At 42.3% G+C, this 69,396-nt stretch overlaps 5 protein-coding genes across 6 annotated transcripts in view; 4 read left to right on the top strand and 1 right to left on the bottom strand.

Moving 5' to 3' along the window:
* The window catches only part of IREB2 (iron responsive element binding protein 2), a 20,002-nt gene extending 1,496 nt beyond the window's left edge, over nt 1-18,506 (top strand). Inside the window, exons 2-22 of the mRNA XM_087704025.1 lie at nt 125-214; nt 2,313-2,478; nt 3,110-3,247; nt 3,836-4,054; nt 4,654-4,723; nt 5,071-5,254; nt 6,694-6,833; nt 8,710-8,881; nt 8,983-9,083; nt 10,180-10,296; nt 11,277-11,436; nt 11,954-12,089; nt 13,164-13,248; nt 13,638-13,794; nt 15,053-15,177; nt 15,308-15,412; nt 15,484-15,626; nt 15,947-16,094; nt 16,182-16,304; nt 17,155-17,340; nt 18,174-18,506. Of these exons, the coding sequence (XP_087560151.1) occupies nt 125-214; nt 2,313-2,478; nt 3,110-3,247; nt 3,836-4,054; nt 4,654-4,723; nt 5,071-5,254; nt 6,694-6,833; nt 8,710-8,881; nt 8,983-9,083; nt 10,180-10,296; nt 11,277-11,436; nt 11,954-12,089; nt 13,164-13,248; nt 13,638-13,794; nt 15,053-15,177; nt 15,308-15,412; nt 15,484-15,626; nt 15,947-16,094; nt 16,182-16,304; nt 17,155-17,340; nt 18,174-18,284 (2,876 nt within the window). The 3' untranslated portion in view covers nt 18,285-18,506. The remainder of the gene's footprint in view (nt 1-124; nt 215-2,312; nt 2,479-3,109; nt 3,248-3,835; nt 4,055-4,653; nt 4,724-5,070; nt 5,255-6,693; nt 6,834-8,709; nt 8,882-8,982; nt 9,084-10,179; nt 10,297-11,276; nt 11,437-11,953; nt 12,090-13,163; nt 13,249-13,637; nt 13,795-15,052; nt 15,178-15,307; nt 15,413-15,483; nt 15,627-15,946; nt 16,095-16,181; nt 16,305-17,154; nt 17,341-18,173) is intronic.
* A 5,034-nt stretch (nt 18,507-23,540) lies between these two features.
* On the top strand, nt 23,541-29,954 carry HYKK (hydroxylysine kinase). Of its 2 annotated transcripts, XM_087704035.1 has the most exons (5): nt 23,541-23,796; nt 25,157-25,518; nt 26,570-26,712; nt 27,645-27,828; nt 29,428-29,954. In XM_087704035.1, exons 2-5 carry the CDS (start codon nt 25,164-25,166, stop codon nt 29,874-29,876), a joined length of 1,131 nt encoding a protein of 376 aa, XP_087560161.1. In that variant the 5' UTR covers nt 23,541-23,796; nt 25,157-25,163; the 3' UTR covers nt 29,877-29,954. The 2 variants fall into 2 exon arrangements, with proteins under 2 accessions (XP_087560161.1, XP_087560162.1); XM_087704036.1 differs by lacking the exon at nt 23,541-23,796 and having other exon boundaries at nt 25,112-25,518.
* Nucleotides 29,955-33,241: 3,287 nt separating this feature from the next.
* On the top strand, nt 33,242-40,748 carry PSMA4 (proteasome 20S subunit alpha 4). The gene is made up of 8 exons (XM_087704037.1): nt 33,242-33,355; nt 34,498-34,540; nt 35,062-35,224; nt 36,450-36,527; nt 37,784-37,872; nt 38,607-38,737; nt 39,620-39,743; nt 40,393-40,748. The coding sequence occupies exons 1-8, from the start codon at nt 33,353-33,355 to the stop codon at nt 40,545-40,547; spliced, it is 786 nt and encodes a 261-aa protein (XP_087560163.1). The 5' UTR covers nt 33,242-33,352; the 3' UTR covers nt 40,548-40,748.
* A 1,782-nt stretch (nt 40,749-42,530) lies between these two features.
* On the top strand, nt 42,531-52,156 carry CHRNA5 (cholinergic receptor nicotinic alpha 5 subunit). The gene is made up of 6 exons (XM_014058531.2): nt 42,531-42,686; nt 46,971-47,122; nt 47,961-48,005; nt 48,654-48,763; nt 49,482-50,316; nt 51,565-52,156. The coding sequence occupies exons 1-6, from the start codon at nt 42,608-42,610 to the stop codon at nt 51,724-51,726; spliced, it is 1,383 nt and encodes a 460-aa protein (XP_013914006.2). The 5' UTR covers nt 42,531-42,607; the 3' UTR covers nt 51,727-52,156.
* A 3,017-nt stretch (nt 52,157-55,173) lies between these two features.
* On the bottom strand, nt 55,174-65,304 carry CHRNA3 (cholinergic receptor nicotinic alpha 3 subunit). The gene is made up of 6 exons (XM_087704031.1): nt 65,045-65,304; nt 60,407-60,546; nt 60,141-60,185; nt 58,410-58,519; nt 56,406-57,423; nt 55,174-55,422 (listed from the first exon to the last, which is right to left on the bottom strand). Exons 1-6 carry the CDS (start codon nt 65,094-65,096, stop codon nt 55,294-55,296), a joined length of 1,494 nt encoding a protein of 497 aa, XP_087560157.1. The 5' UTR covers nt 65,097-65,304; the 3' UTR covers nt 55,174-55,293.
* Between the last annotated feature and the right edge of the window lie 4,092 nt (nt 65,305-69,396).

The raw sequence follows: 69,396 nt of genomic DNA, 5'->3' as shown, positions 1-69,396 counted from the left end.
ATTTAGTGGGTATTATTCGAAATGGAATGAAATGGAATGAAAATGGATAGAATTGCAGCCTTCCTGTCCAACTACATATACATACACATATCAAATAATTTTAATAATCTGACTTGTTTTTCAGGACACCTGTTCCAGCACTTAATTGAAACACTGAGTGACGATGCAGACAAAAAGTTCTACAACATTGCTAAACTAGGAGGCACCAAATATGGTAAAAAATACTTTGCAGTTGTGTCTTTTTAATATAAACCTAATAAAGCTAACCTCTTTAAGTTTTCTTAAGTAGTCTTAAAACGAATTTGGGGATTGGTGGCTTTGTTACTTGAACCATTCTTGGGATTATGCTGCTGAGTTGTAATCCTAAATGCTTTCTCTATTAAAACTCTTTGAGTAAATGTTCCTAAGGTTGGTATTAATTTCCTTCTTCCTGGATATTCAAATTCCAGTTAGACGTAGACACAGCCTCCTTTAAAGTAACTGCAGTGGGCCATGAATGTGTTTTTTATGCTAAAGAAAGTTTTTTTTCACTTTAATTTCTGGTAGCTCTTTTTTGGAGCTGTGGGAAAGCCCTTTCATAAGTGGCAAAATAAAATTAACCCTTCTGGTCACTAGACATTCAGAAATTGTCTTCCTTGGTCCAAATGGATTCCTTTCTTTCCGCTTGAAAGGTATTGGTGTGTTTTCAAATTAATGGAATCCATTTAGTGAATTTCAGAGGACTGTAGAAAAGATTACTCAGAATTATAGTCTTTATCAGTTGGTTCAGATGGGTGTTGTCTCGTTGCTGTCGTCCTTATCTTTTAGAAAAAGAACAGAAATTCTGCTTGCTATAAGTACTTTTCAAGAAGCAGATAGTTGACCATACAAAACTCTCTCTAAAAAGAATGACGGGGGTCTATTAATTGCTCACCTTCCTTCCAGAAGGTGCCCAGGAGGAGCAGATATTTAATTTACACTAGACAAACTTGTAAGGGGTTTTCTGGAAGAGGAGCTGGATTGTTCATCTGGTCTTTCAAATTGTGTTTGTTATTTCATTTATCTCCTGCCTTCCTTCCCTAACGGGAGTGCGTTAAATCATGGATTTGATTCCTTGATACGTGTGAAATCTCCCCATACGAATATTGAAAGTGGAGATCAGAGCCTTTCAGTTATTGATGAACTGTTTGTGGTTCTCTGTCACATTGAAAACCTTGAAGGTAGATGTAAAATGGTTTGGTAGTCACCTGAGTGTATGTTTTGTAATAAGAAACCATGTTAGGGAATGTCTGTTTCTTACTCAACAGCCCAAACTGCAAATACTCATGGCAGTTCCTAAATACTTTTCTATATGGTTAGCCTTTGATGAATCACTTAATGAGGGAGAAATTATGTCTTAGAAAACGCTTCATTTAAATGAAGCTAGTGAAGCCTGCAGCAACCTTCAGAGCTGAAAAATTATGATGTGGCTCTACTAACACAGGCTTACTTGATGCTTATTAAAAAGAATAATTGCTTTTTTCTTTCCAAGGTGATGGTTGCAAGCTTGTTTACGTGTCACAGACTTGCAGAAATTTCCACTGCCCTTAGACAAATGTTCTCATAATTTGTTGCTTACCTCTTCTGCAATTGCTCTCACCTGGACTACAATACTTAATAAAGTTAGCAATCTTATTTTTGAAGGGTTCTCTAATTAGCAGCCGTCCCTACTGTTTGCAATAGGTCAGGCGCTTTTCAGTAAGCAACATTAAATAGGTTTATTGAAATACGTGCTTGCCAGATTTAAAATCCAAGAGTAGGACATGGGGACTCTTTAACTCCTGGCCCATACTCAGCCTTAAGAAAACTAATGCCAAGAATAACCAGCAAATGCTTATTAAAGTTTCACATATTTCCAAAAGATGTTTAAAGGAAAAGAAATTCAATTACCATTTGTTTACAGTGCAGTGCCATTGTAACTTTGACCGGTCACTAAATGAACTGTTGTTAAGTTGAGGACTGCCTGTAATCAGGACATAGCAGCTGCCTTGTGTCAAATTAATCTGTTAGTCTAGCTCAGTTGTACGTATTGTGTTGCACCACTGCTCTTTATCTCTCCAGACAAAAATCCCTGTATTCCAGGGGGCTCCAAAGACGACAACTTTGGGACGTGTGGAGTTCAACAATTCATCACTCTTAAAGTTGCCATGTTTGGAGATCCCTGCTCTATTCAATGTCCCCCCCCCCCCATTTTGTGCTTACAAAAGTTTCCTGGGTTTAGAAAGAAGCCTATAGCAGGAATACTCGCACAAGTGTTTACCCTCAAGCCATTTAGCTCCTCTGTCCATTTGCAGATCTCTTGCCTTACACCATACGGGTCATGTTGGAGGCGGCTGTCCGCAACTGGGATGGTTTCCTAGTGAAAGAAGGAGACGTGATGAATATCCTGGACTGGCCAGCCAAACAGAACAATGTTGAAGTGCCCTTTTGTCCTGCCAGAGTCCTGCTCCAAGATTTCACGTAAGACCCACTTTCCCCCCTGGGTTCGTCTGTTTTAGTTAGAACCTGATGAGTTTTTCTAAATGTCCTGGGTGGGTCTTTCCGAGAATTTAGATGGCCAGAAATTCAGGTCGTATGAGTTTATCCTGGCAGTGCTTCCTAAGCAATTACCAGCAAAAGTCTGGTAGAATTGAAATAATGGAAGGTCATTGCAGCAGGTTGGATGTTTCAGGATAGCTCCATACAGGCATTCAGACAGGAATTTTGTGTGTCTAATTGATAGATTTGTAATCCAGTATACTACTGAGCTTGTTGTTTTCTTGGTCCGCCTACGATGGGACTCGCTTGTTAAATACAGTCATCCATCATCATTTGCATTGTGTAGAGCAACGTGTGAATTCAGCCACTGTGGCTTAAACCAGAGGGTCTCCTAAACCTGGCAACTTTTAAGACTTGTGGACTTCAAACTCCTAGAATTCTCCCATGCTGGCTGAGGAATTCCGTCCACAAGTCTTAAAAGTTGCCAAGTTTGGAGACCCCTGACTTAAACCATAGCTAGAATCGCTGTTAATCCTCTTGAAGAGGTGGCTTGAATGTTCACTGCTGGCTTCATAGAGGTACTAAGTAGAAAACATTGTTCCTGTTATGCCAGTGGGATTCCAGCAATGGTGGATTTTGCTGCCATGAGGGAAGCGGTGAAGAACCTCGGAGGAGATCCTACGCGAGTCCATCCGGTCTGCCCTACGGATCTTACCGTGGACCATTCTTTGCAGATTGACTTCAACAAATGGTATCCATTGAATTCTCGGCTTCCTTATATTTTGTTGGGGGTGGGTGGATGGGGCCCTATCTTGATAGTGGCACATTTATCCTTAAGTGGGCAGAATCGAAAATGTGTTTTTGTTAAGATGCTGAGTTGATCTAATTGAAATACACTGAATCCTCTTGCATTTGAAGCAGGAATAGGGAAACTTACATACACATACACACACACAAACAAACACACTTGGAAGGTTCCTTGGTACTCTGAGCTTGCTTGTTTTCTTGCAGATGTTTTATTACCCATGACTAGGTAATATCACATGATTTCTGGGACATTCCGTTCCCATGGACACAATCAGATACTGAAGTATAAGGGAACCAGTATATTAGATAGGTATTTCCCAAATGAATCTCCCTCCCTCCCTCTCTCCCCCCCCCCTCTCTCTCACGCACACACACACACACGTGCATCAAATCTATGCTTCCTTCTGCCAGGAGACTAAAAACAAATCTCTAATGTTCCTATAAAAAGTATGTATATATTCTACTTTAGCATAAGGAGGATTTAAAGGATGGCAGCGAACAAAGCGTTCTTTTCCATTTCATTTTCGTCTAGTGCAATACAGAACACTCCAAATCCCGGAGGCGGCGATCCCCCACAGCCCCCTCCCTCAAAACTCTCCCCGCTCAAAGCTCCTCGGAAGCTGCCGTGCCGAGGCCAGTCCAGCTGCAAAGGACCGTGCGACGGAGAATCAAAGCGGAACCCGGGGCAGCTTTCTGTGCAGATTGAGAACACGCCCCTCTTGTGTCCTTTTCATCTTCAACCAGTGCCTGAGTAAGCTTGCCTTTTTAAATTTCCCTCCTGGCTTTGGAGGGTTATTCCTCTTCTGCAGTCAAAAACTGAAAGCTAGCGAGACTGGCTTCTACCCAGATCCAAACCGTACACATGTATGAAGCTTACTTGAGAACCAATATCAAAACCATCTTTGGGGCAAAGAATTTTCACTGACGGGAAATTTTTATGTATTTGTTTGTTATAAAATTTATTGGCCGCTCATCTTACCATAGGGTAACTGCGTGGTATATAGCCATCAAAATATGTATGTATGAATGAATGAATGAATGAATGAATGTCTGTCTAGCTATTCTCTCTCATCTGTCTGTCTGTCATTTCTCTTTCATTATCTATCTATCTATCTATCTATCTATCTATCTATCTATCTATCTATCTATCTAGTTGAAACATAAATAATTAAAATCAAACCTTAAAGCCTAAGGACAGATGGGAAATATCTCTTCGACACCATAACGTTCTCTTTTTTTCTTTGTGCAATATTTCCTGAAACGTTAGCAAGAAAAAATGTTTCTTTGGGCTGTTTTTCTAAGCACTGCAAATAACAGTTTTAATATGCCCCCCTCTTTTCATCTCCTTAGGCCTGAAACAGTATTTAAGAATCAAGAGATAGAATTTGGAAGAAATAAAGAGAGACTCCAGTTTTTTAAGGTATGTCGCTTTGAAGGCAGCGTGACCCAGGAGAAGTTGAAAGAAAGGGAGTGAGAAATGGATCAATAAAGAATTGCCAAGATCAGAACTGATCACCCCTCTTCTTTCTCTTACTATAAAGAGGGGGGATTTCAGTATTAACGGACGTAGCAAATTCTCATATTAATCCCCACTTGCTACAGAAAAAGAAACTATGAAGGGAATTAGCCAGCCTCTTTTGGCACTGCAATTCTCAGAATTTTCAATGCCATTTATTGGGGAGGTGCCAGAGTGAGAATTGCTGATTTAGAAAGTGTGAAACTAACACGCTTTTTCTGTCTGTCTCTCTTTTTCATGAATTAAACTAGTGGGGTTCCAAAGTTTTCAGAAATGTCTCGGTAATTCCTCCCGGGACAGGAATGGTCCATCAGATGAATCTGGAACACCTGTCAAGAGTAGTGTTTGATGTCAAAAACTTCCTCTATCCCGACAGTGTTATTGGCACAGATTCTCACACAACCATGGTGAACGGCTTGGGAATCCTGGGATGGGGTAAGTAGCTCGGAGAGGCTTTGAATGTCTTCTGGCTGAAATATTTGTGCACCGTCTTTCTAAAGAGGTTAACTGGGATGATGCTGGTGCAAAGCTTGTTATTTTAAAGAGCAGGCTGGTTGGCCATCAAGTTGTTTTGAAAATGCCAGCACCATGGCAGTCTCTGTTATTTAAATTTTAACACGTTTTAGATTACAGTTCAAAAGACGGGACATGCAGTGCTCAAGACAGGATGAAGGATTGTAGGCAAAAATATCTCACGTAGCTATTACAACTACACAAAGTTATTCGCTTTGTCTTCAAGTGAAGTGGTGTTTCTCCTCCTCCCTTCCCCCCTCCCAGAATAAGCAGGTTCTTGAACTTGTCGATATTTTGCAATTGTGCCCCCTTCTTTGGATCTGTTTCATTAGGCCTCATTAGGCAGCCCTTTAAAGAATTGTGGCCCTGTGTATTTACAGTTAAATAACCGGCCTGCAAAACATAACTTAAAAAGGAATGGATATAAAGAAGATATCCAGGGTTGTCATCTCCGTGTTCCTTGAACACCAGATGCAGGGTAATTTTCTACTGAAATATATGTAGAAGCTGTGAGAAGATACACCTGTTTATATCATGAGGAAAAGAACTGTAAAAATGCGTATTGGTATAAATGCAGCTTCAAAGCTCATAAAATCCTTGGGGTGATATATACACTTCGGAATGGAATAGAATAGAATAACAGAGTTAGAAGGGACCTTGGAGGTCTTCTAGTCCAAACCCCTGCTTAGTCAAGAAGCCCTATACTACTTCAGACAAATGATTATCCAATATATTCTTTAAAATTTCCAGTGTTGAAGCACTCACAATTTCTAGAGGCAAGTTGTTCCACTGATTAATTGTTCTCACTGTCAGGAAATTTCTTAGTTCTAAGTTGCTTCTCTCCTTGATTAGTTTCCACCCGTTGCTTCTTGTTCTACCCTCAGGTGCTTTGGAGAATAGCTTGACTCCTTCTTCTTTGTGGCAACCCCTGAGATATTGGAAGACTGCTATCATGTCTCCCCTGGTCCTTCTTTTTATTAAACTAGACATACCCAGTTCCTGCATATGTTTTAGCCTCCAGCCCCCTAATCCTCTTTGTTGCTCTTCTCTGTGCTCTTTCTTTTAAAGTAATATACAGGATACTTTATTTAGGCACATAGCCAAAAGCCACATCCAGGAAGGAAATAATGTCCAGATGCCTTTTCTTTTACTGAAGAGGAAAAACATTACATTTACCCACCTAAAGGTCCACTCTGTTTCTCTTTCATCTAAGACAAATGTCTTCCAGGAATGAATTTAGAACAATACTGAATTTTCAGCTTGGCCTATTGTAAACACCAGGCCAAAGACAGCTCGCATAAAGATTTCAACACGGTGTAATCTATCAATAAGCTGTTCGATGCTCTTCTTGCCCCATTTAGGTATGGGCGGAATTGAAACCGAAGCGGTCATGCTGGGCCTCCCCATCACCCTCACTTTGCCCGAGGTGGTTGGGTGTGAACTGACCGGGTCGGCCAGCTCACTTGCTACATCCATCGACGTCGTCCTGAGCATTACGAAGGTATGTCAGAGCTCTCTTTGGGGGCCAAAGAGGCAGGGTGGTCATGTACAGGCAGCCACCAAAGGTAAAAACCCAGAGTTGTGAGCCACAGGGTGGGTGGCCCCATCAACCTTTTCAAGAAACAAAATAAAGAGGTCCTTGGTGCTCCTCGAGCTTGTTTTCTTGCAGACGTTTCATTACCTAACTAGGTAACATCATCAGTGCTAGGGGGAGGACTGTGGGGTGCTTGGTGCTCTCTGAGCTTGCTTGTTTTCTTGCAGACGTTTCATTACCTAACTAGGTAACATCATCAGTGCTAAGGGGAGGACTGTGGGGTGCTTGGTGCTCTCTGAGCTTGCTTGTTTTCTTGCAGACGTTTCATTACCTAACTAGGTAACATCATCAGTGCTAAGGGGAGGACTGTGGGGTGCTTGGTGCTCTCTGAGCTTGCTTGTTTTCTTGCAGACGTTTCATTACCTAACTAGGTAACATCATCAGTGCTAAGGGGAGGACTGTGGGGTGCTTGGTGCTCTCTGAGCTTGCTTGTTTTCTTGCAGATGTTTCATTACCCAGCTTGGTAACATCATCAGTGTTAGAAGGGAGGGGAGGAAGAGGAGGAGGACAATGACTATGGGGTCCTTGGTGCTCCCTTATTTTGTTTTCTGGCAGACGTTTCATTACCTAATTAGGTATCATCAGTGTTGGAGGAGGAGGAGGAGGACTCCTTTATTGAAACAAAATAAAAAGCTGTAGGTCTCTCAGCGGCAATGCCATTGACAATTATTTTGCAAGCCCGCAACACTTGGTGTCAGGTAACAGGTGCCTTGCCAGCTTCGTGACTCGGCAGCCCAGTGTGAGCTAAAGCAGCCATTCTTGCAAAATGCCCAGCGTTCTTCCCACACTTATCACTGCTTAGCTGGATAAAGGCGCAGTCGCCTCCGGGAAGTTGTAGAAGAGCAACTTGTGTTAAGCAGAAGTTGTCGCTGTCGTAAGATTTAATCTTGAACCTTTCTGCTAGGGAAGAAGTAAGAGGTTTTAGCCTCTGGCTGCCCTTGTATTGACTATGGTTATCAGATGACTGTTAACCCTGTAATTACAATTGGGTTACGTTATGGCTGTTCCGATGTTAGTACACCAAGTAAGAGTTGTTGGTTTTTTTTGCCGGAAATCATCAAAAAAGATTGCAAATCCCAATTGTGTGACTGTAACACACAAATGTATTTGTATTTGTATTTTATTAAATTTATATGCCGCCCTTTTCCCTGGGGGGACTCAGGGCGGCTTACAACTTAAAAAGGGAAGGGGGAGAAACAAACTTTAGACATATAGAACAATACAATTTTAAGAACACAACATTCATACCATTCGGGCGGGTTACAATCTTAGTCCCAAGCCTGACGGGATAGCCAGGTTTTAAGTGCTATGTGGAAGGTCTGGAGGGTGGTGAGGGTACGAATCTCCACGGGGAGATCGTTCCATAAGGTCAGAGCTGCTACCGAGAAGGCTCTCCTCCGCGTGGTCGCCAGTCGGCACTGGCCAGCAGATGGAACTCGGAGGAGGCCTAATCGGTGAGATCTGATATGTCGCGTGGAGGTGATTGGCAGTAGGCGGTCTCTCAAGTACCCAGATCCACTACCATGGAGGGCTTTATGGGTGGCAAGTAGCACCTTGAAGCGTATCCGGAGATCGACAGGTAGCCAGTGCAGCTCGCGGAGGATAGGTGTTATGTGTATAACTACTGTGTCTTTTGCTGGTTAGAAGGGGGATAAGTCTGATGGATTCTCCTTTTTGAAAATACTAACCTTTTTTTTAAAAAAAAAAAAAATCCAATGCTGTAACATTTCCCCTTGGCCTACATATTATACTGGAGGATTCTTTTTTTTCCCTGTCTCCATAGCAACTAAGACAAGCAGGTGTATCTGGAAAATTTGTGGAATTCTTTGGCCCCGGCGTTTCTCAGCTCTCCGTTGGGGACCGAACCACCATCGCGAACATGTGTCCTGAATATGGTGCAATTCTGAGCTTTTTCCCTGTAGATGATGTAACATTGAGGCACTTAAAGCATACAGGTAAGATTGACAGCGTAGGAGGAGATTTGGCTGGCTAAAGCAGCGCAAGGAGTTTCTCAATCTTTGGAGATAGGATCAGAACTTTCGGATTTTTCTCATAGGCTGTGACGACGCCAAACTCAAGTCCATGGAGACGTATCTTAAAACTGTGAAACTGTTTAGAAATTACCAGTATTCTGATAAGGAACCTGAATATTCTCAGGTAAGTACAAACCGGGCCAGCCTTTTTTCAAAGTTACTGCTATGTTTGCTCTGCTTTTTTTCTTAAAGATTTGCCTTTTTATTCAAGGGGCTTTTTTTTTACTCCTCCACCCCCAAATAACCATTTCTTTAGATCGAGGCATTTTACACCCTTTCTCTTCAAACAAGTGTGCTCTTTGGTAACCTCCAGTGAATTGTTGGAAAGGATAGATAGATAGATAGATAGATAGATAGATAGATAGATAGATAGATAGATAGATAGATAGATAGATAGACAGACAGACAGACAGACAGACAGACAGACAGACAGACAGACAGATAGATAGATATAGATATTGCAAAGACTTGAGCTGTCTTTGTCTGGAATACCACCTGGGATTTTGAATAAATGCCACTATTTACCATATTTTTCGGAGTATAAGACGCACTGGAGTATAAGACGCACCAAGATTTTGAAGAGGCAAATTTTTAAAAAAAGCTTTTGCACTCTGCAGACCTTTCAAAAACAGCCCGTTTTTCACAAAAAAGGGCCCATTTTTCGCCAAAAAAGGGGCATGCATAGCCTTTAGGAGGTTTGTAGAGTGCTCCTGGGAGCTGGGGGGGGGGAGCCAAAAATGAGCAGAAAACCACTCATTGTTTACTCATTTTTGCCCTCCCCAGCCCCTAGGAGCACTCTATAAATAAATGCATATAAATTCATTAAATTTACAATTTAATTTACTCTGGAAGCCTCCTAAAGGCTATGCACGACCATTTTTGCAAAGAGGGCGGGGTTTCAGGAGACCAAAAATGCTACATTCAATGTATAAGACGCACCCAGATTTTCACCCTTTGGGGGGGGGAGATGTGTCTTATATTCCAAAAATATGGTAAGTGGTTTATCTAAAGCATGTGTTTTCCAATAACATACAAACCATAAAGATACATGGAATTCAAGATGCTGCCTTGTTTTTTTTAATGCCAGCTTGTCCTCAGAAACGTTTGTCAGCATATACTAATTGTCCTTGCTTTTGGCTTGCTTGTTTTAAAAGCCCAAGCATCAGCACAACAGTGTGACTTGTGAAGTAACAACTGATTAAATGTTTCCTCCCCCTCAGATAATACATATAAACCTGGGCTCTATAACGCCATATGTAAGCGGTCCGAAAAGGGCCCAAGATAGAGTGGCTGTAACCAACATGAAGAGCGACTTCCAAGCATGCTTAAGTGAAAAGGTAGGTACGGTTTGAAAGTCCATCTTGCTCTTTTTCAATCTCGGCAGGAGAATTCCCCCCCCTGGGATATTGAAGGCCCTTTCCTATCATTTGGGATGTTTTGAAGATTATAAGGACTATCTACACCAGTATTTCTCAACCTTGGACACTTGAAGATAGAATTCTGGGAGTTGAAATCTGCCTATCTTAAAGTGGCCAAGAATTCCGGGAATTGGTCCACCTATCTTAAAGTGGAGCCGAGGTGGCACAGTGGTTAGAGTGCAGTACTGCAGGCCACTTCAGCTGACTGCTATCTGCAGTTCAGCGGTTCAAATCTCACCGGCTCAAGGTTGACTCAGCCTTCCATCCTTCCGAGGTGGGTGAAATGAGGACCCAGACTGTGGGGGCGATATGCTGACACTGTAAACCGCTTAGAGAGGGCTGAAAGCTCTATGAAGCAGTATATAAGTCTAACTGCTATTGCTAACTGCTAAAGTGGCCAAGAATTCTGCGAGTTGAAGTCCACCTATTTTTAAATGGCCAAGAATTCTGGGAATTGGTCCACCTATCTTAAAGGGGCCAAGAATTCTGGGAATTGGTCCACCTATCTTAAAAGTGGCCAAGAATTCTGGGAGTTGAAGTCCACCTATCTTAAAAATGGCCTGAGGTTGAGAAACACTGCTCTAGAATGCAGATTTTCCGATTTGAGTAAAATAGATGCAGGAAGCGAGTTCTTCTTAAGGTGGTCCTTCTACTTTATGACCGAACGTTGGGAATTAGCCATTAACTGCTGCTCCAAATCCCATGATAACCGAAGCAGGTGGTGCAGATTTTCCAATCCAAAAAAACCCGTTTGTGATCTTTCCATTTTTGTTTAAGGGTGTTTTGACTGGGTGACATCAAAACCTGTAGGGGTCCAGGTACTCTGGTGCCTCCCTCCTTAACTTCCCAACAGTTGGGAATGGGTGGCTGACTCTGCCCCCACTCTTTGACCCACCTAGGTTGGCTTCAGAGGCTTTCAGATTCCTGCCGAAAAGCAGTGCCGCATCGTTCCCGTCGAATATGAAGGCAACGAGTACCAGCTGGCTCATGGGTCGGTAGTCATTGCTGCTGTCATCAGCTGCACCAACAACTGCAACCCCTCTGCGATGCTCGGAGCAGGTACAGAGCCTCCTCTCCAACCAACTACATCAGTGGTTCCCAAACTTGGCAACTTTAAGACTTGTGGAGCTGGCTGGATAATTCTGGGAGTTGAAGTCCACAAGTCTTAAAGTTGCCAAGTTTGGGAACCACTGTACTACCATCATGCTGCAAGGCAGGTGGTCCTCGACGTGCAACCACGACCGGGAGCAGAATTTCCGTTGCTAAGCACGGCGGCGGTTTAAGGGAGTCCCGCCCTGAATCGATGACCTTCCTGGCCACAGCGGCTGAGCGAATTGTGACCGTTGTTAAGCAGGTCCAGCTACCCCCGTGGCTTTGCTTGTGGGAAGCCAACGGGGGATGGTCACAAATGGCGACCCTGGGATAAAACACACGTGACTGCGGGGATGCTGTGGTGGTTGTAAATGTGAGTATTGGTCACAAGTGCGAGGACCAGTCATCCTTCATTTGCAAATGGGAAAAAAAGAAAAGGCAGCTATTGGCCTTGTTGTAACAGCGTCTTTCCTTTCCCCATTAGGTTTATTGGCTAAAAAGGCCAGTGAAGCTGGTCTGACTGTGAAACCGTACATAAGAACCAGCCTGTCTCCGGGGAGTGGAATGGTCACCCATTATCTCAGTTCCAGCGGCGTATTACCATATCTCAATAAACTTGGGTACTACTTCCTTTGCTCTTTAAGTTTACTTTATTGTCATCGCACCTCATAACAATGAAATTAAATGTCATCTTCAGTGTACATCATACGTAAGAAAACTATAAGAGCCGAGGTGGCGCAGTGGTTAAATGCAGCACTGCAGGCTACTTCAGCTGACTGCTAGTTCTGCAGTTCGGCTGTTCAAATCTCACCGGCTCAGGGTTGACTCAGCCTTCCATCCTTCCGAGGTGGGTAAAATGAGGACCTGGATTGTTGTTGGGGGCAATATGCTGACTCTAAACCGCTTAGAGAGGGCTGAAAGCCCTATGAAGCGGTATATAAGTCTAACTGCTATTGCTATAAAAAAAAATAAAACACTAATACGCATCCTTTTCATTGTATACAATTGAATTGAAAACCTCTGATGCTGCATTAATATTGCACTATACAGTAGAATTCAATATAGCTACTGCTCTGGGATAGAAGCTGTTTTTCAGCCTATTTGTCCTTCTTTTTATTGTCCTGTACCGTCTGCCAGATGGTAATAGTTCAAAAAAAAGGATGAAATGGATCTTTAAGAATGTTTTGGGCTTTCTTAAGGGAGCGGGAGCTATAAAGCTCTTTGAAAGAGAGGAGAGGGCAACCATGATCCTCTGGGCAGTGATGTCAGTCCTCTGGAGTGCTGTCTTATCTGCCACTGTGCAATTAGCAAACTTAATATTTATATTGCTTTTTCACATGCTTTAGACTCCATTTGCATTTTTATTCTTAATTTAAATTGAAGATGCCCATTGATGACTCTGGAGGGGTTGTCCTGCCTCTGAGCGGAGTCTCTTTCCTTCCGACTAGCTTTTCCCAATTCCATGTAGATGGATTTTGACTCCCAGAATTCTCAGCAGTGGGCAGATGAGTTGGGCCATTCTGGGAGTCCGCCCATCTTAAAAATGGCCAAGATGGAGATTCACCGCCCTAGTGATTTCCCACCTGGAAGTCCCAGATGTGTGCAGCAGCCCTTCCCTGGATTTGTCAAATGCCTCGGGTTTTTTTGAAAATGCGAAAGATTCCAGAAATGCAATTCCCTGCTTTTCCCTGTAGGTTTGAGGTCATCGGCTATGGCTGTTCCACCTGTGTGGGGAATACTGCCCCTTTGCCAGAAGCCATTCAGAACGCAATCGTACAGGTGAGCTTTACTTCATGAGATATCCGACTGGGTTTTCATTTTGGAAATGCCGTCTTTCGATAGGTGGATGGAGTGCCGATTTTGTCCTTGCTCATCAAGCTGGTGGGGGGGGGGGAGAGCAGATGTTGTTTAACTGGGACACCAATGACCTTAAAACTAAAGAGGATTGTTTAGCAATCCCCTGGTTAACGCACCAGGCTAGAACCAGGTGTCGGTAAATTCTAGTCCTGCCTTACTCAACCAGCCAATAAATACGTAAAAATAAAATTTGCAGAATTTAGTAGTTTTGGCTTTGATGGCTTGAGTAGTAAACAAGTGCTTTAGCAGAGAATGAGAGTATCGAGAGAGAGAGAAATCCCCGTTTTGTTCTTTCTGTTTTTCACCTTCAGGGTGACTTGGTTGCATGTGGCGTCGTATCTGGGAGCAAAAACTTTGAAGGCCGCCTCTGCAGCTGCATCCGTGCCAATTACCTGGCTTCTCCATCTCTAGTTGTTGCTTACGCGATTGCAGGAACTGTGAATATTGATTTCCAGACTGAGCCACTAGGTAACTCTTTGCATTCGTCTAGCAATAGCCCTGAGACTTCTAGACCGCTTCACAGTGCTTCACAGCCCCCTCTCTAAGCGGTTTACAGAGTCAGCATATTTGCCCCCAATAATCTGGGTCCGGCTTGAATTTGTCATCGAAGTGATTTTGTTATAGGGAGCTGTCTTACATAAGAGGGAAAGTCCTGTTCTATAGGGCTCTTTGGATGATTATATACAGTAATCTGGTTTGTTAGCAGTTGCTGTGCCATCAAATCTGTATCCCAACATCTTCTGACACAAAAACTGTCCAGAGAAGAGAATATCTGTAGTCCGGGGTGGAACTGTGGGTGGAGTCTTTAATGTTGTCTGGTTGTTTTCTTGCAGATACCATATTTTTCGGAGTACAAGACGCACCTTTCCCCCCTTAAAAGAGCATGGAAATGTTGGTGCGTCTTATACACCAAATAGAGCCATTTTTGGCCTCCTGAAGCCCTGCTCCTGCACCCCATTTTTGCAAAAAATGGGCCATTTTTTGCAAAAATGGAGCGTTTATGTCTTCCCCCAGCCCCCAGGAGCATTCTGCAGGCTTCAGCAGGGCCAGGGGAAGGCAAAAATTACCCCCGTTTTGTGAAAGACAGCTCATTTTCCGCCCATTTTTGGCAAAAATAGGCGTTTTTGCCTTCCCCCAGCCCTGCTGAAGCCTACAGAGTGCTCCTGGGCGCCAGGGAGGACAAAAACCTTTTTTTTTCTTACCTCTTTGAGATCCTGGTGCGTCTTATACACCGGTGAGTCTTATACTTTGAAAATACAGTATTTCATTACCCAACTAAGTAAGACGATCAGTACTTGGTGATCACCATCAGAGCACTGATGATGTTACCTAGTCGGGTAATGGAACGTCTGCAAGCAAACAACCAAGCTCAGAGAACACCAAGGACTTCACAAAAGCTCTCAAAAGTGCCATCTATGACAGCGGCCCCACAACCTTTTGGGCACCAGGGGCCGGTTCCATGGAGAGAGGTTTTTCCATAGGCCAGAGGGGGCTTAGTTTCATGTGCTGCCTGCATCCCACAGATGGGGCTTCCCTCATTTGCGCAGACTGGTTTCTGGAATGCCGCGGACCATTGCTGGCCCACAGCTTGGGGGGGGGGGTGGGGCCACTGATCTATGCGCTTGTGTTCAACTTATAAAGAAACTTTTGGGACTTTCCTTATTTGTTTCCATTTTCTCTGAGTGGCTTCGGCTGATTATCTTCGCCTTGATCAAATTTCTTCCAGGGGTTGATTCTGATGGCAGAAATATCTTCCTGCACGATATTTGGCCTTCTCGGGAAGAACTTCAGCAGATCGAAGAGGAGTTTGTAATATCATCCATGTTTAAAGAACTGAAAATAAAAATGGAGGTAGCTTTATATTCCTTTCTTTAATTAGAGAGAGGCTTTCTACCATTTGGGTATAAAGCAGGGTGGAGATGACCAGAAACTATAAAGCTTCTTCGATCTCTCACGCAAATGGTTCCTCCTTGTTTTCCAGAAGGGAAATAAGCGTTGGAACTCTCTGGAAGCCCCCGAGTCCACTTTGTTTACCTGGGATTCAAAGTCCACCTACATCCGATGCCCTTCCTTTTTTGATAAGCTTGTAAGTAGGCCGGCATTAGGCGGGAGCGTCCGTTCAGAAGATGCCAGGTGCTCAGTCTTGTCTCTTTTCAGGCCAAAAACCCGCCTCCCCTCCAGTGCATTGAAAATGCTCACGTCCTGTTGCATTTGGGAGACTCAGTCACCACCGATCACGTCTCGCCCGCTGGAAGCATTGCCAGGGGAAGTGCTGCAGCGAGATATTTGATGAATAAAGGGTAAGGACCTCCAAGGGGTGGGGGTCTTAAAAGAGGAGGAAGAAGAGCGGGATTCATCCTCAGAAATTTCTGCGTTCAGACAGCAGTGAACAAAGTAGGCCTCCTTAATTGCTCAATAGGATGAACTGAATGCGCTTCAGCCTTTTAAACCAGAATTTGCCCTAAACTTTCTCTTTACGAGATTATGAATTCTATTACAAAGATCCTAAAAGGAATATGACTGCAGGCCTGAAACCTTCTTTTAAACAAAGAGAATCTCCTTCCCACATTCCACACTGGATATCCTGAGTGGTCTTTCTCTCTCTCTCTCCCTCTTTTAGCCTCACACCCCGCGAGTTCAACTCCTATGGGGCCCGCCGGGGCAACGACGCTGTCATGACGCGAGGCACCTTTGCCAACATCAAGCTGTTAAATAAATTCATCGGCAAGCCGGCTCCTAAAACAATCCACTTCCCGACAGGACAGACGGTGAGGATGTAGCTTCCCGGGAAATCCTCCTCGGTTATCTAACCACTGTGAATATCTCGTGACCCGGCTCTTTGTTCTTAATTGCAGCTGGATGTGTTTGATGCCGCCGAGTTATATCGGAAAGAAAACATCCCTCTGATTATCTTAGCCGGCAAGAAATACGGATTGGGCAGCTCAAGGGACTGGGCTGCCAAAGGACCCTTTTTACTGGTATTCCATTTTTTATTCCAATCCTCGTCATTATGTCCCGGAAGCCTTCATTAACTTCAACCTGCTTGATTCCTTTGGAGAAACTGCTGTCTTTCATTTTGCAGAACAGAAATTGCTCCTCCCTCTCTCTCTCCCTCTCCCTCTCCCTCTCTCTCTCTCTCTCCCTCCTGAAAATGTACAAACTCGTCTTGAGCAGCAGTCTATGACTGATAACTGTAAGATGGGCAAATTTATTTATATATCAAATTTGGAGTCTGTCCTTATACATGGTGGCTTAGTAGCTAAGATGCTGAGCTTGTCGATCAGAAGGTCAGCAGTTCAAATCCCTATTGCTGTGTAACAGAGTGAGCTCCCATGACTTGTCCCGGCTTCTGCCAACCTAGCAGTTTGAAAGCATGTAAAAAATGCAAGTAGAAAAATAGGCACCACCTTTGGTGGGAAGGAAACAGCATTCCATGCGTTTAGTCATGCCGGCCACATGACCACGGGGATATCTTCGGACAGCGCTGGTTCTTTGTCTTTGAAAAAGAGATGAGCATTGCCCCCTAGAGTCGGGAACGACTAGCACATACGTGCGAGGGGAACCTTTACCTTTACAGTGCTAAGAGTCACTACTGTTCCCAGTAATGGGTTCTCTTAATCCTTAATATTGCAAATAGGCTCAAATTGAAGAGCGATCCCAATGTTTCTATTTTTCCTCCTCTCTATTAGCCTTTCCAGAAAACTCAGATTCTCCATCTTAAAATTCAGACTCCCCGATTAGAGAAATACTGCTGAATTAGACAGTATCTGAATTGGATCGGACTTTTTTTTTCTCCCAACCCCCCCCCCCCCGCCCCACCCTCCGCAGGGAGTGAAAGCAGTGATTGCCGAAAGCTACGAGAAGATCCACAAAGGCCACCTGATTGGCATGGGCATTGCCCCACTTCAGTTCCTCCCCGGGGAGAGCGCGCAGTCCTTGGGACTGACTGGCAAAGAACAGTTTTCGATCTTCTTCCCTCAAGAGTTAACACCTGCAATCACCCTGCGTGTGAAGGTATCGGCCTTTTACTTCGCTGTGTGGGTTCCGTGCAATGTTCGATACTTGGGAACGTTTGCTTTCGTTATATTTATCTTAAGCCTTTTTGAAAAGAAAGGGGGAGGAAAAAGAGCGAGAAAAGGGAAAATAAAATAAGACACAAAGTAAATAAGCAAGTTGTTAAAAATCTTTTTATTTATATTTATTAAATTTAGAGGCGCCCATCTTACTCACAGAGCAAGTGAGTGTATTTTTAGTTAATTTTACAAAATTAGATGAGAATTTTCAACGTTTCCTTCACTGAATGTATTATTTTGGAAGTGACTGGTTGTTGACAAATTCCATGTACACTTAATAATAGTTCATTTAGTAACCGTTTGAAGTTTCAACAGCATTGAAAAAAGTGACTTATCGCCGTTTCTCACCCTTATGACCGTCGCAGCATTCCCATGGTCAGAATTCAGGCACTTGGCAACTGACTCGTATTTATGACGGTTGCCATGTCCCAGAGTCACATGATCCCCTTTTGCGATTTTCTGATAAGCAAAGTCAATGGGGGAAGCCAGATTCACTTAACAACCATGTCAACTAAGTTAACAAAGGCAGTGATTCACTTAACAACTGTGGCAAGAAAGGGCAAAACAAAATGAGGCAAAACTCACTTAACAAATGTTTCACGTAGCAACATAAATTTGCAGCTGAATTGTGGTCGTAAGTTGAGAACTACCTCTAGCGTAGTCAGCAGAAACTGGTGGGAACCCAGTTCCAAATATTCGAATCCCTGGAAAAGACAAAAGTCTTGCACTCACCTCTGAGTTTATTTTATTGTTTCTTTGTTCGCTCTTCCGTAGACGAATACCGGCAAAGCATTCCAGGTGGCTACTTCGTTTGACAGTGATGTGGAAATCACCTTGTACAAACACGGCGGCGTGCTGAACTACACAGTCCGGAAGCTGTTGTAAAGCTGTTGTAAAAGCCCTTTTCCCCACCTCGGAGGACTGCCAAAGCCCGCCAGCCTCTTGAGGCCTCGGCCCAAGCCTTCCTCTCCCCTGTTGGAACTGCTGACAACCTTCCCCCCCACCCCCCATTGTGCTCAGATAACTTTGTCCATGGATGTAAAAGATTGTGAAATTGTTGTAGTGGACACAGCGAGGTCCTCCTGGATTTTAAAATACTCCGAATGGTGCTATTGACGTTGTTAGACATTGACGTGTCTTTGTGTTGTGAAAAGAGATCTGTAAGTATGAGGGGAGGGTGGGGAGGGTTCACCTTAGACTATTTTGTACATAAATTATGTGAAAACCCGAAACTGAATTGTTAAGATTCGAAGCCAGATTCTCTGAATTTTTCCTCCCTTCGTTTCTTTTCCTTTCCCACCTTTTAACTTCCCAATGCTGTTTCTCGATTTGAGCATAGCACATGGCTTAATGATGTAGGATTCCCTTAAAATTCGGAGGATCCCCAATTCTGAAAATGAACCGAAAAACCCACCACCCTTAGATCTAGCTCATGGTATTGCGCCCCCACCCCCACCCGAAAGTTAAGAAAGGCTTCATACTCTTATGCTGTTTTTTTTTAACCCAGCCTTCCCACTATTTGAGGACTGGCCAACTATGAGAACTTTATAGCCTGTGGACTTCAATTCCCAGAATTCCTGGCTCAGGAATTCTGGGAGTTGAAGTCCACCGTTCGTAACGTCTATTTGGTGGCTTCCAGAAAAGTGGAACGTTGCAGTGGCCTCATCAGGTGAACATTTCTGGGAATTGCCCCAGACACTGAGCAAGATTCTCTCCGTGCAGAAAACTTGCTTTGTGAAAAATTCCAAAGCTGAAATTTAATTGAGGGGAAATGGCAGTGATCTCTCCCGCTTTTTAGCTGTCCTGACCAGTAGCCATCATGGAATTTAACTGGATTTATTTTGTCTAAACAACATCAACCTCAGTTGGGCTTTGGGCTTTTTAACGGAAGACGAACAGTGTTACCTGCTCCTTCGAAACTGAATTCCCATTTCTTCTCTTCCGTTTGTGCAGTGAACAAAACCTGTTGGGTTTATAAAATGAATCGTCTCCCCAAGTTTTCTTCCAATCATTCTGTTCTTTCCAAAACGGCTTTATTTGGGATAGTGGATAGTAGATTTTATTCTGAGGAGGAAGAATTTCTGAAAGTCCCCAGAGCGTTTACAGTAACTTTTTGGTTTATCATTAACGGGAAATTCCCTAGCGGAAATATCCCGAGCTCCTTTAAAAAGGTCTGTTCTGCTTAAATTGTTTATAGGCCTGAGTTTTTGATTAAACCAAACAGAACCCCATCTAATAGAATTCTAGTAAATTCTGTGTCGCTAAAAGTATCTTGACGTTCTGAAAAACAAATTAATATTCACACTTACTAGATTTTCTTTTTGAGGCCAAATGATTAGAAATGCGGATTACAGCAATAAAAGTCTGTGGAACCTTTCTGCCCAGCCCTTTTAAACCTTAGGTGTTTTTCCGACAAGCTCTCTTTAAATCTATATTCATTGACATTTTTTTCCTTGGGCCCATCTCTTTTTCTACTGTATCAGCTGTCCTTACGTTTGCCACTTTATAGTTTTGCCATCGGAATCTTTCCTTTTATTATTGAATGATTTTTCTCTGATTTCAGTGAAAAGCTTGAAGTTCTTTCTTGACCATTACAAATGGCAAACAATAATAACAATATCTCACGTTTGGTACCTAAATTATTTTTTTTCCAGCTTTCGGGTATCATCTTTATTATTATTATTATTGGGTTCAGGGCACTGTGTCCCTCTCCTCCCAAGTAAAATGTGTGTCCTAAAAAACCAGGGTGCCTTATAGACACACCCCACGGTCCTGTAGCCCAGAGATCTTCCAAATTTGGCAACCTTTAAGACCTTTGTGGACTTTTAAGTCCCAGAATTCCTCAGCCAGAAATGCTGGAAGTTGAAGTCCACAAGTCTTAAAGGTGCCAAGTTCGGAATACCCAAAACAGCACTTCCAATGTCACATTTCTTTCAAAACTCGTAATTGGGGACGTACTGCTGAGCTTTTTAGTAATCTGACAGTCACGTGAAGTCGAGCAACATCTAGGAATGGCCTCCATCCGTGTCTAGGTGCTGATAACTGACATTCTTTCAAATGGGTGGGCTCAAATAAACAGCTTCCCACCCCCCTCAGCCCACCCCAGTAGAGTGTTTTTGCTACGTGATGTGTGTGACTTCACCTGTCTAATGATTCTGGCCTATAGACGTTAGAAGATCCGTCCGATTGCAGGTCTCCCAAATGTCAAGTCCAGATTATGGTCTGTATTTTAGGTCAAACCTGGAAATGGGCAACTATGGGAACTGTACGAGCTGCGGACTTCAACTCCCAGAATTCCTGAGCCATGCTGGCTCAGGAGTTGCTGGGAGTTGAAGTCCACAAGTCATAAAGTAGCCATAGTTGTCCACTCTTGGTCAAATTCATTGACATGCCTTCACTTTTTCCTCCTATGTTCAAAAGATAATATTTTGGAGGCTGCAACGCTATCCTTTAAAAAAAAAAAGCTTTAATTTCCAATGAACATCTGGAGAGAACTGACTATAAATAGATTGAATGGGAGATGGACATAACGTGTGAACCGCCATAGAGCTTGATAGAGAGACTTCATAACCCTCCTGACTGACATTGGTAAGTTTTCATTTAATTAAAAAGCGGAGAGACTTGAGCTGACCCAATGTCAAAAGATTCCGGACAGCTTTGGACACGAATGGGCTGGAGGGCCTCGAAAACCTCTCGAACCTGGAGGCTTAAACGGATTAAATCCCTTCCTAAACCAAGAAAAGCAGAATGATTCAGACAAACATAGTGATTTAGACACTGATAGGAGAGCCTGTGTATATTAATTGGAAGCAAAACCACTTGTATCCAAATTCTTTTGCACGTTGGCAGTGCACAATGTATTTTAATCCAAAGGCACTGGGTGTTCCATAACCTACTATAATCTTGGACTTTCAAGTAAAGGCAAAAAAAAATCACCAAAACTGGAAACGTGTCTGGTTTTTTTCTCATCCTCTCTTCGATTTGGCTTCTGAAAAGAACCACAACTGAGCCCTCGATTAGATGGTTACCAAACTAAGAGAGGGGTGGTGGTGGTGGAGAGTTATAAATGTAAATCAATTATACACAGCAAAATAATACCCGCATTCTATTATTCCCACGCAAGCCACTGCACCTTTTAAGACAATGTTAATGGTCTACAATGGTTTCCAGTTCACCCATTAAGTATTGTATAGGCCTCTGAAAAGACAAAGCGTTGGAATTTGCTGACAATTGTGCATAAAATGTTAAACTGATGTAAATTATTTTTAATAAAGAAAAGTTGTACCATGTCTCCGCTGGCAACCTTTTTTTTTTTTTTATTACCTTTTTTGGCAAATATTCCAAGGGACTCTTAAATCGGTCAAAGAGGTCGCCGTGGCTACGGAAAAGCGACTTAAGGCCATTCATCAACCAATTACCTCCAATAGACCGATTAGATCCCACAGTTTAGGCCTCCTCCGAATTCCATCCGCCGGCCAGTGTCGACTGGCGACTACCCGGAGGAGGGCCTTCTCTGTGGCTGCTCCGACCCTCTGGAACCACAAGAATCTCCCCGTGGAGATTCGAACCCTCACCACCCTCCAGGCCTTCCGCAAAGCCCTTAAAACCTGGCTGTTCCGACAGGCCTGGGGCTAAAGAGCTTTCGCCCCCCCCCCCTCGAATGGTATGGTTGTTGTGTGCTTTTAAATTGTGTATTGTTCTGTTCGTCTTTTTTTACTCCTTATCTGTACCCCCTCCCTTGACTTGGATTGTGAGCCGCCCTGAGTCCCCTTAAGGGAAAAGGGCGGCATAGAAATATAATCAATTCAATTCATCGCTTCCTAAACGGTTTGTGATGTTGCGGAAGGTGTCATGAACCAGGGTTGGGAAACGCCGTTTTTTAATGAATTGACGAGTTTGAAACCGCCTCTATGCAAAGAGAGTGTTGTGGCGATTCTCTAAAGGAGATGTTTCTGGCACACTTCCTACCTGATCTTCTAAATTCAAGATGCCCCGGGGGGGGGGGGGGAGTCTTCACATAAAGAAGGTGTTTGACCAAGTAATTCTTTTACACCTTTGTGCAGATTACTACAGGTCCTTAAATCACCATGTTTTTGTTGTGTGCCGCCAATGACCAGCAGATTCGGACAGTGAGGAGGTTGGGGAGGAACCTGGGCCAGTCCTGGAGTCTGGGGAAGGCTCTGAGGAGGGCTCTGTGAGGCAGAGAGGGGGCCAGAGCCGTCTGACAGTTATCAGCTGCCTTTGAAGTCGGAGATCAGTGGGGCAGAAGAATACCTGGAGCCTGTTCCCAGTGTGCGCACGCACAGAGTTGCCAGGCGAAGGGAACAGCTAAAGAACAGGGGTCGACTTGGGAGGAAGGCCACAGGGGGACAATGAATGGCCCCTCCCAGAGGGAATAAAAGAGGAGCGAAAGGGGAGTGGAGTTTGCAGGAGACAATTAGTTCGCTTAATTGGTTCATAACTCTCAGAGACTCCTGGCCAAGTTTTGCAGATCTCGGCCTGTCAGCTCTCCAAGCCAGAGAAGGTCTGTGACTGTAAATCCTCCCTTGAAAGACTTTGCTGGATGTGAAGGAGCAAAATTCACAGTCAATTAATAAAAGGGGGTTTTGTCGGGACAAGGAGTTTGCTTCATGCTTTTTGGAAGCCTTGATCAGAACAGATACAATCGGGAACTTTTAAGAAGTGTGGACTCCCAACTCCCAGAATTGCACTCTCTTCTTAAAGTTCTTAAAAACACTGCCTTAAAACATTAAACAGACTTTGCAATTCTGCAGAAATTGCAGACCAGAGGAAAAAAGTGGGGGGAAGCACATACAGGAATATAGAAAGAGCGATGCAAGCTTCAAACTTAACAACTTTTCAGATGAAAAATTCCCTTTTCAAAGTTGAGGATGGGGGGAAGGAATTTAGGCTCCAGCTGAAAGCCTGTTCAATTTGGGCTTTTTAATGTGGTCTTAATAAAATAAAAAAATCGTAACTGGCATCAGAAATACACAGAGAGGAAGATGAACAGGAAGAAAAAGGAGGTGGGAAGCTAAATTCCTTACAGCCAATTGGAGGCCTCCTTACAAACGGCCCCAAGCGGCGCCAAACCAACTTCCACGCCCTCCTCTGATTGGACGGCAGTAGATGTCCACGCGGGCGAGGGTTGCAGGTCGGGTATTTCCCAACCCCTGAATGCGATTGAATTGATTTCGGATTATTTTGCTCCTGGCGCTGCCCCGCCAGATGCCGTAGCGCTCCACCTGGCAAGGAAATATTGCAATATCTGCTCTCGTTTCGGTTGCGCGCACGGGTGAAAAAACATTACAGCTGCTGCTCCCTGCGGACTTTGACAACGGAACAACTTTGCACAACTGGCTTCCGGTGGAGACGTTTGAACACCTAGATTGCCCAGGTAAGGCATCGGGTTTGAGCTTCAAACAGAAATTCTGCCCTTCCAGAGGCAGACGGTTTGTTTTGTCTTCCGACAGACAGACAGACAGACAGATGAGAGAGGAGGGGGTAGATTATAGATAGACGTGGTGAGAAAGAGAGGAGGAGATAGATCGATAGATGATGATGATAGATAGATAGATAGATAGATAGATAGATAGATAGATAGATAGATAGATAGATAGATAGATAGATGAGAGAGGAAGGGAGGGATAGATAGATAGATGATGATAGATAGATAGATAGATAGATAGATAGATAGATAGATAGATAGATAGATAGATAGATAGATGAGAGAGGAAGGGAGGGATAGATAGATAGATGATAGATAGATGGATGGATGGGTGGGTGGGTGGGTGGGTGGATGGATGGATGGATGGATAGATAGATAGATGGATGAGAGAGGGGGGATGGATAGATGGATGGATGACAGGGGGGATAGATAGATTATAAATAGATAGACAGATATGAAAGAGAGGAGGGATAGGTAGGTAGGTAGGTAGGTAGATAGATAGATAGATAGATAGATAGATAGATAGATAGATAGATAGATAGATCAGGATAGATCAGGATAGATTATAGATAGATGTGTGTGAGAGAGAAGGGGATAGATAGATAGATAGATAGATAGATAGATAGATAGATAGATAGATAGATAGATAGATAGATAGATGATAGATGGATGGATGGATGGATAGATGGATAGATGGATGAGAGAGGGGGGATGGATAGATGGATGGATGACAGGGGGATAGATTATAAATAGATAGACAGATAGACAGATATGAAAGAGAGGAGGGGATAGGTAGGTAGGTAGGTAGGTAGGTAGATAGATAGATAGATAGATAGATAGATAGATAGATAGATAGATAGATGATAGATGATAGATAGATAGATAGATAGATAGATAGATAGATAGATAGATAGATAGGGATAGATTATAGATAGATAGATGTGAGAGAGAGAGAAGGGGATAGATAGATAGATAGATAGATATAGATAGATAGATAGATAGATAGATAGATAGATAGATAGATAGATAGATAGATAGATAGATAGATGATAGATAGATAATATGACTTTCCTCTCTTAATGAAGAACTACTCAAGGAGCATATTTGCATAGCTTCTGTATTTGGAAAAACAAATAGCAAATAACGCTGATTTCAATCAGCTTATTTCTCAACCTGGGTGCCTTTCTGACGGGTGGACTTCAACTCCCAGAATTCTCTAGCCGCCAACTTTGGACTTTGGCTTTGCAATTGTGCAGTGGCAAGTACTGATAAGTACCGTTAAACCAGCTATTCTCTTTCTCCTCTTTAGATGCACCATGTCTTCGGGAGACCAGCCGCTGCCGCCGCAGGTTCACCCCCTGATTAAGCCAACCTTCACTGAAAAGCAAGCCGCCGAACTGGTCCGAAGGATATTTGGACTGGAAGCCTCCCAGCTCAGGCCGCTGCCCAGCTACGATGATCAGAACTTCCACGTGAGCGCCGCTTCCTTCCCAGAGAAAGGAGAAAGCCCTGGGGACTTTGTCCTCAAAATTATAAACGCTGAAGATAGCCAGAATTCAGATCTGGTCGAGGTTCAGACTCGGATCATGATGTTTCTGAATGACGAGGGTTTTCCTGTGGCCATGCCGCGTCTCACCCTGGATGGCAAGGTGTTCTTTCTGGAAACAGTAGGTGAGGAAGCTGAACGTATTGTTGGCATCCAAATCCTGCCTTTTGTCTATTTCAGGGGTTGGCAATCTTAAACACTCAAAGAGCCGCAAAGGTCCTAATTGGAAGCCTGAATAGGATTGTGTAATGCAGCCGCGCGAGCGATACTGGGTGTACCTGTCCTCCGCGAGCTGCGCTGGCTACCAATTGTAAGAGCCGAGGTGGCGCAGTGGTTAGAGTGCAGTACTGCAGGCCACTTCAGCTGACTGTTATCTGCAGTTCGGCAGTTCTAATCTCACCGGCTCAAGGTTGACTCAGCCTTCCATCCTTCCGAGGTGGGTGAAATGAGGACCCAGACTGTGGGGGCGATATGCTGACTCTGTAAACCGCTTAGAGAGGGCTGGAAGCCCTATGAAGCGGTATATAAGTCTAACTGCTATTGCTATTGTCTCCGGACGCAATTCAAGGTGTTGGTTATCACCTTTAAAGCCCTACATGGCTTAGGGCCAGCGTACCTGCGAGACCACCTACTGCCACATACCTCCCAACGGCCGGTAAGATCCCACGGATTGGGCCTCCTTCGGATGCCATCAGGCAGACAGTGTCGGCTGGCAGGCACCCGGAGGAGAGCCTTCTCTGTGGCTGCTCCGACCCTTTGGAATCAGCTACCCCCGGAGATCCGGACCTTACCCACTCTCATGGCCTTCAGGAAAGCTGTAAAAACCTGGCTGTTCCGGCAGGCCTGGGGCTGTTGACCGCATTGTTAAGGTCCAGCCCCGATTAGAACGAATGTGTGTCTTGTGAATTTTTTAACTATCTTTTTTTTATTTCCTTTTCTTTTTTTATTTCCTTTTCTTTTTTTTCCTCTTTCTTCTTTTGTAAGCCGCCCGGAGTCCTTCGGGATTGGGCGGCATATAAATTTTAACAATAAATAAATAAATGTGTGCTTTTTTTAAAATGGTAAATATTTCCCAAGACGTTTGTTCCATACTGGACTTTTTCCGACCGAGAATGCATCTCAGTTGTGCAATAACTATGAAGCGACTACTAATCTAAAATCTCTCCACCTCTTAAGATACTGGATCTCTCACCCAGAGGTTTGTGGTGAGGTTGTTGAGCTACTTGCCTGGAAAAACTGTAGCCACCATCCCTGTGACCCCTCCGATTCTCTACGACATTGGACGGATGGCAGCCAGACTCGACAAGACGCTGGCGGAGGTGAGGTTGTACGATGGGGCTTTATAGATAAAAAGAAATGGGAATTTATTTCTCTGTTAGGCCATTGGTAGAATTTGATCCCAGGTTTGCCTGTCCAAGGGACTTTGCAGCTTCATATAGAGAAGGAGTATGGGAAATTGAATCCATAAAGCTTCCTGTTGTAACCACACTTTTTATTATGAGTGTCCAACGTTGCCACTTTAAGATCTGTGGACTTCAACTCCCAGAATTCCCCATCCAACGTGGCTAGCTGGGGAATTCTGGGAGCTGAAGTCCACAGGTCTTAAAATGGCCAACATTGGACACTCTATCTATCTATCTATCTATCTATCTATCTATCTATCTATCTATCTATCTATCTATCTATCATCTATCTATCTATCTATCTATCATCTATCTATCTATCTATCTATCTATCTATCTATCTATCTATCTATCTATCTATCTATCTATCTATGGATCTATCTATCTATGGATCGATCTATCTATCTATCTATCTATCTATCTATCTATCTATCTATCTATCTATTATTCAATAATTGCAACAGTCTAGCTAGACAATAGAGAGCCCACGATATTAGGGCTTCATTAAATACTGCCTTGATAAAATACCTATAACCTGGTATTTATCAGTGGGATTCAGGAATCAGAATAGAATAAATAGAGTAACAGAGTTGGAAGGGACCTTGGAGGTCTTCTAGTCCAACCCCCTGCCTAGACAGGAAACCCGATACCATTTCAGACACATGGTTATCCAACATCTTTTTAAAAACCTCTTTTAAAAAGGGGTATCCATACTAGTTGCTGCATTAGAACAATATAAACTCTGCAGTCCAATCCCTCTGGAATGATGTTATCAGTCCAAAGGTATGTCCATTATCTTTGCAAAAAAAAATATGATTTGTTTACTGTGTTTTCTTCTCACTTCAAAGAAATTCCAGCATCCGTTGATAAAAAGTTTACACAGGGGTGAATTTATCTGGAATCTGTCAAATGTTCCTCTTCTGAAAAATTACCTGTATGCTCTTGGCAAGAACGAATACCTGGACGCAGTGAAACAGGTGATTGAGCAGTTCCAAGTTAACGTCCTTCCAAAACTGAGCTCTTTTCGATCCTGTAAGTATTTTTATTTGGTTATGATAAGATCTCTCTTTTGCTTTACCTTTAGTCATGGCAAGCTGGAGAAACAACCTTCTGCTGTTTTAATTGTTGCAAGGCTCCCCTTCCTTCCTTCCTTCCTTCCTTCCTTCCTTCCTTCCTTCCTTCCTTCCTTCCTTCCTTCCTTCCTTCTTTCCTTTGTTCTTTCCTTCTTCTTTCCTTCTTTCTTTAATTTATTTAACCTGCTACCCATGTTAACCACAAGGTGACTCTGGGCAGCATACAATTTAAAAATAATACAACAATATTTATACAATAAGAGCAGTGCACTATAACAATACAAATTATCAGATATAAATAAAACTAAAAGTGGAAAGAAGTAGGCTGAACGGCAGAGAAGGTGGTGGAATCTGTTATTAATCTATCAACTACCTCCACCGTGATGTTTCCCCATTGTAAGATGGGCAGCTATGCAAATTAGATGGGAGGACAGATAGATATAGAAACAGACAGACTTTATCTCTGGTTAAATAGAGATAAAGATGATAGATTAGATTAGATTAGAGTTTTTAAGAAGATGTTGGATAACCATGTGTCTGAAATGGTATAGGGTTTCCTGTCTAGGCAGGGGGTTGGACTAGAAGACCTCCAAGGTCCCTTCCAACTCTGTTATTCTCTTTATTCTATTCTGAGTCCTGAATCCCACTGATAAATACCAGGTTATAGGTATTTTATCAAGGCAGTATTTAATGAAGCCCTAATATTGTGGGCTCTCTATTGTTTATTTGTCTGGCTAGACTGTTGCAATTATTGAATGATAGATAGATAGATAGATAGATAGATAGATAGATAGATAGATAGATAGATAGATAGATAGATGATAGATAGATAGATAGATAGATAGATAGATAGATAGATAGATGTAGTAGATAGATGATAGATAGATAGATAGATAGATAGATAGATAGATAGATAGATGATAGATAGATGTAGTAGATAGATGATAGATAGATAGATAGATAGATAGATAGATAGATAGATAGATAGATAGATAGATAGATAGATAGATAGATAGATGATAGATAGATGATAGATAGATGATAGATAGATAGATAGATAGATAGATAGATAGATAGATAGATAGATGATAGATAGATGATAGATAGATAGATAGATAGATAGATAGATAGATAGATAGATAGATAGATAGATAGATAGATAGATGTAGTAGATGATAGATAGATGGATGGATGGATGGACGGACGGACGGACAAACCGACAGACTAGATATGAGAGAGATCCCTTCTCAAGCAAAGCTGTTCCATCGTCAAGTGTCTCTTCCTTTCTAGAAGATGCTTCCAAGGCTGAATTAAATTAAATTAAATCTCTTTGAGGCAGATGGGCGGTTAAGAAATACAAACTATAAATAAATAAATCTGCTGCTTCTGTCTTTTTTTCCAACAACTGTTTGTACCCTTAACCACCAGAACAGCCGTGAAAATGTTCCATCCCTCTCTAAACCCTCCCTAAAGTGTTTTGTGACGCAAGGGAAGCGCATCCTTCCCTAAAGTTCACAATCCACGTAGCCTCAAGTGACCTTCTCTGTCCTCCATTCAGGCATCAATCACGGGGACTTCAATGACCACAATCTTCTAGTTGACGTGGTTTCCGCATCCCCTCCAGAACTGCAGTACAGAATCTCCGGGATCTTGGATTTCAGCGATATGAGTTACGGCTACTATGTGTTTGAAGTCGCCATCGCCATCATGTACATGATGATCGAAAGCAAAGAGCCTCTCTCGGTGGGGGGACACGTCCTGGCTGGGTTTGAAAGCGTGGTCCCTTTGACCCCGGAAGAGCGAGGCGCCCTCTTTCTCCTGGTGTGCGGGAGGTACGCCCAGTCGCTGGTGGTCGCCGCTCACACCACCCTCCTGCACCCAGAGAACGAAGAATATTTAATGATCACGGCCAAAACGGGGTGGAAGCATTTGATGATGCTAGTCGAGATGGGCCGAGAGACGGTTGAACAAATCTGGTTTCAGACAGCAGAGTCCTATCGGAAATGACCCGCCACCATCTTTGAGAACACCGTTAACAGATATTATCAAGGTGGAAATTAGGAGAAGTTGGCAGAATTTGTTTTTTTTAAAAAGCACACCTGGGAAAGTTTATGTTGCTACTGAAGAATTGTTTTCAGGCCCGGTTATACGTGTAAAATACGGTTAGGTTTTATTTTGGCGAAGAGAGAAAGGAAATATCGAACTGTCTTGCTTTTGCATTCAGATGTTCCTCTGGGAATTGGCAGCAAAAATCAGTCTTCCTGCAGAATGGAAATTTGTTGACATCTTCATTAGCACATTCTGCCCTTTTTTTGAATAAAGCAATGCTTCTTCGTAGCTTTTGTCAGAGAGTTGGTATGAAGCACCTGTCAGCTTTTGCCCCCGTCTGCTATGGAGAGAATTCATAGAAAATGGTTGTAAATCTTCCTCTGAACATTCAGTAAAGTGGTTTTATTAAACTGTGTATCTCTCTGCAAAGCACAAAAAAACCCCTTTTGGGCCTCCTAAGACTTGATATCCATGTTAAAAATGGGAAATCCAAGGCTAATAGGCTACGTTGTGAAAGTTTATTTCCTCCTTTGGAAAACTCCACAAGAGACTTCAATGCCCTGGGCATTAAAAACTCCATTGAGGCTCAGTTCCTCTGCAATAAAAAACCAAATTGCTGCTGGATTTCAATAAAATATATAGAAAAGACCTCTTGCAAAGTATAGCCATGTTTTATTTACATATTTGCTTTTAAAAGACAAAACACAACATCAGGGTTTCCCCCCCCCCCCCCTACACATATTTTGGAGTCCTTGAGTGTGAAAGAGCATGATTATTTATTGTTAGTCTTACAAAATGCATCCTTATTTGAGCTCCTTTACTCTCCATGCAAGTTTTCTCGGCCGTACAGAGCATGGCTTGCCACCTCTCCCTTCAAGATGCTCGTTCCCAGTCTGGATTACCTAGTGGTCTCCCATCCAAAGTCATACCCCACCCTTTCAAGATTTATTCTACTTAAGTTTATATAAATTATATTTCTATGCCTGTCAGCCAAGAGCTGCCTTCTGCTGAAATAGGAGACACCTTTGATTCATATTATACACCCAGCATAAATATCCAGACTGTTTGAATTCCCTCCCTTCCCACAACAAACATGGCGCTCGAGGCCACGCTCCGGAAGTTCCGGCTCGAAAAAGGACCCGTCTAGGAGTCGAAATCTGTATCTCTACTCCGCCTCTCGCCCAGCCGGCTCCCTGAGCGGGTCGGGAGTGCGCAGGCGCGAGGCGACCATTTTGGAAGGCGGCGGAGGTGAGGATGAGGGGGGTCTCTCTCTCTTCGAGGGGAGCCGGACGCCGCCGGATCGGAGCCCCTCCTGGGGCAGGGTGACGGGACGGGGGCGGCTCCGGCTGCCGAAGCGGGTGGGGGCGTTCCTCTGCCGGCTGTCTTCCCCGGGACTATCGCCTTTCTCCCGGCTGGGAGGATGACTGTGCAGCTCCGATAGGGAAAAAATGGCTCTCAGCGGGTTGATTGATTGATTGGTGGGTTTGATTGGCAGGCAGGTGTATTGACAGGCTGACAAGGGAGCGGGTGGGCGTAAGTAGGTAAGAAGTTCCTAAGAAGGCACCATAATGGGTCGGTGGGCAAGTGGGGAAGTAGGTGATGGGGCAGGTGGGTGATGGACGGACAGAGCAATGGAGCCATTCAACGCAAAATATACAGAATGACAGGGGCTGGGTGGGTGAGTAGGTGGGTGGGTGGCTGGTGTAGGGTCCCCTGCTTGAGCAGGGCGGTGGACTAGGTCAGTGTTTCTCAACCTTGGCAACTTGAAGATGTCCGGACTTCAACTCCCAGAATTCCCCAGCCAGCATTCGCTGGCTGGGGAATTCTGGGAGTTGAAGTCCGGACATCTTCAAGTTGCCAAGGTTGAGAAACACTAGACTAGATAACAGTGGTCTCCAACCTTGGCAACTTTAAGACTTGTGGCAACTTTAAGACTTGTGGACTTCAACTCTCAGAACTCTGGGAGTTGAAGTCCACAAGTCTTTAAAGTTGCCAAGGTTGGAGACCACTGGACTAGAAGACCTCCAAGGTCCCTTCCAGCTCTGATTGATTGATCACTGGAGTTTTTTTCAGAAGAGACAGTAAGCCACTTGTCTCAAATTGCATAGGATCCCCTTCTTGAGCAAGGGGTTGGACTAGAAGATCTCCAAGGTCTCTTCCAGCTCTGTTCCAATTGATTGATCACTGGAGTTTTATTTTCAGAAGAGATGGTCAGCCACTTGTCTCAAATTGCATAGGATCCCCTTCTTGAGCAAGGGGTTGGACTAGAAGACCTCCAAGGTCCCTTCCAGCTCTGATTGATTGATCACTGGAGGGTTTTTTTTTCAGAAGAGACGGTCAGCCACTTGTCTCAAATTGCATAGGGTCCCCTTCTTGAGCAAGGGGTTGGACTAGAAGACCTCCAAGGTCCCTTCCAGCTCTGTTCTGATTGATTGATCACTGGAGTTTTGTTTTTTTTTCAGAAGAGACGGTCAGCCACTTGTCTCAAATTGCATAGGGTCCCCTTCTTGAGCAAGGGGTTGGACTAGAAGATCTCCAAGGTCCCTTCCAGTTCTGTTCTGATTGATTGATAACTGGAGTTTTTTTTTCAGAAGAGACAGTCAGCCACTTGTCTCAAATTGCATAGGGTCCCCTTCTTGAGCAAGGGGTTGGACTAGAAGACCTCCAAAGGTCCCTTCCAGCTCTGTTCCGATTGGATGCTCACCTTTTCAAAAGTAGTTTGCTCTTGCCGCAGCCTCCTCCTTCCTAGGACTGAGAGAGAAGGGGCAGCCCAAGGTTATCCAGCTGACCTCATACCTAAGACAGGACTAGAACTCATGGTCTCCTGGTTTCTAGCTTGGTGCTACTAACGAGCAGGCTCTTTGTACCAAGAGTATTCTGTTTTCTGAATGCAAAACCTTGATTGCTTTCTGTCCTTATTTGTGGTATATCCTGGAGAATCTAGTTGAATGCATGGGAAATTGGATGATGTCACCCAGCTGGTTTTGGGTCTAAGGCAGGACTTGAACTCATGGTCACCCGGTTTCTAGCTCAATGCTCCAGTCACTTTTTTTCAACAAAGGCCCGATCTCGCCCTGTATTCCTAGCCATTTGCTGATAATTGCAACACTCTCCAAAGCATTGAGAAATTGCTTCTAGTTTTACTTTCACTTTTCACAACTTCAGCGAGTTAGAGAGGATTTTAAGCAAAAGGAAGTTATCTTTTATAGAACTAGTTCAGTAGCATTTGTGGACAAAGGATGAATCTTTGCTCTCCTAATATAATTCTTTTAACATCCACTCTTCCAGAGCCAGCTTTTCTTATTATCTCAGCATAGTTATATTGGAAGTTTGGAATGTTTTGATTTTGACGTGTCAAATTTCTAATCCGTGCATAATTCAATTTTTTTTTCTCTCTTTCTCTCTTTTACAGCGTTGTCTAACCCAGAAGCACCATGGTGAGTTTCTGTGTCCCAATTTCAAAACTTAGGTTGTGTAGATCATAAATGTTAGGCTGTATGTATCAGAGCAGCTATGCAGTCTTGTCCATTCATTCTCAGAAATCCAGTTTATAATGAAATTATTAAACATGAATCCCCACTATACCAATTCCACCTGCCTACAGTAGTGTTCCACAATCTTGACACTTTGAAGATGTATGGACTTCAACTACCAGAATTCCCCTGCCATGAGAATAGGATTCCATACATCATATTATCAAGAATAATTGTCCTCCCCTTTTCCAGAGAAAAAGTAAACTCTCCTGTACTTCTCAGTCACTTCTTTGTGGGTCCCAGTGAATATTTATTCATCCATTAAATTTATATGCTGCCCATCTTCCCAATAAGGTGACTGAGTAGCCTATTCAAATTTGGGCTAATTTCATAGGAAATGCAGTGGTGCAGAGCCATACCATACCTAACGTATGTTAACAGAACTTAGCATATGAAGAACGGTTGCAGGAACTGGGTATGTCTAGTTTAATGCAAAGAAGGACTAGGGGAGACCTGATAGCAGTCTTCCAATATCTCAGGGGCTGCCCCAAAGAAGAGGGAGCAATCTTCCAATATCTCACGGGCTGCCACAAAGAAGGGGGAGTCAAACTATTCTCCAAAGCACCAGAAGTCAAGAGAAGAAGCAATGGGTGGAAACTAATCAAGGAGAGAAGCAACTTAGAACTAAGGAGAAACTTCCTGACAGTCACAACAATTAATCAGTGGAACAGTTTGCCTCCAGAAGTTGTGAATGCTCCAACACTGGAAGTCTTTAAGAAGATGTTGGATATCCATTTATCTAAAGCAGCCTAGGGTTTCCTGTCTAAGCAGGGGGTTGGACTAGAAGACCTCCAAGGTCCCTTCCAACTCTGTTATTCTATTCTATTCTAAGGTGCTCCTTACTGTCCCAGCGATTGGGAGTGTTAATAGCAATAGCAGTAGACTTATATACCGCTTCATAGGCCTTTCAGGCCTCTCTAAGCGGTTTACAGAGAGTCAGCATATTGCCCCCAACAATCTGGGTCCTCATTTTACCCACCTCGAAGGATCACCCTTTTTGTCATTGAGTGCTTTATTCATTAACAGAAGAAACTTTTCCCTTGCAGTCTCGAAGATATGATTCTCGAACGACCATCTTTTCCCCTGAAGGTAATTTCGTGGCAAAAAGAGAAAAGCAGCCAGAACCAGATACCCATGGCTTCAGAGATGCTCTAAATTGAATTCCAGCTCTCTGATCCCATATCTAGGATTATAAGTAATAGCAAACATTTGGTTCTTTGTTACCAAAGCAACGAATATTGCATTATCATTGCATTATTATTTTGCATTTAACATTGCTGCTAAAAAGGAGAGTTGTGAACATATAATTTCATTCCCCCTTTTTTTTCAGCTGAGAGAGCTAGGTATTGAAGAGAAGAATTAGGGGGTTGGGGCAATTCCAGAATTATGGGTTGCTACATCACTGGAGCTTTTCAAAAGTACTCTAGAGCAGTGTTTCTCAACCTTGGCCACTTGAAGATGTCTGGACTCGGGATTGGGCGGCATATAAACCCATTAAATTGCGAATTACCGTTGTACAGACAGTTGGCTTCAGGGTCCTGATGCTTCAGTGAGAGGTGATAGGCTCAGATTTGACCCCCTTAACACCTCTCTCCGTGGTCTTCTCTCAGGTCGTCTGTACCAAGTTGAATATGCAATGGAAGCCATAGGCCATGCTGGGACCTGCTTGGGAATTCTTGCCAACAACGGAGTGCTGTTAGCAGCAGAAAGACGGAACATCCACAAGCTTCTGGACGAAGTCTTTTTTTCAGAGAAAATATATAAACTCAACGAGTGAGTGAGATTCTGCAGGAATTTTTCTTTCTGTTTTTAAATCTGCACGCTTCACAGATGCTCTCTTTGAAGTCATCAGATTCTGGGGTTTCTGTTGAAACTTGAGATCATTGGAAATGTTCAGGGAATGGTTTCTTCAGGTAGAAGAGAATATTTGTAGCTTGGGTGTGAACTGTGAGATTCTTCGTGGTCTGTGAGCTTGGTGGTTTTCTTGCAAACATTTCATGACCGAACTAGGTTACATCATCAATAGCAATAGCAATTAGACTTATATACCGCTTCCTAGGGCTTCAGGCCCTCTCTAAGCGATTTACAGAGTCAGCATATCGCCCCCAACAACAATCCGGGTCCTCATTTTACCCACCTCGGAAGGATGGAAGGCTGAGTCAACCCTGAGCCGGTGAGATTTGAACAGCCGAACTGCAGAACTGCAGTCAGCTGAAGTAGCCTGCAGTGCTGCATTTAGCCACTGCGCCACCTTGGCTCTATCAGTGCTAGAAGGGAGGGGGGTTTGCGAGGGGAAGGAGGAGGAGGAGGAAGAGTTGTTATCTGAGCTTGGTGGTTTTCTTGCAGACATTTCATGATCCAACTAGGTAACATCATCAGTGCTAAAAGAGAGGAGGAAGAGAACTGGAGGAGGACGACGACTGCTCTGTAAACTTGATTTGTCTCCTTGTAGATGTTTCATTACCAAACTAAGTACATCAGTGATGTTAGCACTGATGATGTTGCCTCGTTTGGTAAGGAAACATCTGCAAGGAAACCACCAAGCTCACAGACCACCAGCGTCCCGACAGTACTTTTCAGGCCAAGATCCACATTGAGGCTGAAGATAGAACGCCTGGGGAGTGATGTTGGGGGGGTCACGACAAAGTAGGGATCCCTTGACTTAAAATAAAACCAGCTCCAGTTTTAACCATGTGCACATGTAATGGAATATTTACGGTTGCATAGAGTTCCACTTCTTTAGTGTTTCTAACTTTTGCCATTCAAAAATTTGTGGACTTCAACTCCCAGAATTCCCCAGCCAGCCTTCCCCCAAGGTCACGCCTGCCAGATGTGTTGCCTTGCTAATCCCATCTTTTCCATCAGCCTCACCACCTGCATGTCTCGTCTCTTGCTCTGAGGCCTTTGATAGTTGGCATGGCTGGCAAAAAAAACCCCAGATGATTGCAGAATAGACCGCAGAACTCCCGGTCTCACTCAGATCCCTTATATGTTTCAGAGATATGGCCTGCAGCGTGGCCGGCATAACTTCAGACGCCAACGTGCTCACCAACGAACTGCGGTTGATTGCACAAAGGTACGAGGGCGGCCTGATATTTCTCAGCTGACGACAAACCACAAACGTATTTGGAAACTAACGTTCATCAGGGGGGCAAAACTAGCTTGAATTATTATTGTATTAAAGGCTAGAACCCATGAGGAGGAAACTACTTGCTTTAAGTATTTTTAATTAAGTGTCTTGCAACATGCAAGGTGGGGGAATATATTCAAAATTGTGCAGGTGTTTCTAAGGCTGCCCAGCGCCTTCCATGTTAAGCGTCCACCAAAACAGTATTCAGAAATTCAGAGTTACCTGAGAGGCTGTTTTTAAAGACTTTTAAAGCAATTCTTTACAAGCTAGCAGCTGCTTTTCATCCCATCACTCCGCGCCCCCCACCCCCCAGATACTTTGCATTGATGGGCCGTATCCGGCCCATAGTTTGAGGATGCCTATCCTAAAGCTTGAATTTATTCACACTAAAGCTTAGTGATGGGGCTGTTTCTATCCCCATTAACGGAGAGAAGGATTCTGTTTCACAGTCTCATATGCAATCTCTCTTAAAGTTTCAAAGTTTAATAGCATTTGTATGCTGCCCAATCCCGTAGGACTCCGGGCGGCTAACAATACAAATAAATCAAAAAGAAGGGAAGGAAAGAAAAGATAGATTTAAAAAACACACCATGCACTCCGTTCCAAGTGGGGCTGGACCATATTTTGGGGTCAACAGCCTCAGGCCTGCCAGAACAGGCAGGTTTTAGTGGCTTTACGGAAGGCCGAGAGAGTGGGAAGGGTCCGGATCTCTGCGGGGAGATCATTCCACAGGGCCGGGGCAGCTACAGAGAAAGACCTCCCCCTAAGTAGTCGCCAACCGGCATTGCCCGGTTGACGGCACCCAAAGGAGGCCCAATCTGTGTGATCTTATAGGTCGTTGGGAGGTATGTGGCAGGAGGCGGTCCCGTAGGTATCCAGGTCATAAGCCATGTAGGGCTTTAAAGGTAACGACCAGCACCTTGAAGAGACCGATGGGAAGCCAGTGCAGCTCGCGGAGGATAGGTGTAACATGGGTGTACCTAGGTACACCCGATATCGCTCGCGCGGCCGCATTCTGGACCAATTGTAGTCTCCGAACACTCTTCAGGGGCAGCCCCAAGTAAAGCGCATTGCAGTAACCAAGCCTAGAGGTGAACGAGAGCATGAGTGACCATTTGAAGTGCCTCCCGGTCTAGAGGGGTTTCTTTTTCAGTTGTAGCTTCTGCATCCTTGGCATGTTTCTTGTTATTTTCGTGTTTCAGATATCTGTTGCAGTATCAGGAGCCAATTCCTTGCGAGCAGTTAGTAACAGCCCTCTGTGATATCAAACAAGCCTATACACAGTTTGGAGGTAACTTTTTGTAATTTGTCAGATGAAGTTAAGTGTGGCAGAAATGTTTGGCTCATGGAAGGAACACCTGTCATATTCCTGTGGTGTGTTGAAGGATGCTTTATTGGCTCTAGAAAGCTAACAAGGTATGACAGACAGACTTCATCTGTCTGATGAAGTTAAATCCCTTCAGGGAACAGATTTAATTTCTTCTAGGTCGGCCACAAAAGTCTGTTTGAAAGTTTAAAAGAAAACACACAGCTTATTTTAAGTTTTGCTTTCTTTTTATAAAGTTGATTCACAGATTTGGGTACAGTTAGTCTCTAAATAAATAAACCACCCTCCTCCTCATCTGTGCAGGTGGTTCTCGATTTACAGCTATAATTCCTCCCAACATTTCTGCTGTTTTGTGAGTTTTGCCCCGTTTTACGACCTTCCTTGCCACATTTGTTAAGTGAATCACTGCAGCTGTTTAAATTAGCTGTTAAACGGTTGTTAAATGAATCTGGCTTCCCCCTTAGTCACAAAAGGTGACCAGATGACCCCAGGACTCTGCAACGGTCATAAAGTCACTTTTTTCAGTGCCGTGGTAACTTGGAACCGTCACTAAACAGACTGTTGTAAGTCAAGGACTACCTGTATAATTTTACACTTGGAAAGAGTGTGTTAGAATTTATCTCACGGAGCAGTTCTTGGCAGTGTTTTTCCCTTGGTGAATTGCATCGCTTCATTTAAATCACCCTTATGCTTAACAGGAAAGCGTCCTTTTGGTGTTTCGCTGCTTTACATTGGCTGGGATAAACATTACGGTTTCCAATTGTATCAGAGCGATCCAAGCGGGAATTACGGCGGTTGGAAAGCCACCTGCATTGGAAACAACAGTGCTGTAAGTTTGTTTATTTACCTGTGCGTCCACCTAGCCAATTTTGAAACCCCCCCCATCTCCCACAAAGGGATGTTACCGCCTTGGGTGCCCATGTTTTCTCCTGCATGTTTGAAGGCTTGGAGAATTCTTGAAAAAGGCATTCTGCAGGAATAAACTCTGATCTTAGCAGGTAGAAAAATAATCCCGTGGAAGGGGGGAAACCCTTATCTCTGCAAAGGAACCTTGGAAAGTATTCAGAAACTTCAACCATGTAGTGAAAAACACAGCAGCTAAGACTATTAAGGGAAGGGGTTAGGGGTCCTATAGATCCATATTGTTTTAACAGGGTGGATTTAGGCAGGATTCAGACATTTTTCAACTAGGAATGTCTTTCAAAGAGAAGTCCATTAACTATGGGTGTGAAGTAAAGCCACTATTCTTTCGCTGAGTCCTCGGTAATTTCTAGTGGAATTTAATATTGCTGTGGCTTGCTCTATAGAATTCTTCGTTCTTTCTATATTCTTGGGTTGGTTTTATTTTTAACTGATCCTTTGGGGAATCCTGATTGATAATTAAGAGATTTATGGTCATTTTGATGAATGGAAATATTGCACGTGTAGTTTGGGCGTTGCATTTTTTAAAAACTTTTTAAAACTTTTGTAATGTGTTTTTTTTTTTAATGTTGTACGCCGCCCTGAGTCCTTGGGAGAAGGGCGGCATATAAATCCAATAAACCAAACCAAACCAACCAAACCAAACCAAACCAAACAGGCTATTTTAATGTAATTTTAGCTTTGTAAGTTGCCCAGAGTCCCTTGCCTAAAATGGGCAGTTTTAAAAATTGAATGAATAAATGCATGAATGAATGAATCGGCAAGAATCAACTTTTCTGTTCTTTAACAGGCAGCTGTGTCAATGCTCAAACAAGATTACAAAGAGGGAGAAATGACTTTGCAATCCGCCCTTGCTTTAGCTGTCAAAGTCCTGAATAAAACTATGGACGTTAGTAAATTGTCAGCCGAGAAAGGTAAGCCTTGGCTCTGATGTGAGATCTTGGATATGGGTTTGGATTTCCTTAGAGAGGTGCTGTCCAAGTTGTCAAGAGTCTTGCTAGCTCCTGATTTATTGCACTTATTTAAAAAGCCTGTTGGATTTTAGGATGATGTAGTTAAAACAGTCCTGTCACCTCGAGTCTTTGGTAGTTAGGGGTTTTGGATTGTCTTGAGATAGATTTCGAGATGCTGATTGTGTGTTTCTATCTTCCTTAAATCAGCCTGTTGACTTTAGTAGGCAATTGAATTGTTTTATAAGAAGAAAAATAATAGCTTTCAGTGATCTATTTGCTCTATAAAGCTCTTGAAATCTTCAAATGGGACATGGTAGAAAAGTTTGCAATAAATCTTTTGGGCTATATCACCTCTCATAATGCCCAAAATAGTTTTCTGCAATATTCTGGGTGCTGTGAAAAATTGCTTTAAATTGTCAATTAGAAAACTAGAACAAAAATACAAGTTTGATAAGTTCTCTGAGGCCCACTTGGTTGTTATATTTTTTTGATTCAGTCAGACAATTCAGACATTAAAAGTTCCTTCCTCCCTCCCTCTTCCTTTCTTCCTACCTTCCTACCCTCTCTGTCTCCTTCCTTCCCATTTTCTTTTCCATGTCTTATCTTTCAGTTGAAATTGCAACCCTGACGCGAGAGAATGGAAAGACGATAATAAGAGTTTTGAAACAAAAAGAAGTGGAAGTATTGATAAAGAAACACGAAGAAGAAGAAGCCAAAGCAGAGCGTGAAAAGAAAGAAAAGGAGCAGAAAGAAAAGGATAAATAAATCAAGTACCTCGAAGAAGGAGCTGTTTCCGTAAACTGGCCCAATTTTGGAAGGGCCGTTTATTGAATCCGTTCCTTTATATCACTGAAAGACATCACCTCTTTCGTCAATGAACAGAAATCTCTTTGTCATTGTATCTTTCTTTTATATTCCATAATAAAGTGGACAGTATTGTCACAGTACTATGTCCAAGTATAGTTACTTCTTCCTCGTCCACATTTCCTTTGGGACTGTCTTGCTGAAACCATAGGATCAGAAATGTTTCTAGCAGATCTCACTGATAGAAACATTTTCGTGTTTTCTTTTATCTCGTTATTGTACTAAACTTGGGGGATGCTGAGCGAAAATGAGGATTTTACACTTAGAAATGTGCACAGCGGCTTATGCAGTTTTCAGTCATTGCCGGAATATTTTTAATTGCAGGGTTCTGCTTACTTACATGCAAAAAAAAAGAGGGGGGGGAACCCCTTTGTGAAATAATACAATTTAGCACTTTGCCAACAGTTTTTGGACGCAGCTGCTGCACAACTGCAGCCCGTGTCTGGATTGATAACAAGACGGTGTCCTGGGAAATCAGTGCTTAACTGTTTTTAATCAATTTTTCAAATGCTTTTGGCAGCGCATAGCTCAACATTATGTTGGTTAAAACGTTGGATTTTACCAGGCTGAAAAGTGGGGGAAAGGCCGTAATTGGAACCATAATTTCATTGCAAAGCAAAGTGGCTGTTAAAGTGAGTCCTGTCCAGTTCGACAACTTTTTTTTTTTTTTGCTATGGTCCCTAAGTACACTTGTTAAGCACATGGTCATTAAGTGAGTCCATTGACTCTGCTTATCCATGGTTAACTGGGGAGATTGCAAATGGCAATCACACCACTCGGGAATGTCACACAACCATGATGTGATGGTAGGGATGCTGTTAACCGTCATAAGTCCAAGGACAGGACCACAGACACAAATCGCTTTTTTTCGGTGCCGTTGGTTACTAAACGAGTTAATATTTCTTGCCTTCTGCAAAATGCATTGTGCTGTGCCTGGCCCCTTCGAATAAATACAGAAATTGAACGGTCAACCCCCTTAAAAACAACCTTCCGAGCAATCCGGGAGATGGCTTTATTTATTTAAGATAATAGTTTTATTTATTTCGTGGATAACTGCTCCAACTGCATGGGTTTCCCAGCTTTCTTCGATGCTCCCCACGACAGCCCTGTGAGGTGGGCCGATGCGTTAGACCAGTGTTTCTCAACTTTGGCAACTTGAAGATGTCCGGACTTCAACTCCCAGAATTCCCCAGCCAGCAAATGCTGGCTGGGGAATTCTGGGAGTTGAAGTCCGGACATCTTCAAGTTGCCAAGGTTGAGAAACACTGCATTAGACAGCCTGGAGCAACGTTAAAGCAAAAAAACCCCAAACTTCAGAGTAATCCGGGTGGCAGTTTTATTTATTTTGAGATAGAGTTTTATTAATTTCATTTGTTTTTAGGGACACGGCGGCTCAGCAGCTAAGATGCTGAGCTTGTCGATCAGGAAGGTTCGGCGGTTCGAATCCCGTTATTTGTCCCAGCTTCCGCCAACCTAGCAGTTCGAAAGCATGTAAAAATGCGAGTAGGGAAACCTGGGAGACGGTTTCATTTATTTAAGATATAATTTTATTTATTTCGTTTATTTTTTTAATTATTTTTTGTGGATAACCGAGCTCCTAGTGGTCCTAGCTTTCTTCCATGCTCCTCACAACAGCCCTGTGAGGTGGGCCAACGCGTTTGACAGCATGGAGCAAAGTTTCGGGTTGGCTGAAACTCGGCCCTCACGGAGGGGAGCCTACAACTCCCATCAGCCCCTCAGCTGAGAGCGGAGCTGCGAGGATGCCGGGAGCCGTAGGCCAATCCCAGCTGTGGGAGGGAGCGGCCTCGCGGCTTTCCCGCCCTTTCTTAGCCACGCCCCCGGGGGCGGGGTTTTCTCTGCTAAGCGGCAGCCGGCGGGCTTTCCCCGCTGAGGCGCATCTGAGGAGAAGCGGCTCCGCTCTTTCGTCCGCGTCCCGGCGGCCGCTTTCGCCGCGCGGGGCCATGGCCGAGGCTCCTCTGCTGCTCCTGCTCCTGCTGCTCCTCTCCGCCGGTCACGGAACCTCCGGCGGCCGTTTTCTGGGTAACGCGGAGACACGCGTCAACCCCCGCTCGTGTGAATGTCCCGGGAGCCGAGATGCGCGTCACGAGCCTGCCCAATGAAGAGCGCCCAAAGAAGGCAGTTACTTGGGGGGAGCGGGGTTTCCAGGCAGCCAACCTGGAACACCCCCCCCCTTAATAATTAGTAATTAATTGTCACAGAGGCTGGACGGGGATTGGGGGGGGGTCGAATAGGGTCCAACTATTGCGCAGGAGTTCTGCTGCATGAGATAGAAACTCTAAAAGGAGGCTGGCTGGGGAGGGGTTGTATGTGTGGGGTGGGGGGAGACGTTGGATTTATGTATTAAAAGTATTTATAAACTGCTTCCCCTCAAGAAGTACCCCTGAGATGGATTGGGGGGGTGGGGTGGGGGGTGGAGGGGAGGGTGGAGGCAGGTGTGCATGAGCATGCAAATGCATTACTGCAGGGAGGGGTGGGAGGGGAGAGTGCATGATTGTGCAAATCCATAGGTGTGTGTGTGCATAGAGGGGAGAGATTTATATTCATGATTAATCATTTGCAGGCATATACCTTGTGTGTGTGTGTCTTTGTGCACTTGCTTGGTTTATGCATGGCATATGCATAACTGTGTTACAGATAGAATATTAGTAATGAATTCAGTTATGTATGTCATGCCTCCCAAAATAACAATAACAGTTATAAAGTAGTTAATAATTTATGTATCCTCTAAGTCTCCATTATCTATCTGTCATCTGTCTCTCCTCTCTCTTTTTTTCTTTCGTTCTTTCTTTCTCTATTTTTCTATCTGTCCTATCTATCCATCCATCTATCTATCTTTCTATCTATGTGTATCTTTCTTTCTTTCTATCTATATCTATCTATCATCTCTATCTATCTTTCTATCTATGTGTATCTATCTATCTATCTATCTATCTATCTATCTATCTATCTATCTATCTATCTATCTATCCCTCCTCTCTCATTTATATCTATCCTATCTATCTACCTACCTACCTACCTATCTATCTATCTATCTATCTATCTATCTATCTATCTATCTATCTATCTATCTATATCATCTCTATCTATCTTTCTATCTATCTATCTATCTATCTATCTATCCCTCCTCTCTCATGTATATCTATCCTATCTATCTATCTATCTATCTATCTATCTATCTATCATCTCTATCTATCTTTCTATCTATGTGTATCTATCTTTCTTTCTATCTATCTATATCTATCTATCATCTCTATCTATCTATCTTTCTATCTATCTATCTATCTATCCCTCCTCTCTCATTTATATCTATCCTATCTACCTACCTACCTACCTACCTACCTACCTACCTACCTATCTATCTATCTATCTATCTATCTATCTATCTATCTATTAATCATCTCTATCTATCTATCTTTCTATCTATGTGTATCTATCTTTCTATCTATCTATCTATCTATCTATCTATCTATCTCGCTCTCTTTGTCTATCTGTCCATCCAGACTTACACACACACACTATATGCGTAGTTGTTGGATATGAGAGGAGCGGCAAATAAATTTCATCATAAATCAATAAAATAAAAATTTGTAAGTGTCATAACTATATATGGGCTGCTTTTTTCCTACTTCCATTCTGGGCTTCTCGATTTGGAAAGCCACTTCCATTGTATTTCAATGGGGCTGATGCCTCTGTAAGTGGGTTAGGGTGGGGGTGGGGGTGGGGTGTATTATTACAGCCTTATTCTGATGTCGTATTGCAGGATTACTGTCCTTATCCCGATGACAAAAATTGCAACCTGATCCGTCCAGCCTTCCCTAAGAGACACTGTAATCTGTTTTTGAAAGACTTTTTGCCTCTGCATCTGCAAGACTTTAGCTAGAAGTGCAGGTTCAAACATTAATAACTGCGGTGGTTAACTGAAGGGCAGGGAGGGGGTTGGCTACGCTCCATTGTGCTGCATTGGTGAGAAGGAAAGGAAAAAAACCCCACATCATGAAGGCAGGATGTAGCAAAGTGTGTATTCACTCATGCAATAATCTGGTTTGCCCAGGTTGAACAAAATATTTTTTTTAACCAAAGGAGGTTGTGATTTGATTCTCCCATCCTGACTTTAAATAGATATCTGCCAGCTGCTGCTCTTTCCAGTTGTTCAGGAGCCCTGGAAAGAGTTCATCTCGACTTCATCTTTTCTAGCTTATTTTGTTTGCTCCGGCCAACAAGCAGCAAAGGATGTTTTCTGTTTTTAACCAAGGGCTGTCACTGGATAAAGAGGTTTTGGGGGGTGGTGGTGGAGATTTGAATGGTTAAGACTTCAGGGACATATTTTTGTCTTGGGGAGACCGATATTTTCAACCTGACCTGAAGGAGGACTGAAGGTTTAGACATTATTTTTGTAACTGGATGTGTAAAAGAGAAGCACAAGTTAGCAAAACGTCTTTTAAGAGCTTTCCCCTTTATGTAATGAAAAGGGTTTTTGATAGATCCAGCTTAAATCTTCTATGACAGATGGTATAGAAAAAAAACTGACTTGAACCATTTCTTTTAGATTTAGCTATTGTGAAGTGAAATGAAAAAGCAATATGTGGTACAGCTAGAGAACATCTAGCTGTACAAATATACAGTTCATTGGCATAAAGTTAATCTAATGACTCAATTACTGCCACGATAGGTGCACCTGAAGGACCAGGTTGGGGACAGATTCTCCTGGATAAAATCCATCTCTCTTGTCCCCGCTAAGAGCCAAATCCCGCACATAATCAATTTTTAAAAGTACAACCTAAACAAATGGTGAATTGTAATAGAATTATTTCTGAATGCAACAATCAAGAAACATATTTTGTGAACAGGACAGCCATCTTCTGTAATCAGAACAAGTTTTATTCTTTTAAACAGTTTGAATCACTGTTTCATCATTGGAATTAAAGAATAGTTTTGTATGACTATACTTGAACCTTTGCGGTTCATCAGCTGAAAGCATAGTCTTAAGTACCAAGTCCCTCTTTAGTGGAAGAATAGGTATGGCAGGATTTTCTCTGCTTCAGTAGCTGCTAAATAGAGCTGTGCAAATCTCCCAAAAGAAGTGTTCTGCAATGCGTGAACCACATCTCTTCACTGAGTTGTTGCTTCAGAATTGCTGCTAGTTATCTTCTGCACATGTGTAGCCATTGTATTTCTTTCTTTTTTTTCTTTTTTGCAGCAAAAGAAGTTGACTGGGCAATTTCAAGTGATTTGCATAGCCCTAGAAGTTAATTATCAATGCACATCATCTAATGTGTCTGAGAATAGCATTTTCCATTAAAGTGCCAGAATAAGTATTTAAGTAAAATATGGGTGATTCAACATGCTAGGAAATTCAAAATGGTTTCTTTGTTCTTCATTAAACAATTTTAAATAGTCTTTGAATTGTTCCATTTTAAAATATGAGCTCACAGGCTACGTTTTGTGATATTTAAGATACAAAAATACAGTACTATGTAATAAAAGTAACAATATTTTATGTTCCTCTCACAAAACGTTAAGCAATACAGTGTATTAACTTTGGGAGCACTTGTACACATAAATATCCCTATTCCACTCCTTGTAATATTTTCAATAGGATAGGGAGAGCAATGAATATGTCACTTTTAGTTCTCCAGAAATGAACTTTCATACACTATGTGAAATATGTTGGCAATTGCTGTAAAAGCAAATATTGAATGTTTTAAGTGGAAGAAGGGCGATACAGTGTTGCTGATACTGAAAATTACTGTTGCATAAGTTCAATACCATCACAAATGAAATCTAATAGCCTACAATACTTATAGCATGGAGCCTGAAGGCTCTTCTTGATTTACATATCTATTTACATAAATTGTCAATTTGTATTCATGCCAATAAATCTATAGACTAATCAAACTATAAATAAGTAGAAATGCATGGTTCCATATTTTCTACTTTTTTCCTCCTTAATTCTTCATCTTCAATTTACCACTGGCTTCTGGGACTGGTTACTTAAACATAATATTCCCCTCCCTTCCCGTAAAACATAACTTTGAGATACAACTCTCTATTATGATTTACATTTCCAGTGGTCATTACCATCCAGTTTAACTTTGTTGACAATTTCAAAAGCTAAATCTGTAGAATAAAAGAGTTACTCGACCTGTTCTTTTATTCCCTCTGTGTTGAAACAGAAGGGAACTGTAGCTTTGTAACTTTATGGCAAACTTCTATTGTGGCAGGGCAAATTACGTGAGTTAAATATTAAATAATTTCTCTGGATTGTTTTAAAAAAGTAAAACTTCATTGTCATCTTTTGTGCAGGTACGTCTGAACCTTCTTTTACTGCTAAAAGTGAAGACCGTTTATTTAAATATTTATTTGAAGACTATGAACGATGGGTTCGTCCAGTCGAGCACTTGAACGATACCATCAAAGTGAAATTTGGTCTTGCAATTTCCCAGTTGGTGGATGTGGTATGTTAGATACATTTTAAATTTCAAACTATCTGAAGACATACAGTGTGTTGCCTGTTTTGTAGAATTTCTACCATGTTTCTGAAATATAATCTGCCCTTAATAATTATAAGCATACTTTGTACTCAAGATGTAGGAGAAATTACTTGCAAATAGCAGTAGTAGTATGATTCCAGGGCAGGTGGAGACAGGGATTTCTCTCCCACCCGCAACCTAAATAGCCACTTTGATTAGTCAGAGGACATTAAGTGAAAGTGTGATAAATAGACTACCAACATGGATTACAACTTCAGGTGAATGTTAAAAAAAACACCTTATACCTCTGAGTCTGTAAGATACAAAAAAGATTATATGTCTTTTAACTAACTTAAAAGGTTTCCCAGTATTCCTACTAGCAATAGCAATGGTAACATTTTTGGTGCTCTTGAGTATTTGGTGCCTTACAACTATTGGATTGTTTCATAATTGTTGGACATCAGTCATCCCAGTGGGGAGGGGATCTCAAGTGGGGAATTAGGAGGGACCTTAAGTAAACACAATAGGGCAAGGTATGATACCTCCTGCTTCAAATGCCTTTGAGCGTCATCTAGGCTTTCACAGGCAAAAGCTGCCAGTCCAGGGGGATTCCTGCGGAATAGGCATAGAACTATGAAGTAGCCTGTTTGAACCCTACAAGTATGGGTCTGGTAGTTCAGACTGGTGGCACATTGGAAAGCACCTGTTTAGGAGGGGGAAGCTACCAGAAGTCTTGCCAAGGTCCAGTTCAGATGCTGAAGCGCTATCTGGCTCTCACCTTCTAAAACCTTTGATTATATCTAATACATTTTTCTTCCAATAGGATGAAAAAAACCAGTTGATGACCACAAATGTTTGGCTGAAGCAGGTGAGTCCCGGTTGAAAATCTTATGCGTGGGACTCTTCATAATATTGGTGGATTGATGATTCATGCCTTTGGGTTGCATCAAAAGATGGGATCTGCATTCTCTACCGACCCTGAATGATTTACAGTAAATAGGCAAGGGATTCAAAACAGCGAGAATGGGTTTTCCAAAAACATTAGAATCAGAAAACATTCCTCTGCAAGACAACATGAGTCTTAGGAGCCGAGGTGGCGCAGTGGTTAGGGTGCAGTACTGCAAGCCACTTCAACTGACTGTTATCTGCAGTTCAACGGTTCAAATCTCACTGGCTCAAGGTTGACTCAGCCTTCCATCCTTCCGAGGTGGGTGAAATGAGGACCCAGACTGTGGGGGCAATTTGCTGACTCAATTTGCTAAAAAAAATATATCTGTAAACTGCTTAGAGAGGGCTGAAAGCCCTATGAAGCGGTATATAAGTCTAATTAATAAATAATTAATAAATAAATCTTGTAAGTTTATCAAAAGTAACAAAATAAAAACTACAAACAAATATGTTTTTGAAGCAAAGTAGCAACTTTAATAGTAACATAGTAAACGTTTCAATTGTTGCTTTGTGGGCTGTTTCAAGTTCAAGATAAAATTGAAGAAAAAAAGTCTCTATTCTTTTGCAGGAATGGGTTGATGTGAAGCTGATGTGGGATCCCAAGGACTATGCTGGAATAACATCTATCCGTGTCCCTTCAGCTTCACTATGGATTCCAGACATTGTTCTATATGATAAGTAAGCATTTCACTTTTTAAAATATATTAAAAGGGCAGATCGACCATATAGACTTGGGCCCAGGAGAGTGTAAGAAAAACCAGGCTAAAAAGACCTGGATGGATAATGAAATAAAAGGGTTCAATCTCCCAAGGAAGAAGACTCATAGGATTGCAGAGAGTTCTTACCCAGAAGGAAGAACCAGGAGCATTCCCATTAATATAATACTTTCACTTGTACACTACTTGTCCTTCTGGAAAAAATGAACAAGAAGCATCAGAAAAGATGCTGAGCCTATTCCCCAGAGACTGCATTCGGAGCACTGGTAGAAGATAATTGGGTCCTCATTTGAGGATCTCATCATGTTAAGAAGTGCAGCACCTCATTAAGAAACAGTTTTATTTTTTTACCTGTTGAAGGAGAAAGTTTTTATAGAAGGGCGGGCGTGCCTGCAAAAAAGATTCCATCCATTCCTTTCAAAAGAGGATCATTCAAAATCCTGATTTTACTTACTCATTAGCTCCTATTCATTTCATCAATTCATTAAATTAATTCTTTGAATCGTGGCCGGAGGGTGCCCTACAGGGGACATCTACATTAACTCAATTTTTATGTCTGTAAAGGATTATATACAATTTCAAAATAATTTTACCCTGGGAAAAAAGTACACTTACTATAGCTTTTTGTGGAAAAACAATATCTTTCCACCTTTTGTAACCCTTTGCTGATATTCTTTCAGTGCAGATGGTCATTTTGAAGGGACGTCTACAAAGGCCATAGTGAAGCACGATGGCACTATTGTTTGGACCCCACCTGCAAACTTTAAAAGCTCTTGCACCATTGACGTCACTTATTTTCCATTTGACCTCCAGAACTGCTCCATGAAGTTTGGCTCGTGGACATACGATGGTTCTCAGGTGGATATAATCCTTGTGGATGAAGAAGTAGACAAAAGAGATTTCTTTGATAATGGAGAATGGGAAATAGTAACGGCAACGGGTATCAGAAGGAACAGAACTGATGGAAGCTGCTGGTACCCCTTTATTACCTACTCGTTTATAATTAGGCGCTTGCCTCTCTTTTACACTCTATTCCTCATTGTTCCATGCATAGGGCTATCTTTCTTAACCATCCTCGTCTTCTATCTTCCCGCCTATGAAGGGGAGAAAATCTCCCTCTGCACTTCCGTCCTGGTCTCGCTCACCGTCTTCCTTCTAGTCATAGAAGAAATCATTCCCTCTTCTTCTAAAGTCATTCCTCTGATTGGCGAGTACTTGGTCTTCACCATGATTTTTGTGACGCTGTCTATAGTCATCACTGTCTTTGCTATTAACGTTCATCATCGATCCTCGTCGACGCACAACGCGATGGCGCCGTGGGTCCGCAAAATATTCCTCCACAAGCTTCCCAAACTACTTTGCATGAGAAGTCACGTCGATAGGTACTCGGTGCCAAAGGAAGAAGAGACTACGGGCACCCAGGGATCCGAGGAATCTAGGAATACTTTGGAAGCAGCCTTAAATTCTGTCCGGTACATTATAAGACACATTGTCAAAGAGAACAAAGTACATGAGGTGTGTATTCTAGTTGTGTTGCACTCAATGGCTGAGTTGAACATACCGTACTTTTTGGAGTGTAAGACTCACCCCCCCCCCCCAAAAAAAAGAAGGTGGAAATGTCAATGCGTCTTATACACCGAATACGGCCATTTTTTGGCCTCCTGAAACCCCACCCCTTGCATCCCGTTTTCTGCAAAAACAGGGCACACAGAGGGTTTGGGAGGCCTGCAGAGTGTTCCTGGGGGTTTGGGAGGCCAAAAATGGGCTAGTTTTTCACAAAAGTGGGATGCACAGAGGGTTTGGGAGGCCTGCAGAATGCTTCTGGGAGCCAGGGAGGACAAAAACCTTTTTTACCCTTATTTTCCGCTTTGAAATCTTGGTGCGTCTTATAGTCTGAAAAATACAGTAATACATGAGGTTAGGCAGTAGAACCTTAATCTTGAGCCCTTGGTGCTTTATGAGCTTGGTTGTTTGCTTGCGGACATTTCATAACCCAACTAGATAGCATCATCAGTGCTCTAATGATGTTGACAGTGATAATCTCATATTGATGATGTAACCTAGCTGGGCCATGAAATGTCTGTAAGAAAACAACCAAACTCAGAGAACATCAAGGAATCCACAGTTCAACCCTGAGCTACAGGAAGAAAGAACCTTAATTATTTGGTTGATTTCAGATGCTGTACTGGTTTTGGATGTCTTTGAGAGAAAAGGAAATCTTAGTTCTGTTGATGGAAACCATTCTTTCAGTAGCAACGTCGCAATATCTAAACCATTGAATAGTTTTTATCATATCTTACTATCGTTTGAGTGATGGGTATCATATGAATAATTTGGTCTATTGTTTTGGATCAAGATAGTGAGGATTTTGGATCAATAGCATGCTAAAAAAAATAAGAGAAATGATTTCTATCTCTTACAGTGACTCATATTTGTCTGTAATCCATTTTTCCCTAGTTTATATTTAAAAAAATATGATTCAAGCCTTAACAAGCACAAGTATTTTTAAACGGACTGGGTTTTTTAAATTCCATGATAAAATTCAGTTTCAGTAATTTATACTATTGAGTAATAAGTAAACTCTACAATAGGGAATACCTATTATAACAATGGTTTATATATTTCTGATTTGTATCCTTTCTATTTATTATTCTGTGACTTTTGTTGCCTCTGCCTACTTTGTTATTTTCTAGGGAATTAAACTCAAGATAGAACCAAATGCTTAAGGAAAGTTACTGACTTTTTTTTCTTCTTTTTTTTTAGGTTGTGGATGACTGGAAGTTTATAGCTCAGGTGCTTGACCGCGTGTTCCTTTGGCTGTTCTTTCTGGTTGCGGTTACTGGGTCCCTGGCCTTGTTTCTTCCTGCAATTCATAAATGGGCAAGCAAAATAGTACCACTCCATGCAGGGATTGTTAATAAATAAGTGAGTGAATAGGGGCAGAATTCCAGCAGTGTTTCTAGACATGCGAATTCCTAGATATATTTTAAGTACTTTCTAAACTAATAATGAAATGTCTGAGAATGCAATTGGGAGGGGGAAATTAATGGTGATGTTTAACCAGGAAAATTGTAAGATGGATTCCCCCCCCCCCTCTTAATTATAGCCTATCTGGATGCCATCAGCATTCTTAAGATTATTTATATAACAAAAAGTATTAACACGACACTTTAACATTTAAGGTGTCTAGTATGCACATCATTGAAACTGCTGCAGCAGTGGATGCGGAGAAGTTTTGTCAGGGATCAGGGCAAGGGGTCATATGCCCAGGCAATTGGTTCTTCTGGATCCAGAGACAATGAGCACAACAAGGAATAAAGAGATTTTTTTAAAGTTTTGAAACTGAGGTTTTCACAGATGGGGAAAAAAAAAACCTTTGCACAATGGGAAGATTTCACAGCTCCTCTTCGCAAAAAAACGAAGGTTTTTTAAAAAGCACATTAGCTCAGAATGAGCTCTGAACTTCTAGACCAGGGCTGTCCAACCTTGGCAACTTTAAGACTGAACTTCAATTCCTGGAATTCCCCATCCAGCTGACTGGGGAATTCTGGGAGTTGAAGTCCACGGGTCTTAAATTAGCAAAGCTTGGACACTCCTTAGACTAACGTAAAGGAATCTCTTCTTGAATCTCTTAACAAAATTGACTACGAATCTCCATCTTACGTGTGTAATGTTGTTATGTGTTATTTCCGTACACCTTTACTGCTGCCATCCATGCATTTTATGCCGTACGCTCAACAAATAAATGTGAAGGAGAAATCAAATTATGCCGCTAAACTCAAAATACAACGGTCTTCCGCATTGCCTCTACCAAGGAATACAGAACGTTTTAGATTTTTTTTAGCCCGCTCATGTGACGCGTGAGTAATCCTTGTAGCAGATGAGGCCTCTCCGTCTCTTACACTTAGCATTTGATTCCCAAACTGTCACGCAGAATTAAGCTCAGTTTTCCAAAGAACTGGATGGAGTGGGAAGGCTGAAAAGTGTAAGGCGGCACAGAAAGTTGTGAAATATGCAAGTACACCATGGGAGTGTTTTCGACTTCCTAATGCAATTTCCCTTCTAAATAATCCCAATTTTTTTTGTGTGTTGCGATAACACAATAACAGTGAGGACAATTAACCAGTGGAACAGCTTGCCACCAGAAATTGTGGGTGCTATCCATCATTGGAGGTTTTTAAGAAGAGATTGGACAATCTCTTGTCTGAAATGGTATAGGATCTCCTGCTTGAGCAGAGGGGGCTGGACTAGAAGACCTCCAAGGTCCCTCCTAGCTCTATTCTAATTCTAACCAAAGTAGCTGAAGCCTGCTACGAATTTCTGTGAACGTAAGAAAATAAAGACACCCTCCCATGCGGCTCGACTCTCATGCAGTTTTCTTCGTAGCCTTACAGAAGCCATTCATTATTCCTTTCTTCGAAATGAACAATCAAATCATAGAATGAACAATATGCTACAGCAAAGGTAGATAATATAATCTAAACACACTTTTAGAGAGATGGTATACAGTTGGAAACCTTTTGTGTCAATTACACAACAGTTCCGAAATGAATGTTTGCGGTGATATGAGCTGGGATATTCATCATTATAGTTGTATTTTGTGTATAGCTGGGAGTTTTTAAAATATTTTTTTAAAAATCAGATTTATTTTTAGATTTTAGAAGTGTACTAAATGCACTTTAAAGATGATAATTATAGACAATAAATTAAACTTTGTGTTTGATACTTGCTGTTTGTTAAGTTTGTAAATCCCAGGGGACTTTTTAAATTATATAATGTATTTCATTAGGAAACCATCATTTGGAAAGTGGGTTAATTAAAGATTCCTTAATATTTATCTGCATTGCTTAGTGGGTTTCATGTCTTCCTCTCAGCCTTTTTCATATAAGTAGCCGAGATTTGTTGCCTTTCGTGGAAAAATCATTCCTGTTCTTTTCCTTTGATTTAGCTTCCTTGAGACCAGAAGCTGAAAACCAATGCTCACTATCATCTTAATTTCATTTGTCTGCTGCAATGTCCCATGTTAATAAAACAATTCTCCAAATCTTTATAAATGTTCCCTTTTCCTTCTAATCTACTTCTCAAAGATTTCTTTGAAGCCCTTGGCCAAATCCCTCAGTTTGACTCGGTAATTTAAAATGGATATATATATATATATATATTGATAAAAGAGAATATTTGTAGTTCAAATGTGGGGTCAGGGCTAAGATAGTAATCCAATATATTTTATATACTAGTGGCTTGGTGGGTTGGTTCCTTAATTAGGCTGCTGTTTACTTTTTTTCTTAGTTAACTACCCAACTAAAATGAGAGCAAACTCCACTCCCTCTTAGCATGGATGATGTTACCAAGTTTGGTAATGAAACGCCTGCAAGAAAACAATCAAGGTCAGAAAGCACCAAGGAGCCTATGGATGTACATACGCTTCCTCTGGTTTCTTCTGTTTCTCTCTCACACAAAGGGGAGCCTTTCCTCTGCTTTATCTCCATTTTTAAAAAATAAATTCTCTTGAATTTCTGGCTGAGCCGGGAATCTGGTGGATTCCAGCTGACCCCTAATTTTTAAGAAATGGCCTTTTCGAATACAGCTTCTTAGAATCTGCATACGTTCCTTTTGTCCTCTTGGCGTAGCTGTGGCAGTTTGGTTTGCAAGTCTGAAAAAAGGCCACATGAAGAGGAAATTTTAATTTGTGCAAATTATTTTGTATATCTGTGGTGAGCATCCTTGGAGTTCAGCTTGTACTAGTCCAGTTATACCTCAGTTTCAGTGGCGGGTTCCGGATCCCGCTGCAACCAGTACAGTTGCAACGGGCCCCAGCGTCCTCCACATGAACGAATGCAGTGCCCTCATGCATCTTAACGTCCAGCGACGCCTCTGCAATGCTCCAGCTGCTCAGCTGAGTGCAGGAGCTGTACGCACCATACCAGAACGGTACCCAGTGCTCCAGACAGGCTCCCGTATGCCCGTACCGGGGTGTACCGCCTGCAACCCACCATTGCTCAGTTTCCAGTCATGCTAAATATTTCCAGCTTAGGCCCTCAAGAAACTGATAGGTCTGTAGTAGAGCTTGGATCTGCTCCCTTATATAGTGGTGCTGCTGCTGTAATCCCCAGTCCTTGTAACATAATTGTTATCTGATTTTAATATTTGGCTTATTAAAATTGCAGGGATCTGCATTTCTGTATTAATGAGACGATCTTGACTCTCATTTTACAAACTTCTGCAGAATAAATTAGTGCTATTTTAAGGCTTAATCTGACAACCATAAAAATTCTCTCTCACTCTCAAAAAATGGAAAAACCTAGACATAAAAATCCTTTGGTCTTATACAATACCTCAGAATAATACAACATCAGTTGTTTTCTATATGTCCTTCAGTATCTTTATTTTGGTACTCAAAGAAGCAGAAATAAGTAGTTCAACATCAGTGTAATGTGTTTAGACACCCCAGAAGGAGAGAAAAAAAAGTCATTTTTTGCTGTGTCACCTTGTTTAAACTTCATCTCTGATCAGCAGTGGTTGCAGGAACAATCCCGCTGTCCCCAAAATACACACGAGAATAAATACCCACAGGAAAATCCGATCAATTACCATGGCAACATATTTCCAGTCATCTTGAGTCTGGAAGAAATAAGCAGGAAAATGACATCAATTTTCTAATAATCTATTTTGTGCGCCTGCTATGCATATTTGAAAGCCGTTGATTGTTACAGTTGTCTTTGCAGAGAGTGCAATAAATAGTTTCAAAACTAGGCCTGTGGTTGAACATCTTCAAAAGGCAGACCCTCAGGTCTTCTGTCTCAAATCTATACTTGAAACTAACTGGGGGGAGAGGGGGACTTAAATGAAAAATAAGTCTTTGGCTCCTGACTTTCTTCCTTGCCTAATTTCGGTTATCTTTTTAAGCCTGAGGATGCGCTTGTTAAATATGGGAACGTAAACTATTCCGTGGAAATGGGAAGGCATTAAAATTACTGATGAACCTGTTGCCATGGAAGGTAATTTGCAAAAAAATACTCCTCTCTGCTTCCAAATAAATATTCAGGTGACCGGAAACTAACTTGATCTCTTGTTCACAAGGTTTGGCGAATAGGTGACTTCCCTATTTCCCCTTGGGGGGAAAAAAAAATCTCTTTCCTATCGTTCTTAAAAAAAAGTGTGTATTTTTTTATATTGGTTTCTACGTCTTAAGCACTGTGACCTTTTCATCTTGCAAGTCACAAATTGCACCTCTTTATTGCCTGCAGAAGAGCTAAGAAGTTCCTCCGTTCTTGGATGCTTCCACAGGCACCTGGCAGAAAGTAGACATGGCCTGAGACCACACAAGACCTTGGTCGATCTGAGCAGATGTTACTTGCGTGTGGTCAGGAAGTGACCAAAATGTGGACGTTGCAGAGCTATTAGCTGACGCCAAAGTTACCCAACTTGTGGACTTCAACTCCCAGAATTCCTCAGCCAAGCTTGACTTGAGGAATTCTGGGAGTTGAAATCCACAAGTCTTAAAAGTGGCCACAGTTGGTCACCCCTGATGGACAGTATCGCCTTACTAGCAAGAGGCCTCATCAAGTACGTTGTGTGAAGTGGAAATTAAAAGACATCCATACCTCCTTGGCTCTATTCTGTAGTTTCATGTTTTCAGCGATGTATTTGATGCTGTCCATCACGTCTCTCATTTCTGGCGATATAAGCGGAGATGGAAACAATGCATCCATAGACTCAGAACTGGAGCTCTGCGTCAGGTTGCCTGTGGGCTTTGAGTGTGTTCTATGCGCGTGCAGGCAGCACATGTGTGTAAACCCTTGGCACAAGAAGCAGTCTTGACAGTACCTGCTGTCGGGTACCTGGATGAGGTTCAAAGGCGCCAGCTCTACATGGGAAGAAGCCTTCCCTTTCTCGGGTCTGCCCTCGTCTTCGTTGCTGGGGGGCCGCGTCATGAACATGACGCGGGGCAGAAATCGGAGGAAAACCACCTTCACCCAATCCGGCATGGTGTGCGTCCTGGGAGTTCTGTAGTGGACGTTAAGTACGAAGACGGTGATGATGATGGACAGAGTGACGAACAACATGGTGAAGAGGAGGTACTCGCCAATCAACGGGATGACCAGCGACGTGGAGGGGATGGTCTCCGTTATGACCAGGAGGAAAACCGTCAGGGATAAGAGGACCGATATGCACAGAGTAACTTTCTCGCCACAGTCCGACGGAAGGTAGAACACCAAGACCGTCAAGAAGGAAATCAGGAGGCACGGGATGATCAGGTTGATGGTGTAAAACAAGGGCAAGCGTCTCATGTACAAGGAGTAGGTGATATCCGGGTAGATGGCTTCGCAGCAGTTGTACTTCATGTCGTGCTTGTAGCCGGGGGCTTTGATAATGGCCCACTCCCCGCTTTCCCAGTAGTCCTTCAGGTTCATGGCGGAACCGACGAGCACCAAGTCGATCTGCGCTTTGTCGTAGGTCCAAGAGCCAAATTTCATGGTGCAGTTCTGGTAGTCGAAGGGGAAGTAGGTCACGTCTATTTTGCAGGAGCTCTTAAAGATGGCCGGAGGCATCCACGTGACGTTCCCCGTGTAATTGAGCAAGGCTTTCGTTTTGTCGTCCACCTGGAAGTCTCCGATCGCACTGTCAAACACAATTGAGATAACGGGTTGAGCATCGAATAGGTTCTGGCAGTTGGGATCAAGTTATCAAAGTTGACTGAGCAAACTATCTTGGCAGAACGTAGATGGGGGGAAAGGAGGAGATTCTCAGTCACCATAATTGTTCCAAAAGTTCAACTGGGCTCTGTTTTTCCTTGAAGAGGTTTTCATCCAAGAAGCTTCTTCAGTTCTGACAGCACCTTTGGGTCAATGCTGGGCAGCACAGAAGAGGGCTCTCAAAAGTTGGTTGACTGCAGGAGTCATGCCTATCATTGCCTATCTGGTGATTGGGAATATGCTACTCATGCAATTCAGCCATGCCTCTCCTCCTCCTCCCTCTCTCTCTCTCTCTCTCTCTCTCTCTTTCTTTCCTTTTTTCCTCTCTGTCTTTCTTCCTCTCCTCTCCTCCCTCTTTCTTTTTTCTTTCTCTCCCCCCTTTCTCTCCCCCCTTTCTCTCTCTCTCTCTCCTTTTTTCCTCTCTGTCCTCTTTTTTCCTCTCCTCCCTCTTTCTTTTTTCTTTCCCCCTTTCTCCCCCCTTTCTCTCTCTCTCTCTCTTTCCTTTTTTCTTCTCTGTCCTCTTTTTTCCTCTCCTCTCCTCCCTCTTTCTTTTTTCTTTCTCCCCCCCCTTTCCCCCTTTCTCTCTCTCTCTCTCTCTCTTTCTTTCCTTTTTTCCTCTCTGTCTTCTTTCTTCCTCTCCTCTCCTCCCTCTTTCTTTTTTCTTTCTCTCCCCCCTTTCTCCCGCCCCTCTCTCTCACACACACAAACACAGAATGAGAGAGAGAAAACACTCATGAAATATCAGGTATTTCTTGGGAAAGATCCACGAAGACTAATAGTGAGATTTACCCAAGTACTCTGGCGTATTTTGCTTGGAAGTTTTTGCAATCATCTCTCTGGGATAGTAACATTAGCGCTTAGGTACATTACAGGGAAGAAAATTTAAGAAGAGGTCTAATTCCGTAATCTTACTTGTTATATAACATGATGTCAGGTTTCCAGATCTTATTTGATGGCACTCGGACATACTGGACGCCACCGTACTTCTCTGGATCCCACTTGAGTTTGTAATCATTCCAAATCTGGCCAAAGAAAAAAAAACTTGAGATTTTTTTCCCCAAGTGCACCCATTTCATCCAAAACACTAATCCTTAAGAGAGAAGAGCTTTACAGCACCTTAAAAACAAGCAAGCTTCCTATAAATAGTCCTTGTCTTACGACCATTCGTTTAACAATGGTTTGAAGTCACAACTGACCTGGAAAAAGTGCCTTACAACCGATCCTCAAAGTTAAACAATGGTTCACTAACCCCAACCCTTGCATGATTATAATTCAGGTACTTGATAACCAAAGACACGGCTGGCTGGGGGAATTCTGGGAGTTGAAGTCCACAGGTCTTCAAGCTCGGGCTTGAGGAAACACTCTTGCTAGCTAGACACATTTTAAGACGTGTGGACTTCAACTCCCAGGATCCCGCAGCCCCAGTTTTAAGACTATAAAAGCTGAGCTGGCAAAAAGCCAGGCAGTAGACTTTTGGAAGAAAAAAAAAATCCCCAGGCTAAAGGCAGATAGAGAGCTTGGTTTTTTTTTTGCTTTTTACAGGCCGTAGCATTTCTGCAAGTTGCTGCAGAGAGAAACTGGGCCAACCACACTGGGATTTCTCCTTGCAAATTATATCCACCCCCTGCCCTGGATACCACTTCAGAAAGCAGCGTTCATCTGCTTCCAAAAAGAAAAGAAGAAGAAGAAGAGGGGGGAAAAACAGTACAAATAAGCTTGCAACAATTCATTAAGAGTTTAGCAGTTTAGGAAGAGAATTAGTTAGTACACCTAAAATAGGGACTAGGCAGGCCTTTTTTAAAAAAAGTGCATCTAATTGTGAACACCTCTCTCTTTCTCTCTCTCTCTACCTTGTAGTCTTTCTGCCTTCCCTGAATGTTTGATAGAGAGAGGGGCTGTCTCTTGAACCCCAAGCAACTCATCTGCAACTTTCCTTTTCTACCGCCTGCTGCAAACTGACTCAACCTTCCAAGCAAAGGTGAGCGTGTTGTGATTTTTCTCTCCAAAAGTGTAATGCAAGCAACCTCTTGTCTTAACCAAAGACAAAGGAGACCCTCATTTTAGAGCAGGAATGTCCAAACTTGGCAACTTTTAAGACTTGTGGACTTCAAAACCCAGAATTCTACAGCCAGTTGGGGAATTCTGGGAATTAAAAGTCTTAAAAGTTTCCAGGGGTATGTAAAGTTGGCAAATTTAAGACCTACAGATTTCAACGCCCAGAATTCCCCAATGAGCCAGGTCATAAAATAGGGTGTGACATGCTTCACTTAATGACTTATTGTGACTGCTTAATGACAAATTTCCTGCCCGCTACTGTAGTCCTAAGACTAAGTGGAGGACTACCTGGTATTTGTTACATGCAAAAAAAATATTGACCATTAGATGTCAGCAGTGTATTAAAAGTGCATTTTCTAAAATCTGTGAATTCTTCATTCCCAAACCATCAATATCTGGAATAACTCTTTTACTTTAAAGACTGTTTGGATATGCGTGTCTGAATAAGTGATTGTGCGTTGCAAAAAAAAAAAATTGTTAAGAATCCTAACTCCTGAAAAGTTGAAAGTCTTTCTAAAACCACATTTCACTTTTCTTCTCTCTCATATTCTTTTTATACAAAATCTTATTTTCTTATTTATTACTTACATGCTTCAGCCATAAATTAGTCTCCATAATCTGGTTCACTTCATCCTGAGTGGGGGAAAAAAAACCATGTACTGTATTTAAAAACCTGAATTATATAAAGCTCGGCTGAGCATCTGATCTAAAACAGCCAACCATTAGTACTTGAATGAGACACTGTGGGAAATTGCACTTATTGATTAAACTGCGGGGTGGGGGGAGATACTCAGGATGCTTAACCAGATTAAAGTTTTGAGATAAATAAAAGAAAAGGGTCTCCAGTTACTCACCACTTTGACCAGCTGAGATAAAGACACTTCGAACCAAACCATAACAGGATCGGACACATTTTCAACAGGCCTGATGATTTTGTTATAATTGGCAAACAATTCCTTATAAAGCCGGTGTTCATCATCAGAACAAAACATACCTTGAAAAAAAACACACCACAATTTTCCCTTGTACGGATCTGAGATTTCTGCTCTTTTGGGCGATCTAAGAAGCAATTCTATTTGTATCTGCATTTATTAGTTTGCCAAATATGTACAGGTATAAACAAGGATATGAACAAAAGATATGAGTACAAATAGATGGGGACGGTAGGACAGGGATGGTAGGCACGCTGGTGCATTTATGCACAGCCCCTTTTATCGACCTCTTAGGAAAGGGGTGAGGTCCGCGGTAAACAGTTAAAGGTTGAAGCTGTGGGGGTTTGAGGATGTAACAAGGGAGTCTGTTGTTGAAGTCATATTTTCTGCAATCGAGTTTGAAGAGGTTTGAAGAGTTTGTATCGATTGTTTGCCTGAGTGTTATTAAGGTTGAAGTCAAAGAAGTCGTAAGGACATTGTAGCAGACAATTTTGTGAACTGTGCTTAGATCATACCTGTCATTTTGCACATGTTTGACAAACAAAGAAACAAATAAATCCAATGGCATCTTTTCAGACTAATAGATTTTATCCAATGAGATCAACTTCAGCGACCTACCGCTCTCTTCATCAGATGCATGGAATGGCTGAAGTGAGGCGTGGTTCCTCCCAAAACTGCTGCCTTTTAATAAATTGTGTGTGTGTGTGCGTGTGTGTGCGCCTGAAAAAGTGCTCTTGATCCTCTCTTGATTTTTGGCTATTGTAGACTGAGAGCAGCTGGCTTCCTCCAATTACGCAGAAGGAGGGAGCGCTCCAATTTAATTTCCTTAATGTTGATGTGGCAGGCACTGAAAGCACCATTTGCAATGTGCGTTTGAGAGATGGAATTAATGTGGGCCTGCTGTCGTGGGCCGAGAAGTGTTTTTCTTTTTGCTCTCCCTGGTAAAATAAAACTTTGGGGGGTGGGGAAGCAATCTAATTAAACAAACAAACAAATCCTGAACAAAAAAAACAGGCTAATTTGGCAAAAGGGACTTGTTTTGTGTTAGGTAAATGGCCTGCATTTTAAATGGCACAAATCTATATTTGATTCATTTATATCTAGTATTATATTTTTTTTCCCTTGCGTGAATAGTGCTTGCTTTGTTTCAAAAAAAATATAAATTCATTACAATAACACATTTTGCATTATGCATGCTTTTATCAATAGAAGGCCCTCGCTAGCTTTATCATATGTGGAACATAACCAGAGATGAACCGGTCGTTTGCTGCTGATAGGTTAAACATCTGTGCCTTTATGTACATTTTCTCTAGCAGATAATCCACGAAATGATTCAGACTTCATCAGAATTGCAGATAGATAGATAGATAGATAGATAGATAGATAGATAGATAGATAGATAGATAGATAGATGATAGATGATGGATCTATAGATAGATAGATAGATAGATAGATAGATAGATAGATAGATAGATAGATAGATAGATATAGATAGATGATATAGATCAAGATAATAAATGGATAAAGATAATACAGATAGATATAGAGAGATGATAAAGATGAGAGAGAGAAAGAAACGATATAGATAAAAAAGAGAGAGCTGCTAAAATGTGCATTAATACATATTGAAATATTTAGTAGTTGTCCTTATACCACACCCAAGTCTGAATCAAAATACTCTTGCAAGCTGAGTTTGGGAAGGTTATAACTGGAAGAAATTGAGGGGAGCGGGGGAGAAATCTAGGGTAGAAAGAAGGAAAAAACGAAGAAGCAGGAAATGTTCCTCTTAGTACCACTGTCAAGATGGAAAGAGGAGGCATTGTTTGCTGACATACGCCAAACTGTGTATGTTGGATAAAATGCTGTTCTGGAAGGGGGAAGTTGTTTTTAGAAAGTAGGAATTGAAAAGTTCTTATAGAGGACTTCAGCTCCTCCTTGCTTCAAAAGATTCTAGAGAAAACTGGCCCGGACAAGTCTGAAATCCTGAAGAATTTGAATTGGTGGACTGGTGGGGAATGTGTTTTCATCTCAAGCAACTTCCCCTGTTCCTCTCTGAGGACGTTTGCATGAGCAAATACGTTATTCAGATTCAGAATTGAGCTGGAAGGGACCTTGGAGGTCTTCTAGTCCAACCCCCTGCTCAATCACCCTCTTCCATTCCAGACAAGTGACTGTCCAGTCTTTTCTTTAAAAACTTCCAGTGACCCACAGCTGCTGGAGGCAGGCTGTTCCACTGGTTAATTGTTTTCACTGTTAAGAAATTTCTCCTTAATTTCAGGTTGCTTCTCTCCTTGGTTAGTTTCAAGGAGAAACTAATTATAATTATACCGAAGGCTTGTAACTTATGATTTAAGACTTATACGTTATGACTGAAGTTTTGGCTGCTGACATTTCTGAAACTTGGCGTTTGTTGAGGTTTTGCCATTTTTTCATCAAATCAACAGGGTGCTTACACAGTCTTAGAAGCATTTGGTTGTTTCCAAGAGTCGAAACAAACTTAAAAGTCCTTTCATCAGGCACCTAGAAATATTTTCAACCCAGTTTGGCCAGAGAAAGAGGATTCTCAAATCTCAAGGTTCAAATATAAAATAACAGAATTAGAATATAAAATAACAGAATTGCAAGGGACATTGGAGATCTTCCAGCCCTCCGCAAAGTCCTTAAAACCTGGCTGTTCCGACAGGCCTGGGGCTAAAGAGCTTTTGCCCCCCTCCTCGAATGGTATGGCTGTTGTGTGCTTTTAAATTGTGTATTGTTATGTTCCGTCTTTTTTATCCCCTGTCTGTACCCCCTTCCCTGACTTGAATTGTGAGCTGCCCTGAGTCCCCTTCGGGGAAAAGGGCGGCATATAAATGTAATAAATCCAATCCAATCCAGTCCAACCCCCTGCTTAGGCAGGAAACCCTACACCACTTCAGGCAAATGGGTATCCAATTTCTTCTTAAAAACTTCCGGTGTTGGAGCATTCACAACTTCTGGAGGAAAGTTGTTCCGCTGATTAATTGTTCTAACTGTCAGGAAATTTATCCTCAGTTCTAAGTTGCTTCTCTCCTTCATTAGTTTCCACCCATTGCTTCTTGTCCTGCCCTGGGGTGCTTTGGAGAACAGCTTGACTCCCTCTTCTTTGTGGCAGCCCCTGAGATATCGGGACACTGCTATCATGTCTCCCCATCTCCTTCTTTTCATTAAAGTAGACATACCCAGTTCCTGCAACTGTTCTTCATATGTTAAGTATTAATCTTAGGATCAATATCATTCCTAAATATTGTTTTAGCCTTTAAAATTACTATTTTTATTCCACCCTTCTTATACTGGTCTATGACCATAATATATTTGATTTCTTTTGAGTCTACATTCGACTATGCTTATTTGGGCTTCTAATAGCACATTCTCTCTGGTCCACAATAATTTAAGCAGCAAAAGTCAATTTTATTAGATATTCCCAGGCCTTCTGTGTGTAGCAATGTTGAGTTTTCTTAACTAAGCCAGATTAGAAAAGAATTGTTTCAGGTGAATGGAATTTTCAGAAACTTTTAAAGAGCTCAATTTTTTTTAAATTTGAAAAGCAGTGTTGGGAAAAATGGAAGCAGCTCTTTCTCAACAGCTAATACTTAAACTAGAAATATAAAAAATAGCCACTTATATTTATTTGGATAAAGTTGAATACCTAACAGTGGCTAGGATGAAAGGGGGGGGGAGAAATAACCATTATTTAAATGCTTTAAAAATAATGTATTTAACTTATCCTTAATGTTATATGTTACTGATAACTGAGCGGTCCTCTTTCAGACATTTGAATTCCATGAACGTTTACATTTTTTATCTTACTTGGAAAAAAGAAAGTTGCAAGGTTCTCTTGGTTGAAAAGGTATTAAAATGTGTGTGTGTGTGTGTGTAAATTCTCCAAAGACAACCCCACTTAAGAGGCAAAATAGTTTCTTTCTCGGATGCATAGAATTTCAATTTAAAGATTACTAATAGCTTCCAGGGACTCTTGTGAATATGAAGAATTGCCTTTGACACAAAACGCTTCTTCATATTTGCCTTGTTTTATCATATCTCTATTTCTTTACCCACTGGATGGAGCTCAGCTTTTAGTGGCCAGGTAGAAACGCTCTCTCGGCTCCATCCAGTGAGTAGAGAAATCCAGATATGATTATTTTTTTTATTAAAAAAAGGCAAATTACCAGATTACAATGTTATAAAAAAAGGGAGAATTTCTTTACCCAGCCAGTTTACCTGTTGAGTTTATTTGAACACGCACTGTTCCCTGCAATTACTTTATCCAATTGGACTTCCTAACAAACATATTGTTGCTGAAATTTAAGGCTTAGCCGAAACGGCTCTCTCCATGCTATAACCATTCCAATGCACAAAGGCAGTCCCTAAACATTTGCAAGAACTGTAAACTCAAGACAAAGGGAAGGGAGAAACACCGCATATTACAACACCGATTATTTAAAAGGTATCTCTAAGCCCTTGTGAAGGTTTTTATTTCCATCTCCTGTTCGCCCTCAACCCGAACCGCACAAAGAAGACAATGCTAGAAATCGCACTCACCTTTCAAGAAGAAGAAAAGCAGTGCCATCAGCATGCCAGCCCGCCTCGCCATGGCGTTCTGGATTTGCCACTCAGCCACAAACCCTTCTGGAAACAGAGTCAGTGGGTGGCATTTTTACCCGCCGGGGATTTTAAAAAGGGAAGGAAGGAAGGCTGAACTCGGAGGGAGGCACTCATTAGAAACGGACAAGCATCAGCACTGGGGGAACCAGGGTTTGCCCGCTCCTTCTTCTCTCTTTCTCTGTAACGACAGCCCTGCCCCTTTGCTCACAGCCCCCAGCGAGGGACGGGCACTGGTTATCCACATGGCTGCATGGGCAGAGAAGGAGAGGCTTATACCTGTACGGTTGAAGCTGGGTTGCTTCGACAGCCATGCAGGGCAGGATTAAAGCCTATCCTCAGAATCTCCATGCCAAAGTTCTGTCTCTCTCTCTTCTCCTCTCCAGCACCCCCCTCCTCTCCCCCCAAAAAATAGATCTGATGAAATGAAAACAGCACAACGGCATTGTGGTTGCCCAGCTGGCTTGCCTTCAAATAAGATTTTTTTTTGGAGCAGAGGTGGCTGGCAAAGCCTGTTAATGAATTAGCTTGGACCCTCGATGATGAGGATGAGTTATGGCTGGGACTTGGAGCTTGGGCCTGCTTGTCAAGCCCAGGAGACAAACAGCCCCCATGGGAGCAGTTCCCATAAGTTTCTTTGTGGAAATGATTCATGGCTGGGGGGAGTTGTGTGGGTGGGTGGGTGTGCGGGGAAAACAGAGAAGCCGATCCCCAATTTTCTCTTGGTGAGATTGGACGACCATTGTGTACACTGAGAGCTTACGCACCAAAGACGAATTCCTTGTGTGCCCAATCACACTTGGCCAATAAAGAATTCTATTCTATTCTATTCTATTCTATTCTATTCTATTCTACATTCTTCCTATTCCATTCCGTTCCATTCTATATTCTATTCTATTCTGTATTCTATTTCATTCTGCGTTCTGCTCTGCTCTATTCTATTCTATTCTTCTCTAGTTCTTATTCTATTCTATATTCTATTCTATTCCATATTCTATTCTATTCTATATTCTTCCTATTCCATTCCATTCTCTATTCTATTCTGCATTCTATTCCATTCTGCGTTCTGCTCTGCTCTGCTCTCCTCTATTCTATTCTATTCTTCTCTACTTCTTATTCTATTCTATATTCCATTCTATTCCATATTCTATTATATATTCTTCCTATTCCATTCCATTCTCTATTCTATTCTATTCTATTCTATTCTATTCTGCATTCTATTCCATTCTGCGTTCTGCTCTGCTCTCCTCTATTCTATTCTATTCTTCTCTACTTCTTATTCTATTCTATATTCTATTCTATTCCATATTCTATTATATATTCTTCCTATTCCATTCCATTCTCTATTCTATTCTATTCTATTCTACATTCCTATTCCATTCCATTCTATATTCTATTCTATTCTGCATTCTATTCCATTCTGCGTTCTGCTCTGCTCTGCTCTATTCTATTCTATTCTTCTCTACTTATTCTATTCTATTCTATATTCTATTCTATTCCATATTCTATTCTATTCTGTTTGTCTGAAATGGTACAGGCTTCTTTGCCTGAGCAGGGGGTTGGACTAGAAGACCTCCAAGGTCCCTTCCAACTCTGTTATTCTCTTAATTGCAATTCCCCCCCATCCCCCATCCACCCCAGAATGTTTGGGAACAGGCGAGTCTACAGGCGAGTTCTCTCTCTATATCTTTCTGTCTCCGGCTGATGTCAGCTTTGAATGGTATCCAACCACCGTGTTCTTTGGAGTCCTGGTTTTCCCTTTACCGGATACTCTTGTAAACAGAATTGCTTTCTTCAGTGAATTTCCCCTCCACCCACCCACACATCACCAAAATCAATGAAACACAGTTTTGTGATTTTGACCACAGTAATAGGTGTGACCTATTTATTGTCCTGTTCAATGAATTGATCAAACACATAGAAAAAGAAAAAAAAGGACTTCATTTACCTTTACATGTCAGTAAAAGAAATTGGTGCGTGCCCTTTGTCGTTCCTTGTTCCATTTATTTTATTTTATTTTATTTTGAAGCGTGGGTCCTTCTAGCTCGGCAAAATTGTAGCGTGATCTTTGGCCTTTTAAAAAAAAAAGTGACTCTCCAGCTTTCTTAGTTACCGCTCTTAAAAGCCCGATCAATCTCTCTTGTGTTTCTGACAATTAAACACAAATTCAGCAATTAAGGAGGAGGCTGACGGACTAATAGTTGTGGGTATAGGGGAAAATGCTAATGCTCCTTTGTGCTTTGGGGGATGGACCGAAAAGAGTTGTGTTGATTTTGGAGAATGAGAGTTGAGATTTGCGGAATGCTGCTTTACTTCTTCTTTTTAAATATATTTTTATTATTTGCAAATAAGTATATCGGACAGAGTATGACCTTCCTGGCGTTTCATTCGCCAGAGAAACCAAAGTGCAAGACAAATAACATATATATACTACTTACACAGTGCTAATCTTACACACTTATTTTTGAATGCTGCTTTACTTCTAACCTCATCATTTTTTAAAAGCAAATGAGTACTTTTGCCTCACCGTTTCACCCAGGCAGGGAAAATCTCCCACCGCCGCCCATATTTTTCAAAAGCAGCATGTCTCCCATTATTGTAGCTATTGATTTTCCTTTCCTTGCTTTGCAGATGTTGATAATTGATTTACCTGCAGGAAAGTTCATGATCTCACGGTGCTTTTTATGCATTTAATTTTTTGAGAACCTCATATCCTATGGCTTTGGATCCTACAAATCAGAGCACAGCAGCTAGACAGGCCCTGAGCTAAAAGGGAATGTGAAGTTTGTGAGTTGATTCTGTTGTGGTCTGCTGGCAGCAGAGTCAGACAGTGAGGAGGTTGGGGAGGAACATGGGCCAGTTCTGGAGTCTGGGGGAGGCACGGACGAGGGCTCTGCGTCTCGGAAACAGAGAGGGGGCCAGGGCCATCTGGGAGTTTATGTGCTGCTTCTGGAGCCTCCAGAGTCAGACATCAGCGAGACAGAGGAACAGAGGGAGCCTGTTCCCAGTGCGCGCACGCACAGACCTGCCAGAAGGCAAAACCAGTTAAGGCAAAAGGGACGACTTGAGAGTAAGGCTTGGAGGTGATTGGCCCCTCCCGTAAGACATAAAAGAGGAACAAACAGACATGAGCCTTTGCAGGAAGCAATTTTGTTCGTTCTGGTCGGTTCAAACTCTGAAGCTCCGTTTTGACTCTGTGCTCCGTGTGGCCTTGCAAAGCTAATTGGCAATTAGGTCTCTGGCAGCGTTTCAAGGGAGATAAAGGTGGTTCCTTATCAGCCTTACCCTGAAAGACTGTGGAAGACTTCTGTCGGACTCTTCACAAACTCTTTGTGAATCATTACAGGCTGTGAATGAACATAATTCACAGCCGTTGAAATAAAAAGAGGGATTTGGGGACTAAGCGTACGATTTTTATTGCCTCAGGAAGCCTCGGTCAGAACAGATACGCTAAGCCATAAGATATCTTGCTTGTGCCTTAGAACTTACCTATTGTGGTTTATAAGTCATGGTGTTTAGACGATGAATGAGATAGCAGTTTTGTCAAATCACGAGTAAAAAAAATGCTCGTGGTTTTAGCACAATATGCAAGCCAAGCCTGAACACTGAGACTGATTTGCAGATGGTGCTCAACTTACAACTATAGTGGGGGATCAGAACTTCAGTCACTAAGCTAAGCTTTGCTAGTCAGAAGTCAGCTGGGAAGGTTGCAAATGGTGATCCCATGACCTTGGGACATAGCATACATGTTGTTTTCCAAGCATGCATATTTTGATCACGCGAACTCAGGGGACACTGTGTTGGTTGTAAGTACGAGGATCAGTCATGTCACTTTTTTTTTCCAGTGCTGTCCTAACGTTGAACAGTCATTAAACAAGTGGTCTTAAGTCAAGGATTTCCTGGGTACTCACTGAGCACGTATGCTGTATTGGAAAGTGTTTCTTTGTGGCGGTGATATATCGGCCAACAAAATAAATATTAGAAATGTATGTTGAGATAGTGCAGATTTCCAGGCCGTCCTTATTCTGGAGCAACTAAAATCGCACCCTTTAGTTGCTTTTAAATTTCCCAGTCTACAGCCTCATTGATCAGAATATATATATATATGTATACTATATTCGTTGTTTCATTACCCTATAATCCCTTGCGGAGTGGAGTCGGAACAACTGGATACAGCTGAATGTTTACTGGCTGGATGCCCTTCCTGTCGCCAATGCGGAGTTTTATTCAGCAGATAAATTCTCATCATGCCCAGAGAGAGAAATATATCTGCCTCTACCTAGGATCGAACT

The sequence above is a fragment of the Thamnophis sirtalis genome, unplaced genomic scaffold (assembly GCF_051295495.1).
Source record: "Thamnophis sirtalis isolate CommonGarterSnake01/CBP01778 unplaced genomic scaffold, rThaSir2_p1.2 scaffold_2, whole genome shotgun sequence".
Classification (NCBI taxonomy): Eukaryota; Metazoa; Chordata; class Lepidosauria; order Squamata; family Natricidae; genus Thamnophis; species Thamnophis sirtalis.
This window is presented reverse-complemented; position numbering and strand designations above follow the sequence as displayed.

Coding starts and splice junctions, on each gene's coding strand:
- PSMA4 (XM_087704037.1), top strand. Junction 35,225..36,449: donor AAAATATATAAACTCAACGA/GTGAGTGAGATT, acceptor TATATGTTTCAG/AGATATGGCCTGCAGCGTGG. Junction 38,738..39,619: donor GCATTGGAAACAACAGTGCT/GTAAGTTTGTTT, acceptor GTTCTTTAACAG/GCAGCTGTGTCAATGCTCAA.
- HYKK (XM_087704035.1), top strand. CDS start 25,164: ATGTCTTCGGGAGACCAGCCGCTGCCGCCGCAGGTTCACCCCCTGATT. Junction 25,519..26,569: donor GTTCTTTCTGGAAACAGTAG/GTGAGGAAGCTG, acceptor CCACCTCTTAAG/ATACTGGATCTCTCACCCAG. Junction 27,829..29,427: donor ACTGAGCTCTTTTCGATCCT/GTAAGTATTTTT, acceptor TCCTCCATTCAG/GCATCAATCACGGGGACTTC.
- CHRNA3 (XM_087704031.1), bottom strand. CDS start 65,096: ATGGCGAGGCGGGCTGGCATGCTGATGGCACTGCTTTTCTTCTTCTTG. Junction 60,186..60,406: donor TATCTCAGCTGGTCAAAGTG/GTGAGTAACTGG, acceptor TCCCCCACTCAG/GATGAAGTGAACCAGATTAT. Junction 58,520..60,140: donor CTAATTTATGGCTGAAGCAT/GTAAGTAATAAA, acceptor TTCTTTGGCCAG/ATTTGGAATGATTACAAACT.
- CHRNA5 (XM_014058531.2), top strand. CDS start 42,608: ATGGCCGAGGCTCCTCTGCTGCTCCTGCTCCTGCTGCTCCTCTCCGCC. Junction 47,123..47,960: donor TTTCCCAGTTGGTGGATGTG/GTATGTTAGATA, acceptor TTCTTCCAATAG/GATGAAAAAAACCAGTTGAT. Junction 50,317..51,564: donor AAGAGAACAAAGTACATGAG/GTGTGTATTCTA, acceptor CTTTTTTTTTAG/GTTGTGGATGACTGGAAGTT.